The sequence below is a fragment of the Palaemon carinicauda genome, chromosome 2 (assembly GCF_036898095.1).
Source record: "Palaemon carinicauda isolate YSFRI2023 chromosome 2, ASM3689809v2, whole genome shotgun sequence".
Lineage (NCBI taxonomy): Eukaryota > Metazoa > Arthropoda > Malacostraca > Decapoda > Palaemonidae > Palaemon > Palaemon carinicauda.
Genome location: NC_090726.1, coordinates 33262545 through 33330044, shown reverse-complemented (window position 1 = coordinate 33330044; position 67500 = coordinate 33262545). Strand labels below are relative to the sequence as shown.

General features: G+C 42.3%; 2 long non-coding RNA genes across 2 annotated transcripts in view; one reads left to right on the top strand and one right to left on the bottom strand.

The window, feature by feature from the left end:
* LOC137616341 (uncharacterized) overlaps positions 1 to 4002 on the top strand; it is an 8710-nt gene extending 4708 nt beyond the window's left edge. The window contains exon 2 of the long non-coding RNA XR_011039405.1: positions 3448 to 4002. This is a non-coding gene — a long non-coding RNA (uncharacterized lncRNA). The remainder of the gene's footprint in view (positions 1 to 3447) is intronic.
* Positions 4003 to 17985: 13983 nt separating this feature from the next.
* Positions 17986 to 65114, bottom strand: LOC137616319 (uncharacterized). The gene is made up of 5 exons (XR_011039390.1): positions 64955 to 65114; positions 31787 to 31903; positions 31133 to 31229; positions 20787 to 20984; positions 17986 to 19787 (listed from the first exon to the last, which is right to left on the bottom strand). It is a non-coding gene; the product is annotated as an uncharacterized lncRNA (long non-coding RNA).
* Positions 65115 to 67500: the final 2386 nt, after the last annotated feature.

Below are 67500 nucleotides of genomic sequence, written 5' to 3'. Positions count from 1 at the left end.
TCTTGCCTGAATTTCCATGGTCTACTTACTTTTACTTTTAGGGATTTATTTCTCGCTCTCCATCAGACACTAAGAGTTGGTTCAGGCGGGCCTTGATGTGTGAAAATAATTTCTTTCCAGTTTATATTTTGCTCTGTATCTTTTCAGTTATTCGCTAGCATTTGTATTCAGGCTTGATAGTTTTCTGATCACTATTATAACACTTTCCAAAAAGACAAGTGTTCAGGTTTTTCTTGAAAGCTGCCACATTTTTGCTATTCTTGACATCAAGTGGAAGGTCGTTGAAGAGTCTCGGTGCAGCATAACAAAACGTTCTTCCTCCTATTGTATGATTCACACTAATTTCGAAGTCTATATGGATCAGCAGCATGTCTAACTCTTACAGCAGCTCTAAAAATAAATTGTATGAAGCAACGTTAAATGTTTGATATGAATAGCGTTCTTTTCTCGTTTCCAAAGATGTGGGCTTGGAGTGTGGCAGTTTGAAGAAATAAGTGTGGTTGAACGCAAGAGCTTACTTATCTTGTTTGCGTTTGCGAAGACATATGCATAACCATTGGAGCGTGCGCGTCAATTTGATAGGTGTTAATACTTGAAGTTTATTGAACCATTTTCTCATTAAGTCTATTCATCATCTCCTCCTCCTACGCCTATTGAAGCAAAGGGCCTCGGTTAGACCTCGCCAGTCGTCTCTATCTTGAGCTTTTAATTCAATACTTCTCCATTCATTATCTCCTACTTCACGCTTAATAGTCCTCAGCCATGTAGGTCTGGGTCTTCCAACTCTTCTGGTGCCTTGTGGGGCTCAGCTGAACGTTTGGTGAACTAATCTCTTAGGGAGTGCCCAAACCATCTCCATCTACCCCTCACCATGATCTCATCCACATATGGCACTCGAGTAATCTCTTATAGCTTCATATCTAATCCTGTCCTGCCATTTAACTCAATATCCTTAGCTCTTGATTATTTAACGGCCTTATAATTGGAAATTCTCTCTCTCTCTCTCTCTCTCTCTCTCTCTCTCTCTCTCTCTCTCTCTCTCTCTCTCTCTCTCTCTCTCTCTCTCTTGGTTATTTTAAATGATGTTGTCCTCTTTGAGAGATTGATTGATTTCATTTAAAACTGAATTACTATAGCGTGAGGTCTACCTCCCGTTAGCACTATAGCGTGAGGTCTACCGCTGAATTATTCGTCCCTCATAGATGAGAGAAGTTTGTTATAAGGCCGTTAATTAATCAATGAAGAATTAGATAATGGTGGATATAATTGGTTTAATTAATCATATTTGACTCAAAAGTTATAAGATAAAGATATTAAATCTAGGTGAACTGAGGGAAATGATAAAATAAACATTAAATTTAGATGTTGACGTCATGAACAAGTAAAAAGGTAAAACCCTAATTTTGTTTTACACAATAGGCCTATTCCTATAAAGTTGAACTTAGCCTAAGATGTACATGGGATGGGAAGAATTCTATAAGGGATTTTCAAGTCAGCTCAAACAAAAATGCTGATTTAAGTTTGAATTTTACAGGTGGTGTTTTGACTTGGAAGAGATTCTAACTGCATCATCGGAGATCAAACTCTAAACAATTTAGTTCCAGTGAATTTATTTACGATAAGAGTAACAGAATAAATTTTTTTCTTCAAAAGAAAATGGACTAAAGTAAAGTATAATCATGAGTAATATGCAAGATGGGAACAAAGACAGTAGTAATATACCATAGCCATTGACCAATATCTAATACATGATTCCAACGCGTCTGTGTGATCATCAGTGTGAGGTAGGATTTGGCTTGCCAGTGGACCAGTGTTAGGACTACTATAGTATTGGTGTGTATTTTGAAGGAGATTGGTGTATCTGTATAATGGTCTTTGATAATCGATCCGAATTAAATTTCGTTATAATTACTCTGTACATGGTGACATTTTTTTTATATTAATCTGTATAAAGTTTGTTTTAATTATTTATTTGAAGATCTTGTGTGCCATTTAGTCTAGCAGAGCACTGATCACATCTCTTAATTTTTTATATCTTAGGCTGAATATGGATGTCCTACCATTAGTTATACGTCAGATTTGAATGTTCATGAACATTCATTGATTATAACTAAGCTTTTGAATGTGTAAATTACCCAAAGTTTTCGTTACTGTAGAGACGTCTCAAGTTGTGTCAGAATTGTCGTTGATATATAGGAAGGTTTGTGGTTAGTAAGAGTAACTTCGTCTAGGTGTTATGGCATGATAGATTGAATGCTAGTAGATTGGCCAGGGTACCAGCCACCCGTTGAAATATTACCTCTAGAGAGTTATGGGATCGTTTGACTGGCCAGACAGTACTACATTGAATCCTTCTCTCTGGTTACGGTTCACTTGCCCTTTGCCTACACATACACCGAATATTCTGGCCTATTCTTTGCAGATTCTCCTCTGTCCTCGTACACCTGACAGCACTCAGATTGCCAAACAATTACTCTTCACCCAAGGGGTTGACTACTGCACTGTAATTATTCAGTGGCCACTTTCCTCTTGGTAAGGGTAGAAGAGAGACTTTGGCTATGTTAAGCAGCTCTTCTAGGTGAAAGACACTCCAAAATCAAACCATTGTTCTCTAGTCTTGGATAGTGCCATAGCCTCTGCACCATGGTCTTCCACTGCCTTGGGTTAGAGTTCTCTTGCTTGAGGATACACTCGGGTACACTATTCTATCTAATATCTCTTCCTCTTTCTTTGATAAAGTTTTTATAGTTTATATAGGAAATAGTTATTTTAATGTTATTGTTCTTATATTTAATTTTTCCTTGTTTCCTTTCCTCACTGGGCTATTTTCCCTGTTGGGGCCCCTGGGCTTATAGCATCATGCTTCTCCAACTTGGGTTGTAGCGTAGCAAGTAATAATAATGATAATAATGGGTTATACAATAAATCAGTATTTTTATTCTGCTGGCTGTGTTAAAACCATGCGTTTAATATGTGACCCTTTCTTTAGTCATCGCCTAAGTATGGTAAATGTTAACATTGAGTAGCTGTATGTCCAATGGATTTAGATTATAGCTGTCCTTTGGTTTTTATTGGAACAGGTTTATTAATGTTATGGTTAGGCAAGAGATTCTAATCCATAGTTTGACCACACATTGAAGCTGAACAACTTTACATCTTAGGATCTAATTCGGTGGATTTGGACAGTAAATGAGTAGCTGATCAGCGTATAGGTTGAAAGTTTTGTTGTAAAGATGTTTGGATTAATGCTGTGGTTAGATGGAAATTTTAATACTGGATTGAAGACTTTCTGGATATTTGTTGAGTTCTTCATCTAAATTAGTATTTTATCGGAATAAGTGAGCAATTTATGCTGTAGATCTCTAGCTTTATTAGTGTCAAGAAAATGTTGTTGACTAAAATATCCATCCATATATCAAACTGATAATTTCAATTTACTTTTCACAGGATTAAGGAACCCATGGTAAGAAGGGAAACTACGGGCCGAACAAGGGAAAGGCCCGTGTCAACAGGAATTGTTGGCTACAATACCACAACAACAACAAAAACAACAAGAGAGGAATTCTCCAAGGAAAATAGAAATCTTACAGGCATCTCTACAACTGCTGACAAGAAGTCGAATCTTCAACTTCATTTTAAATGTCTGGCGAAATGTTTCTTGTTCTTGACCGAATTTATTTAGACTACTTCAATCTTAAATCTTTTCATACAAGAATTGAATTTCCACTCCGAGCATTTAGTTTTAACCAGTCGGTCATAGTTTAGTCTTAAAAATTGATTAATTTCTTTTTCTCTATGCATTAAGTCCTGTCTTAGTACTTCATATGATCAACATTTTAAAAACTAGTTTTTATGGCATTAACATTTGAAGTATTTTTCGTTTTAAGCTCTGAAAGAATTTTAAAGTTTTGATATTTAAGCTTTTCGATAATATAAGACCATCTGAATATTCCGACGAAGTCTCTCAAGTTAAATTAGCCTTAGAGCAAGGAAATAGTTTGAGGTTTTAAGGTTGTTCAAACCTACAAGGAACAAGATTTATATAAGCTACAGTATTTGACAGTAGTTATTTTGAATAATAAGGTTAGTAATTGACTATGCAGAAATGTGGGAAATAATTTAAAACCTAGAGTAGTCATGAAAATGAATCTGATCACTAGAGGTATTCTTTAAAAGTGCCATAGGGACTTCCATATCAGAGAAAGTATACTGTAAAGATAATTGAAATTATTCCCCCATAGTTTTTGTATCAATTTAAAGTCTTCAGTTTTCTCCAGAACAGAAATGTCAAAATTGAGGCCTGGGGGGCCAAATGTGGCCCTCAAGATGGCTAGATTTTTCAACCAGCTATAATTGAGGTAATGCAACTATAAACTGTTAAGATGAAACCAAATGTATTTTTGACAAACTATGATGACCTGCAAAAAAAAAAAAATTAACCTTCAGTCTAGCCAATAAATGATTACAAAATATTTGATGATCCTCGAGACCATAGTCAAGTGGATAATTGGCCCTCAAAAGGATTTGAGTTCGACATTCCTGTTCTAGACTTGTCAATGAGTAATATGATCTTTGAATTTATGTAACTATTTTAAACAAGTTATCAATACGTGTGACTGCTGGGTTATTAGCTTTGTGTTTCACTCTCTAACTTCCAAAACCTATTATTTGCATTCTTGGAACTGCAACTTTAAATCATTCCTTAATTATTCTTCTGATTTCGTAACTCATCTCATTTAGACTTGCTTTATAGTTTATAAAGATTTAAGTGATCTACTTTAATTCTGAGATTAGCTTATTTCTGTAATATTTCTTTTATCAATTCTATCCGTTGACTTTTTGTTGGCCTAACTAATGTCAGGAGAGTTCGTGGTGTCGAAGTTGGTTTCCATATTCAAAGACATTTAGCCCTTTCACCCCCAAAGGACGTACCGGTACGTTCTTGGAAAACACTATTTATTACATGATTTTACATATTTTTGACAATTTTATGAGAAACTTCAGGCATTTTCCAAAAGAATGAGACCAACCTGACCTCTCTAGGACAAAAATTAAGCCTGTTAGAGCAATTTGAAAAAAGATATATAGCAAAATGTCCTCGAAATGTAACCTTATGGTGGGGGTAAAAGGGTCAAAATAGGCTAAAATCTTACTCAGTTTTAACTTGGAACATCTCTATCCCTGTACTGTAGTGTAAGCATTGGTCCCATAGCTATCTTAAAATAATTGCTAAAGTGAATCTTGTCGAATCCATCTATCTGATTCATTAAGAAATTGACTAAATTTATGCACGAATATTTGTCTTTAGTGTTTTATATTTATAATTTAAAGGTTTAAAACCTTCATCAGCCCTTAATATGACATTAAGATTGAGCGAGTTCTTATCTTGAGAAGTTTTGATGATTATCCAATGTCTTAAACAAGTGAGAATTGAAGTAAAGTGATTCTAAATTATCAAAGTAATTTTGAAATCCTGTATATAAAATGGTATCTGAAAGAGATCTGTTCAATTACTGAAATTACCAGATAGAAATTACCTATTAAATTCTCTCTCTCTCTCTTCTCTCTCTCTCTCTCTCTCTCTCTCTCTCTCTCTCTCTCTCTCTCTCTCTCTCTCTCTCTCTTGAAGAAAAAAATTATGTAACGCATTTTGATTTCAATAAAGTTAAGACGTCATTTTTGTCCATCATTCGCCAAGTTTTCTTCTCAGAAGTTACTTGTAATAGAAAATTGATTAAATTTCTGAGAAAAATTCTTTGTGGAACATTACTGCAGTCACACGTAAGATCCTTGTTCAAAATAGCTGAGAAATTGTCCTATGTTCTTGGAGTTTTTAGGTTTGGATAGTAAGCCTTAGAATGGCTACACTGTTTTTGCTAAAAAATTGTTTATTTTAAGGAATGTTTTCATTGATATATATAATGACCTCAGTCAAGTGATCTGCTTCTCTTCACTAGTTGCATAATGTAGGGCAAGTGACTTGATGGAAAGACATAAGGAAGATTAAAGCTTCAGTTCAGATATTTGGGAATAAATTGTTAAAGACTTTAGTTTTTAAAAGGTTTGAAGTTAGGGCTGATTTTTAAATGTTAGTTATATGATAAGAGACTGGGTAGATAAATTGTTAAGAACCATTATCAGATTGATTATAGATTTTCAAGTTGTTGGATTTAAGGTCTAGGAGAGAATATGTATATAACTATTAGTTCTAAAATCTTAAAGGAGACATTGATTGAAAGATTGATGGAGAGTGTTACTATAAAACTAAAAATCTGATAGTGTTAAAAGGGTGTTGAAGGAATAGATAAGGGAAATGTTTATTAGGTTGAAATAGAATAGTTAAGACAGGTTTATCAAATGTTAGGACGATAAATTTGGTAAAATATTTGAGCGTCATTAAGTTTATATAATAGGACTCCACATGAGTCATCAGAAAGCAAATACAGATGTTTATCAGGGCGGTATTTTAAGATGAAAAGTTCAGGAACAAGTTTTAAGGAATTTGAAAAGTTCAGGAACAGGTTTTAAGGAATTTGAAAAGTTCAGGCACAAGTTTTATGTAATTTGAAAAGTTCAGGAACAAGTTTTAAGTAATTTGAAAAGTTCAGGAACAAGTTTTAAAAGTTGAAAAGTTCGGGCACAAGTTTTAAGGCATTAGAAAATTTCAGGCACAAGTTTTAAGGAATTTGAAAAGTTCAGGCACGAGTTTTAAGGAATTTGAAAAGTTCAGGCACGAGTTTTAAGGAATTTGAAAAGTTCAGGCACAAGTTTTAAGGAATTTGAAAAGTTCAGGCACAAGTTTTAAGTAATTTGAAAAGTTCAGGAACAAGTTTTAAAAGTTGAAAAGTTCGGGCACAAGTTTTAAGGAATTTGAAAAGTTCAGGAACAGGTTTTAAGGAATTTGAAAAGTTCAGGCACAAGTTTTAAGTAATTTGAAAAGTTCAGGAACAAGTTTTAAAAGTTGAAAAGTTCAGGCACAAGTTTTAAGTAATTTGAAAAGTTCAGGAACAAGTTTTAAGGAATTTGAAAAGTTCAGGCACAAGTTTTAAGTAATTTGAAAAGTTCAGGAACAAGTTTTAAAAGTTGAAAAGTTCGGGCACAAGTTTTAAGGAATTAGAAAATTTCAGGCACAAGTTTTAAGGAATTTGAAAAGTTCAGGCACAGGTTTTAATGAATTTGAAAGTTCAGGCACGAGTTTTAAGGAATTTGAAAAGTTCAGGCACAAGTTTTAAGGAATTAGAAAATTTCAGGCACAAGTTTTAAGGAATTTGAAAAGTTCAGGCACAAGTTTTAATGAATTTGAAAGTTCAGGCACGAGTTTTAAGGAATTTGAAAAGTTCAGGCACAAGTTTTAAGGATTTTGAAAAGTTCAGGAACAGGTTTTAAGGAATTTGAAAAGTTCAGGCACAAGTTTTAAGGAATTTGTAAAGTTCAGGCACAAGTTTTAAGGAATTTGAAAAGTTCAGGCACGAGTTTTAAGGAATTTGAAAAGTCCAGGAACAGGTTTTAAGGAATTTGAAAAGTTCAGGCACAAGTTTTAAGGAATTTGAAAAGTTAAGGCACGAGTTTTAAGGAATTTGAAAAGTTCAGGCACGAGTTTTAAGGAATTTGAAAAGTTCAGGCACAAGTTTTAAGGAATTTGAAAAGTCCAGGAACAGGTTTTAAGGAATTTGAAAAGTTCAGGCACAAGTTTTAAGGAATTTGAAAAGTTCAGGCACAAGTTTTAAGGAATTTGAAAAGTTCAGGAACAAGATTTAAGGATTTTGAAAAGTTCAGGCACACGTTTTAAGGAATTGGAAAAGTTCAGGCACAAGTTTTAATTAATGTGTGTTCATAAATGACTTTAATTTGTTCTTTTATAACGACAGTAATAGTGATTGCTGTAAGAATAGATTTTAATGAGACTAAAGGAGATAGTTTATAGATTCATTCTAGAGAGGCAGTCTAGAGAAGGCATACCTCTTGGTAGTGTCTGAGAAAGTTTTAGAGAAATTATTTCTGTGATCAAATAGTTTTAAATTGTGGAAATTCTTATGAATTAACTTAAATTTCATGTTATTGGAGAGGGTAACTTTCAGAATGTTTTCTTAGGTAGACAATAATCGTAAACATTAATAACAATGAAAGTTTCAAATTTGTAGGAAAAGTTGAATAAGATCCTCAAAGTAGGAAAGGGGGTGAGTTTGTTTCTTGCTGGTTTAAAGCACGTTATTATTAGGTAACTTTAAAAAACATTGCTTAAAATACTAGTGATTAACCTAGAATTAGAATGCTAAAAACCCTCGTTTTAAACTCTTCCATTTCCCTTGTGGTGGAAACCAAATCATGCAGACATTGCTTAAAATCAACATGATGAAAATTGTTTTTTTTTTTTTTTTTTTTTTTTTTTAATTTGCACTTTCAATTGTCATTCTAAGGTGGTTTAGATTCAAGACAAATAAGTAGTCAGGCAAGTGCACGTTATATATAAAAGTTGCATATCAATTTAGAATATTTCAGCTTGTGTAAATTATGTTTTTATATTCCAATTTTATTTTGTTTATGCATTGCTTCTGACTTCTCTTTATATATTGCTACTGTATCTTTTATTTATGCATTATTACTGTATCTTCTATTTATACATTATTACTGTATCTTCTATTTATGCATTATTACTGTATCTTCTGTCTATATATTATTAATTACTGTATCTTCTATTTATACATTATTACTGTATCTTCTATTATACATTACTACTGTATCTTCAATTTATGCATTACTACTTTATCTTATATCTATACATTATTACTGTATCTTCTATTCATACATTACTACTGCATCTTCTGTTTATGAGTTCCTACTGTATTATGTAATTTTGATCTGAAAATACAACTGTTTTAACAATGTTGAACTCAGAAAAGACATTAGCCATGTAAAGTGCAAGAGACTTGTAATCGTAAAGTAGAGAAAGTTATACAAGACATAATAAAGAAAAAAAAATCATCCATGGCTTATAGCCTTGAGTGTCTTAAAATGTCTTCTATATTGTATTTTACTTTACGATTACAAGTCTCATGCACTTTATATGGCTAATGTCTTTTCTGCATTTTTCATTGTTAAAACAGCTGTATTTTCAGATCAAAATTACATAATACAGTAGGAATTCATAAACAGATGATGTAGTAGTAATGTATGAATAGAAGATATAGTAGTAATGTATATATTGAAGGTACAGTAATAATGAATGTAGGAAATCAGTAAAAACTTTGACCAATTTTGTAAAATTTTCACAATGTATAATTTATGAAACTAAAGTTGTGAATAAAAGAAACAAAAACTTAAATCTTATATTTATTTTCATTACATCCATAATATAACAAACATATCAAACAAAATTAAAAAAGAAAATTAAAAAATATAAGAAATTCAGTAACCTGGAGTGTTCTCCTCAATCTAACGTTCATATGACTGAGTGTTCTCCCCAGTCGCCCCCCTCCCTCTTCTGGTATCAGTAAAATGCCTGTTTTCTCTCTCCTCTGAAAGACCAGAGAGCTCATGAAGTATAAAACCTTGCTTTTAACTATGATAAACCACAAGAGTTCATTTGTAAGACTGGTTTATTCCCTTACCATATACAGAGCTCGTTCACTCTTCCACTGGTATTATGAGAGAAATATATACGGTCTCTTGGTATGGAAGTACTGTATTATCAAAATGAGGACTATTCACTATGGTATTCATATTCAGTCCAATTCTCAAAGTAAATTCATTCCTGAAAACTCTAAGTCTTGTGATAATAATTCATTTTAGCCTCAAATTATTTATCTTTAAAATATATAAATTACTTTAACTCGACTCTTAGTCGACTATTTAGGCAGACTATTATTTTGTTAGTTTTTAAGTTTATAAATTATGAATTAAGAAAAACAAATAAATTTTGAAAAAGTCTTTTATTGTAGAAGATTGGTTGTCATACACAGGACAGGTTTCAATACACTCAATAGCAATATTAAGTATAGATATGAATACACTACAAAGTCAAAGACAAACAATATCAAATTCTTTAACCCCGTTTTCTAACAACAAACTCTGCCAACGACAGAAAATCATAGAAAACGAACTTTTCAAATCCCATAACATGGGATACTAAAGTAATTTGTTATCTTTGATTTTTCTAAACATTGGAATAAGTTTGAAGTTAAAAACTTGAGGTTATAAGTGCCATGATTGTGTAAATTAGTTAAGTTTTCAATAAAAAAAAAAAAAAAAAAATGGAAAGCCCACCAAGGCCCGCCCCTTCCCACCTGGTAACAGAGGACTAATTAGGCATTTTGTTTTTGAACGAACAAAGTCACCAGGCCCTTGAATGCTTTCCATTTCCTTCTCTTTTGAAATCTTTTATTGGAAATCTTACAGACATTAATGCAATGATTGTGAATTAAATATACCAAGAATAGTATGAGGTTTTCAAAATAATGTTATAGTATTCTAATTTTGACATCGTAAATGATAAACCTTTAAGCAGTGACAGAGCAAGGGGACTTTTTCTCAAATCTAAATTTTTGCTTAAAAACAATAATTAAATGAAAAAAATAGTGGAGGGAGTGGGGACCTTATCAGTCTTATATTACAATTCCACCGCAATCGATTACTCCAGAATCCTTTTGCCCTCTCAAAAGCAGACAGGAACCACAACTGCCCAAAGGCATCTCTCATCCGTCCCATTTCATGTGCATGATTGAGTCAGGTAAAGGAGAAGACACGTGCAAACCACTGCCCTGACTATCCTTACTACTCCTCCTAGCAGATAGGCAGATCGGACCGAAGTACACATTAACCTTGCACGTGGACCACAAAAGTCAATTTAGGTCCATGTGTAATACATTCTCAAATAAGACCCCTTTTTGAAAGCTACGTAGAGAGAACCTAATTTAAGATTTTCTTAAAACCTAAACAACCTTTAATCTAACAGTGGGCCTACCTACAAAGCTGAACAACCCTTAAATTAACAGTAGGCCTACCTACAAAGCTGAACAACCCTTAAACTAACAGTAGGCCTTCCTAAAAAGCTGAAATCCCCTTAGACTTAACAGTAGGCCTACCTACAAAGCTGAAACCCCCTTAGACTTAACAGTAGGCCTACCTACAAAGCTGAAAACCCCTTAAACTAACTGTAGGCCTACCTATGAAGCTAAACAACCCTTAAACTAACAGTAAGCCTACCTACAAAGCTGAACAACCCTTAAACTAACAGTAGGCCTTCCTAAAAAGCTGAAAACCCCTTAAACTAACAGCAGGCCTACCTTCAAAGCTGAACAACTCTTAAAATAACAGTAGGCCTACCTAAAAATCTGAACAACCCTTAAACTAATAGTAAGGCTACCTACCAAACAGAGATTTAAGTGTCACATTGTCTAGTACTTATTCCTATCATACAAACACACCAACTAATCGAAGAGGAGGCCTACTGTTTGAGAATTATTCTACAGTATAAAACAAACACACACCACCTGCTGCCCAGCCCTGAACAAATTCTATTGATATTACTTGCTCCTGAACCTCTCTTACTAAAACAAACTATGGACAAGCTTAAGGAGATTTTGAATTCGGAATCATCCTCTATTATATGAATACTTTTTAGTCTGTACATTAACGGAATATCTTTGGCATTATAAACTTTGTATTTACGATCTTAATAGTCAGTAGATAGATATGAAAAATTAGTTACATTAAAACGTATTTTGTGAAATAAACATTTTCTGAATTTGAGTTTATCAGATATTCATCATAAAATTAATGTCAAATATAAAACTTAGACTACTCAATTATATGGTTTGAAAAGGTTATTAACAATGTGAAAAACATCTATGGGTATGATATTCATCCTCTTTAACTGTTAAATTCTTCGAAATAAGGATAGTGGAAGATCTCTAGTTATCTTATATATGGCCCAACTGGTTGGCTTCTAACCAAAATATCTGCATTTCCACTATCATGAGTACTGAAGATAACTGAAATTTTAATTTGATTTGAAAAGAATATATCACAGACTTGCAAAGTGTCTATATTTCAATGGGATGACCTAATGGCTTTATTCTTTCATCAAATATTAATAACATTTATTAAAAGGACTTTATGAAAAAATAGGATTTATAAAGTATCTTATACATTGGGTATCATTTGTAAATTTCATTGCTTATGGTAAAAGCAAGAGTCTGAAATTTGTCCTATAAAAACAAATTGTGTTAAAAAATCTTAAGCTTGTCCATATTAAAAAAGAATATTTTTATATCTGTATATTTAACTCTCAACACCTTGCATGTCGCCTAATCTTAATGTGGCCACGTAAAAAGATATATTATTAAAAGATACATAAAATAACTTTATAATTTTGACAATCTATAGATAAAAACAATTAGGATATACCAATCTGGTAAAGTGAGCAACTGGTAAAGTGAGCAACTGATTAAGCTACTATTGAAAACATCTTTAGATTTAATCTATAAATATTTAATGCAAAAACAAGTGAAATTACTTTAGATTGATTAACCTGTGGATTTGCTTTTTCATATATGCTTGCAATTGTTCATTAAGAAAATCTGTAAAATCTATGATTCAAGTATGAAATGAATTTAAACCCAAATTAATTAAATTATTCTCAAAACCCTTTAATTTGAAACTCTCCTTTGGCCACTTATGCAAGGACACAAACTAATTTTGTCCATGGAAATAAAATTCTTAGAGCTGGCTACTAAACAAAGTACACCCTAACCTCAGTATTTAAACTATCTCCTATGATTTAGTATAAATCTAGATAAAATTTTTGGTGTTAACCTGAGGTATAGACACTTATTAACCTTGATTTAACCTGAGAAAAACTAATCTAATTGCCTCACTATAATAATCTTTACACAGATCTAATAAAATCAGCACCCAGTTAAACTAATTTTCACCAAAGAATACATTAGTATGAATTTATAACTTCCTTCTGTAGACTAGAACCTCCTCGTAACACTTACACCAGACATCATCCAATCATTCGCTCATTGCTTACTACAAATTTACTGATGTACAAGGAATGTATTGTCTCCTGCATCCATTAATTCCTACATTCAATCAGGAGCTCTATTTTCAAGTGGTAGAGCAGCAACTTAAGTGGTGCACTCTGAGAGCTTACTGTCGTGAACCAATCATGAAAATTACATTAAAAAACTTTAGCGTATTTATATAAGGACAATCTGACCTATTTCTTGTCTCCTCAAGCTACTTAAAGATTGCAGTAATATCTACATTAATATCAATGTAAGTGCAGACATTTTAAAAGCGTACTGTACCCTATTTTGAGAAAACTATAAGTCCACTTAATTAATCTTTGCTACAATTTTGTTAAAGACAATTTAGTCGATTATTAACTAAAAAAGTTAAAGTTGCAAGTTTCAAATAAAGAATTAGTGGCCAATTTGGTTGTAATTGAAACGCTGGGTACAGGAAATATCAAGACATCAAAATCGCTAAAAATTTATTTTTCAGGATTTTTCTTAAAGTACTCACATAAATTCTGATAAAATGCTCTGAACATTAATGGACTAACTTCTAGTTTTAGTTTACCTTAAGTTACCATACATTTACTCAATATAGACGTAAGATAACTTTAGTTTTACACAAAAAATTAATAGTTTGTGACGTTAATTTTAAACATATTAGCATAAGCAGATCAGAGTTTATCAAGCTTTCAGTTAATCTAGCAGTTTCTTGCTTTAGTTGTCTAGAAAGAATAGCGTAGAACTTATGATCTTGTTACATGTGAACAACGTAAATTGTAAATTCAAATCCCAACTGTTAGTAAAATCAAAAGAAATTGGCAAGTTACATAGTTTATTACAATATAACACCAATGTTCTGACTTGATATTTTGTACTAGCTTCAGAGGCTTATCAGATTATGTCTGAAATTTCTGAATTACAAAGTTTTGTTGCACAGAAAATAACTTTAGAGGAGGTACTTTTTTGTAAATTACTACACAAGATACATTCCTGTACATCAGTAACGCAGTACGTCTATAAAATATAACCTAAAAAAGTAAAACTAAAGTTTGGACCCCTTTGCCTAATCCTGCATAAATTTTAGAAATACTTAACCCAGAGCAGATTAAAACTAAATAAATTGAAGCCATATAATTTAACCCTGTATAAACATCCCCAAAACTAGGTTACCTGATCCTGAATCACACAAACAAGGACTATAATAATTCCCTAATCAACATTGGCAGTAACACCCCACTAACAACTAAAACTATACCAACAACAATATATTCAAGAATGTATTACACACTTCTTCTAAAATGACTTACAGCAGTTCTTTGTCCCTCCTTTATGTCTTGAACAGAAACAGTAGGAATCAGATATCTTGGGACATTTATAGTCCCAGCTGGACCCCTTTTCAGAGAGCATGGGTATCTCAGTGTAATGGAAAGCACTGGATTGCAAGACTGATTGTGTCAACACTTTTTTAAGAAAGTTATCTATAAGTTTAAAACTAAATTGATTAATATTTCCAACCTTTTGATTTTAAAAGACATATAAAATTGAAACATTACAGTTACTAATTTCACATTAACATTGAAATTTCACATATTCTTGGACAAATTTTAAATCACTCTCTTGACAAAAATAATTTCACAACTCAATTTACACAATACATGACCAATTTGATTTAGTTTGAAATTTAAATTACAGTGTATACATAGCAGAAACCTTTTCAATTTGACATTACAATCTCCTGCAATTCAAGATTAAGATTTTTAAAAGTTTTAAACTAAATTTCAAAAATATTCAGAAGTATGAAACAAAGATTTTTAAAATCATTTGAGGCTTTAAAGATCCTTCAACCTTATTGAATTATTAATCATGACTAGAATTGACAAGACAGAATCTACCCTGACAAGATATCAAGGAAATCAAATTGGACTAAACATGTTCACCATAGCACACAGTCTAGCATTTTGACAATACAACATAACCAAGTTAACAGTCTTCTTCTCTCATTAAACCAGCAAAAGAATGAATGAGTTCCGTACATGGGAAGCTCATAAACAGCCTAAATGAACAGTGGTTCCAGTCAAAAGCAAGATATATACTTCATGGGCCCTTTGGCTTTTCAGTGGTGAGGAATATGGCAAATACTGATACCAGAAGAGAGAGGGGGGCAGATGGGGAGGGAGGCTCAGTCATATGAACGTTCCCTTTATTATCATTTTTTTTAAATTTTTCCAAATTGGGAGGGGGAAGGATCAAGGAGTGGGAATGGGAGTTCTGAAACTTCAGTTATGTATTAGAGTAAACAACAATCTGATTCAAACCCCGTTTCTAAAATTTCCCAAAATACTGACGTGTCATTTTTCAAAATTCAAGTAAATTTCAAGGTATGTTCATGTAGCTTAAGAGAAGATGAGGAATAATACAAATACTAGCCAAAGCCCAACCATTTCACACACTCACATACTAGCTCACCCACTTCCTAGCCCTACTTGCCATTTCACCTCAAAGCCCTCCCAGCTATTTCACACCAAAGCACACTCCTAGCTATTTCACACCAAGGCACTCTCCCACCCATTTCTCACCAAAGCACTCTCCTAGCCATTTCACACCAAAGGACGCTCCTAGCCATTTCACACCAAAGCACTCTCCCAGCCATTTCACATCAAAGCACTCTCCTGGCCATTTCACACCAAAGCACTCTCCTGGCCATTTCACACCAAAGGACTCTCCTAGACAAAGCCCTCTCCTAGCCATTTCACATCAAAGCACTCTCCCAGCCATTTCACACCAAAGCACTCTCCCAGCCATTTCTCACCAAAGCACTCTCCTAGCCATTTCACACCAAAGGACGCTCCTAGCCATTTCACACCAAAGCACTCTCCTGGCCATTTCACACCAAAGCACTCTCCTGGCCATTTCACACCAAAGGACTCTCCTAGACAAAGCCCTCTCCTAGCCATTTCACATCAAAGCACTCTCCCAGCCATTTCACACCAAAGCACTCTCCCAGCCATTTCTCACCAAAGCACTCTCCTAGCCATTTCACACCAAAGGACGCTCCTAGCCATTTCACACCAAAGCACTCTCCCACCCATTTCTCACCAAAGCACTCTCCTGGCCATTTCACACCAAAGCACTCTCCTGGCCATTTCACACCAAAGCACTCTCCTGGCCATTTCACACCAAAGCACTCTCCCACCCATTTCTCACCAAAGCACTCTCCTGGCCATTTCACACCAAAGCACTCTCCTGGCCATTTCACACCAAAGCACTCTCCTGGCCATTTCACACCAAAGGACTCTCCTAGACAAAGCCCTCTCCTAGCCATTTCACATCAAAGCACTCTCCCAGCCATTTCACACCAAAGCACTCTCCCAGCCATTTCTCACCAAAGCACTCTCCTAGCCATTTCACACCAAAGGACGCTCCTAGCCATTTCACACCAAAGCACTCTCCCACCCATTTCTCACCAAAGCACTCTCCTAGCCATTTCACACCAAAGGACGCTCCTAGCCATTTCACACCAAAGCACTCTCCTGGCCATTTCACACCAAAGCACTCTCCTGGCCATTTCACACCAAAGGACTCTCCTAGACAAAGCCCTCTCCTAGCCATTTCACATCAAAGCACTCTCCCAGCCATTTCACACCAAAGCACTCTCCCAGCCATTTCTCACCAAAGCACTCTCCTAGCCATTTCACACCAAAGCACTCTCCTGGCCATTTCACACCAAAGGACTCTCCCAGCCATTTCACATCAAAGCACTCTCCTGGCCATTTCACACCAAAGCACTCTCCTGGCCATTTCACACCAAAGGACTCTCCCAGCCATTTCACACCAAAGCACTCTCCCAGCCATTTCACATCAAAGCACTCTCCCAGCCATTTCACATCAAAGCACTCTCCTGGCCATTTCACACCAAAGCACTCTCCTGGCCATTTCACACCAAAGGACTCTCCTAGACAAAGCCCTCTCCTAGCCATTTCACATCAAAGCACTCTCCCAGCCATTTCACACCAAAGCACTCTCCCAGCCATTTCTCACCAAAGCACTCTCCTAGCCATTTCACACCAAAGGCCACTCCTAGCCATTTCACACCAAAGCACTCTCCCAGCCATTTCACACCAAAGCACTCTCCCAGCTATTTCACATCAAAGCACTCTCCTGGCCATTTCACACCAAAGGACTCTCCCAGACAAAGCCCTCTCCTAGCCATTTCACACCAAATTTTTTCCTAACCATCTAGTCTGCCAATGATCACCTAAAAATCTATTCACTCTTCTGTATTATCCAACAATGTTCAAGTCCTACTTTAGTTCCTAGCATTCAAATCTATACCAATAAACAAGTCAGTCTTCCGACCTTCCCAAAACCACAAAGTTTTAGAACCATTTTTCCTAACCTTAAATTTAAGCTTCTCTAACAATATCTAATTAAAATCTGAAAAATATTTAGGCCTACAGTAACTTTTGATATACCTATATTCTACAACTTTCTTTCATTCACAGTATACTCCTAGAATCCTCTCTATACACTAACTTGAAATTGAAGTGTGAGAGAGAGAGAGAGAGAGAGAGAGAGAGAGAGAGAGAGAGAGAGAGAGAGAGAGGATCTTTAACATGGGGACGGAGGATGGACATTTCATCCAATAAGTTTTTATACAAATTACACATTAAAATATTTACGCTAGATTTTTTAAATATAGGGCCAATGGTGTATTTAAACTATGGATTGCTCCAAAGATATTTGCTAGTTATTACTCATTATGAAATCTAAAATACAATAGGAGGGATTCAACTATGCATAATAGACTATTGAAACTTCAAAGGATTTTGTGTTAAGCAAACTTAAAGGACAAAAAGGATTGAAAGAATCGAAAGGCTAAACAAGAACACACCTTGAATTAATCATTTAAAGCAGATCAATTGAAATGCCACAAAAAAAAAAAAAATATTACGTCTATAAAAAAAATAAAACCTTATTTCCATCAACTGAAAGTTTTGGCACAAGATATTCAGTAATCTTATATAAGGTATTCATTCTTAATATAACTTTACAGTTTAAAATTTTCCCATCCAATTTACTATCATATACCGATTTCCTGAACTCTAAAAAAATATATAGATTACAAACTAAAAACTGCTTCAATACTCAAAGGATTCCCAAATCTTACTAAAAATACTCAATTCTTGAAAGTCAAAATCGACGAATCAAAAAACTTAGGAAAACTTTACTTTAGGATCTCATGATTTGAATGTCCAATCTCGCTGGATTGAATAAGTACCGTAAATCCTGAAGGTATTACTAGACTAAAATTTAACTGAAACAGTCCACCCCCTATAAGAAATAGCCCAGCCTCTTATCTGAAATAGCCCAGCCTCTACCTGAAATAGCCCAGCCTCTACCTGAAACAGCCCAGCCTCTACCTGCAACAGCCCAGCCTCTACCTGCAACAGCCCAGCCTCTACCTGCAACAGCCCAGCCTCTACCTGCAACAGCCCAGCCTCTACCTGAAATAGCCCCGCCTCTTATCTGAAATAGCCCAGCCTCTACCTGAAACAGTCCAGCCTCTTATCTGAAATAGCCCAGCCTCTACCTGAAATAGCCCAGCCTCTACCTGCAACAGCCCAGCCTCTACGTGCAACAGCCCAGCCTCTACCTGCAACAGCCCAGCCTCTACCTGAAATAGCCCCGCCTCTTATCTGAAATAGCCCAGCCTCTACCTGAAACAGTCCAGCCTCTTATCTGAAATAGCCCAGCCTCTACCTGAAACAGTCCAGCCTCTTATCTGAAATAGCCCAGCCTCTACCTGAAACAGTCCAGCCTCTTATCTGAAATAGCCCAGCCTCTACCTGAAACAGTCCAGCCTCTTATCTGAAATAGCCCAGCCTCTACCTGAAACAGTCCAGCCTCTTATCTGAAATAGCCCAGCCTCTACCTGAAACAGTCCAGCCTCTTATCTGAAATAACCCAGCCTCTACCTGAAACAGTCCAGCCTCTTATCTGAAATAGCCCAGCCTCTATCTGAAATAGCCCTGCCTCTTATCTGAAATAGCCCAGCCTCTTATCTGAAACAGCCCAGCCTTCTACCTGTAACAGCCCAGCCTTCTACCTGAAACAGCCCAGCCTCTACCTGAAACAGCCCAGCCTCTACCTGAAACAGCCCAGCCTCTACCTGAAATACTCCAAATTGAAAGACTTACTTGAAATATCCCACCCTCTGCCCGAAATAACTCCTTACCCTTCCTGAAATATCTTCTATCAGGACTACCAGAAATTTCATAGCCAGGATTTCAACAGGTTGATGAGAATGAGATATAATTTAGCTCTAAAAAAACTTATGGTTAGCTTACCCCAATATTGCAATCTTAGTTATTGACATTGAATTATTTAGGCCTAAACAGATTTTCAACTAAACTTAAGTCATCCACTATTCATTAATGCAATTTTGAATGGGAATTTAATGTATAAAAATTAGATTCATGAAACTAAAAATGAAAGAATTTAGGTGAATTAGTAAGCTGGCAATATAACTTGCACACTGTCCAAGACTTAAAACTTGAACCAGATACTTAAATCATTATTGTGAAAACCTAAAGTAGGGACAACTTCCTACAAAAAAAATTAAATGGCCAAAAACAAGGTGTTCTGGAAGTTCCACTTGCTCTGCTCCTGCTGAAGGACTTTACCGGGAGAGTCCGGATCCCACAGGACACATCCAGGAGAGTCCTTATAAGTGTTATAAGCGCCCAAGCAGAAGGCCACGTTAACCTGAAAGTCAAAAGTGTTAATAGGAACTCACAGAAAATCACTAATCAAGATTTATAAAATAAATTTTGTATAGTACCGTAATTTTTAAGTAATAATACATACATACATATACCAAGGCACTTCCCCCAATTTTGGGGGGTAGCCGACATCAACAATGAAACAAAACAAAAAAGGGGACCTCTACTCTCTACGTTCCTCCAGCCTAACCAGGGACTCAGCTGAGTTCAGCTGGTACTGCTAGGGTGCCACAGCCCAACCTCCCACATTATCCACCACAGATGAAGCTTCATAATGCTGAATCCCCTACTGCTGCTACCTCCGCGGTCATCTAAGGCCCCGGAGGAAGCAGCAGGGCCTACCGGAACTCCTATCACCCAGAGCTTTCTTCACACCATCCATCCACCCAAACCTTGGCCTTCCTCTTGTACTTCTCCCATCAACTCTTGCATTCATCACCTTCTCTAGCAGATAGCCATTTTCCATTCTCTCAACATGGCCAAACCACCTCAACACATTCATATCCACTCTAGCCGCTAACTCATTTCTTACACCCATTCTCACCCTCACCACTTCGTTCCTAACCCTATCTACTCGAGATACACCAGCCATACTCCTTAGACACTTCATCTCAAACACATTCAATTTCTGTCTCTCCATCACTTTCATTCCCCACAACTCCGATCCATACATCACAGTTGGTACAATCACTTTCTCATACAGAACTCTCTTTACATAAATCAGCTCAATCGAAAACAAATTAGGATATCATAACCCCCAAATGTAGGATATTTAAAGCCACAAAAAGATATTTCAAACCCCCAAAAGTAACACTAAGCTCCCAAAAGTACGATATTTTAAGCCCCCAAAAGTAGGATATTTTAATCCCAAGACCTGAAGGATTAACATAAACCAAGCTCATGCCGCTATCAGATTTGAATCATAGACATGGGATTCAGGTTAGGTTTACCCTAAGCCAAAATATAACAAAATTGAACTTACAAACAGCATCCTGGAACCAATTAAGTTTATAAGTTGAGGACCAATAGTTTTTAGTACTTTTGTTCACGTACTTCGTTCCAAATTTTGGAAAATGAGCGTTAACCAGTTGCAAACACAGGGGACCTTGCCATCCTGTGCTTGGCTTCTTCCACACGCTTCAACTTTACTGGGGCCAGATGACTTCTGCATATTGCTAGCCTGAAATAGAAGTTTCAGAATTAGTCCTGTAGTAAAAACAATCTATGAAAGCTTTCACTGCAGAAATGACTGAAGATCAATCTCACTTAGTAATTTGAATGTTTAATTTTTTCATGTACAGTGATGCCCCAGCATACGAAAGTAATCCGTTCAGGATACGGTTTCGTATGCTGATTTTTCCGTATCCTGAGTTGCGTTTTACATGTAAATAGCCTAATCCGTTCCAAGCCTTACGAAAAGACACCTTTTCTTTCATAAACACGCTAAACTGTAGTAATAAACATGCAATGCAGCCATTTCTATCATTCAATAATTAACCCAACCGTTAAAAACAGCCTAATCCATTCCAGAAACCACCATGAGATTATTCAATAATGTAGTTATAGCCTAGTTATCCCCTCCAAGCCCTAAGAAAACGGTCCGTTTTCTTTACTACTGTACAAAAATTACTGTACTGTATGTAAAGCATTTGGATCAGTGAAGGTGTATTGTTACCTGGACACCTAAATTAAGGGTTGATACCCTGAAAAAAAGGTACAGTACTGTACTCTCGGCGACGAGTTGGGATCTCGTAAGCTTTTCGTATCCTGAAATTTTTTCGTATACTGGGGCAAAAAAATCTTTGTATCGCTTTTCGTACCCTGAATTTTTCGTAAGCAGAAACTTTCGTATCCAGAGGTATCACTGTACAGTATATTAATTCAGTTTTTAATCTAAAGGTTTAAATTTTTCGACATTGATAATAAATTAATCTGGCGAATTCTAAATCATTCATTAAAATCAAATCACAAAATTGCTTTACTATTTAACAATATTCACAAATATTCTCCTATGGTCTCTTATCAAGCTCTTCAAATTTGCTAACACTTAAACAGGACCATCTGTTCCTATACCTGTACTGCAAAATCCAAATGCTTTACAATCAAGAACAACCTCAAAATTAATTAATTGAAACCTAGTAAGCAGATCTATACAACCAAAAGTTCTGGGTTGTACTACTATTAGCTAAGCTGTAACCCTAGTTGGAAAAGCAGGATGCTATGAGCCTCATAAGGGCTCCAACAGGAAAATATAGCCCAGTGAGGAAAGGAAACAAGGAAATCAATAAACAACAAGAGAAGTAATGAACAAATAATACAAAATATTTTAAGAACTATGTTAAGAACAGTAAAAGCATTGAAATGGATCTTTCAAATATAAACTATAAAAATTTCAAAAAACAGAAAGAGAAATATAGAATAAATTATCTTTTGCTTGAAGGTACACTTGGACACATCCCAATGTGTACCCTTAAGTAATAGATCATTTATTTCAAAAGACAGCAGTAGATTATCTTAAAATGAAGGGGTAACTAACAAAGAGGCAAAGCGAAGAAAATCTTCAAGAGCAATCATCAGTACAGAATTAATATGGTGAAAATGAAATTGTTAGCAGACAGAAATAAAATCATGGTAGTTTCAAGATGATTAATACTCTCAATTTCAGACTACTATCCAAATAAAATCATACCCTATTACCCTAACTTCTTACAAGATTCAGAGGCAATTGAAACTTCAAAATAGCAATATATACATCATACAATGTAAGATTCCCCCATCAGGTCACCTCTGTCGAACTTAGAAGACGTGATATTGTAGTAGAGTTGACTAATATCAAGACATTCGTCCACCAAAGGCATATTATGCATTACAGTAGAGGCAAAGTTTGAACTCAGATTGATTAAGCTTCCTCAGATATCGTGCAAAACAAAGTAACTTATTATTATTCATATAACTAGCTAAGCTACAACCCTAGTTGGAAAAGCAAAATGCTATAAGGCCAGGGGCTCCGACAGGGAAAAATAGCCCAGTGAGGAAAGGAAATAAGGAAATAAACAATATAAGAAGTAATGACCAATTAAAATAAAATATTTCAAGAATATAAATATTAAAACATATTTCATAAATAAACTATAAAAAATACTTATGTCAGCCTGTTCAACATAAAAACATTTGTTGCACATTTTAACTTTTGAAGTTCTACCAATTCAACTATCCAATTAGGAAGATCATGCCACAACTTGGTCATAGCTAGAATAAAACTTCTAGAGTACTGTGTAGTATTGAACCTCATTATGAAAAAGGTCTGACAATTAGAATTAACTGCCTGCCTAGTATTACGAATAGGATGGAACCGTCCGGGAAGATCTGAATGTAGAGGATGGTCAGAATTATGAAAAATCTTATGCAACATGCATAATGAACTACCAGAACGACAGTGACAGAGATTATCTAGATCAAGAATAAGAAATTTAACATATAAACAATGACAAAGACATCATGCCAATTGTCAGTTCAGAAAGCTTATTTTACCTTAGTTAAAACTGCTTGAAGTTCCACTACAGAATAATATTATTATTATTATTATTACTTGCTAGACTACAACCCTAGTTGGATAAGCAAGATGCTATAAGCCCAAGGGCTCCAATAGGGAAAATAGCCCAGAGCAGAAAGGAAATAATGAAATGAATAAACTACAATTAACAATTAAATGAAATACTTCAGGAACAGTAATATTAAAATAAATCTTTCGTATATAAACTATAAAAACTTAAATAAAAAGAAAAAAAAGAGGAAGAGAAATGAGATACAATAGTGTGCCCGAGTGTACCCTCAAGCAAGAAAACACTAATCCAAGACAGTTGAAGACCATGATACAGAGGCTATGGCCCTACTCAAGACTAGAGAACAATAGTTTGATTTATTTTGGAGTGTCCTTCTCCTAGAAGAGCTGCTTACCATAGTTACAGTGTCTCTTCTACCCTTACCAAGAGGAAAGTAGCCACTGAACAATTGCAATGCAGTGGTTAAACCCTTGAGCAAAGAAGAATTGTTTAAACAATTTCTAGAAAGCAGAAAGGCTTAATTACTAGCACTTATAATTATTACGAAGCTTCAATAAAAAGAGAAAAAAACATTCCCGATAAGAAAACATTATAAAAAATTGCTACTCAAAACCCTAACTTACAGAAGGTCCTCAATTTGAAAATATTCAGATACAAACACAAATCCAAATGAAATCATAAATTTCAGTTATTGTATCAAAAGATCATAAGGAAATGCTGTAATAAAATAATATATAATTTAATACAGTAAGCAAGTCGACATTTGCAACATAAAACAGAACTATTTGTTGACCTTTTCAGCTAAAAATTGTAAGCTTGCGAGTTAGATGATGCCTGCCCTAGGCACAAATTTAACAAAATCTGACTCGGAAACAGTTTCTTGGAACCTATCAAGTTTGTAGGTTGAGGATTTTGTGTAAAAATGTTATTTTTATTAGTAAAATAAATTTTTGAATATACTTACCCGATAATCATGTAGCTGTCAACTCCGTTGCCCGACAAAATTCTATGGAGGGATACGCCAGCTATCACAATACTAGAAGGGGGTGTATTTACCAGCGCCACCTGTGGCCAGGTACTCAAGTACTTCTTGTTGACACCTCCTCAATTATTCCTCGGTCCACTGGTTCTCTATGGGGAGGAAGGGAGGGTCGATTAAATCATGATTATCGGGTAAGTATATTCAAAAATTTATTTTACTAATAAAAATAACATTTTTCAATATTAAACTTACCCGATAATCATGTAGCTGATTCACACCCAGGGGGGTGGGTGAAAAACCAGTGTACAAGACTAAAGGATAGCTAAGTATCCCGTATTTCATATAATCAGTTATCCACAATAACAATGAAATAATAAGTACCTGGTAAGGAAGTCAACTTAAACCGTTACTCTGCCTTTAATAAGATCGTCTTCCTTACTGAGCGCAGCGTACCTCTTGGGAGGCTGAATCAACTCAAAGGTGCTAAAGTATACAGGGCTGCAACCCATACTAAAGGACCTCATCACAACCTTTAACCTCGGCGCTTCTCAAGAAAGAATTGACCACCCGCCAAATCAACAAGGATGTGGAAGGCTTCTTAGCCGACCGTACAACCCATAAAAAGTATTCAAGAGAAAGGTTAAAAGGTTATGGGATTATGGGAATGTAGTGGCTGAGCCCTCGCCTACTACTGCATTCGTTGCTACGAATGGTCCCAGGGTGTAGCAGTACTCGTAAAGAGACTGGACATCTTTGAGATAGAATGATGCGAACACTGACTTGCTTCTCCAATAGGTTGCATCCATAACACTCTGCAGAGAATGGTTCTGTTTGAAGGCCACTGAAGTAGCCACAGCTCCCACTTCATGTGTCCTTACCTTCAGCAAAGCAAGGTCTTCTTCCTTCAGACGAGAATGTGTTTCTCTAATCAGAAGCCTGAATAGTAAGAAACTGAGTTCTTAGAACTTGGAAAAGAAGGTTTCTTGATAGCACACTATAAGGCTTCTGATTGTCCTTGTAAAGGTTAAGACCTTTTTAGATAGTACCTAAGAGCTCTAACTGGGCAAAGTACTCTTTTCAGATCATTCCCCACCAAGTTGGACAGGCTTGGGATCTCGAACGACTTAGGCCAAGGACGTGAAGGAAGCTCGTTTAGCAAAAACCGAGCTGCAAGGAACATGTAGCCGTTTCAGATGTGAAAACAATGATCCTGCTGAAGGCGTGGATCTCACTTACTCTTTTAGCTGTTGTCAAGCACACGAGGAAAAGAGTTTTTAATGTGAGGTCCTAAAAAGAGGCTGATTGGAGAGGTTCAAATCTTGATGACATAAGGAACCTTAGGACCACGTCTAGATTCCAGCCTGGAGTGGACAACCGACGTTCCTTTGAGGTCTCAAAAGACCTAGGGAGGTCCTGTAGATCTTTGTTGGTGGAAAGATCCAAGCCTCTGTGGCGGAAAACCGCTGCCAACATACTTCTGTAACCCTTGATCGTAGGAGCTGAAAGGGATCTTACTTTCCTTAGATATAACAGGAAGTCAGCAATCTGGGTTACAGTGGTACTGGTTGAGGAAACTGCATTGGTCTTGTACCAGCTACGGAAGACTTCCCCTTGAGACTGATAGATTCTGAGAGTGGATGTTCTCCTTGCTTTGGCAATCGCTCTGGCTGCCTCCTTCGAAAAGCCCCTAGCTCTTGAGAGTCTTTCGAAAGTCTGAAGGCAGTCAGACGAAGAGCGTGGAGGATTGGGTGTACCTTCTTTACGTGAGGTAGACTTAGAAGGTTCACTCCTAGAGGAAGAGTCCTGGGAATGTCGACCAGCCATTGCAGTACCTCTAAGAACCATTCTCTCGCGGACCAGAGCGGAGCCAACCAACGTCAGCCGTGTCCCTTAGTGAGAGGAGAACTTCTGAAGTCCTCTGTTGACAATCTTGAACGGCGGGAATGCATACAGGTCGAGATGGAACCAATCCAGCAGAAAAGCATCCACGTGAACTGCTGCTGGGTCTGGAATCGGAGAACAATACAACAGGAGTCTCTAGGTTATCGAGGTAGTGAACAGATCTATGGTTGGCTGACCCCACAGGGCCCAAAGTCTGTTGCAAACATTCTTGAGAAGGGTCCACTCTGTGGGGATGACCTGACCCTTCCGTCTGAGGTGATCTGCCATGACATTCATACCGCCCTGAATGAACCTCGTTACCAGTTAGCTTTCGATCTAAAGACCAGATGAGTAGGTCCCTTGCGATCTAGAACAACTTCCACGAAAGAGTCCCTCCCTGCTTGAAGATGTAAGCCAGGGCTGTGGTGTTGTCAGAGTCCACCTCCACCACTTTGTTAAGCTGGAGGGACTTGAAGTTTATCAAGGCCAGAATAACCGCCAACAACTTCTTGCAAATGATGTGAAGTGTCCTTTGCTCCTGATTCCATGTTCCCGAGCATTCTTGTCCGTCCAAAGTCGCACCCCAGCCCGTGTCTGATGCGTCCGAGAGGAGACGGCGGTCGTGTTTCTGAACAGCCAAAGGTAGCCTTCCTTGAGAAGAAAGCTGTTCTTACACCACGCGAGAGAAGACCTCCTCTCTTCGGAAACAGGAACTGAGACCGTCTCTAGCGTCATGTCCTTTATCCAGTGAGCAGCTAGATGATACTGAAGGGAGGGGAGGTGGAGTCTCCCTAACACGATGAACAGGGCCAGCGATGAAAGTGTCCCTGTTAGACTCATCCACTACCTGACTGAGCATCGGTTCCTTCTCAGCATGCTCTGGATGCATTCTAGGGCTTGGAAGATCCTTGGGGCCGACGGAAAAGTCCGAAAAGCTCGACTCTGAAGATCCATACCCAAGGAGACAATGGTCTGGGATGGAACGAGCTGAGACTCCTCAAAATTGACCAGGAGGCCCAGTTCCTTGGTCAGATCCATAGTCCATTTGAAAATCTCCAGACAGCGACGACTTGTGGGAGCTCTTAAAAGCCAGTCGTCTGACGGAGCCGGACACAAGATCATGATACTGCTGCACAGTCTGTGAACTGTCAATCATGGGCAAGCGAGGAAGTACAGTGACAACCCGAATCTGTCTAGACTGTCTGGGTCGTACAGACAACTCCTTAACGGGTTGCTGAGGTTGCCGCACTGCGTCACAACAAGTCACTTCTGTTGGTTGTTGAACGTCTTCCCCGTGACACATTGACTCCGTAAACAAAAAATCCTCTAACAAGGACTAAGCTTGGAATGCATGTCATGCAACACAGCTCAAGGTCTATGGGAGCAGGTGTGGTAACAGACGGGATTAGCGACTGAAGTGGAACCATAACCTTCCCTGTAAGCATGTTATGCTTAAATAAAAGTCCATAAGAGGTTATGCAGCTAAAGGCTCCCTCCAAATGACAGAGTCCTCAAGGTAATATCAGAAGGAGGGAGAAAAGAACTTTCTCATCTACAGGGACCTTATCCTAGAAAAGCTAAGTTCTCTGAGTGAGGGTTCACTAGTGCAAAAGCAGCAGACTAGAAGGCAACGTTATGAAACTGCTTGACAGTCTAGTGAGTTGGCAACAACCCAAGATGTGTGACTGAGAAGCATGCGGAAAGGTATGCAGAGCATGATGTATGCAGAGTATGCTGTATGCAGAGTATGCTGTATGCAGAGCATGCTGTATGTAGAGCATGTTGTATGCAGAGCATGCTGTATGCAGAGCATGCTGTATGTAGAGCATGTTGTATGCAGAGCATGCTGAATGCAGAGCATGCTGTATGCAGAGCATGTTGTATGCAGAGCATGCTGAATGCAGAGCATGCTGTATGCTGAGCATGTAGTAAGCAGAGCCTGCTGTAAGCAGAGCCTGTTGTAAGGAAAGCAGAGCGTGTGCATGGCGTTTAACATTTCTCAGAAATTCATGACCAGTGCTAGAGTGCTTTATGCATGCTTGCATGGGGTTTAAAAATCAACATAATGTTTACCTTACATTCATAACTCATGATTCATATTTTTGCCATGGTTTGAAAATGGAGGTAAGGTATGCTGAACAGCAGAGTCAGAACGAGCTGGAACAACAATAGTTGTGGTTTCCTCTTCAAGACTCTGTTGAGGGAACACCTGAGGCTCAGTCTGCAAAGGCTGAATAAAAGACAAGCAGAAGGAAGGCGCATGGGTGGAGGAGGCTGACTCCTAGCATGAGTGGTTGAACCCAAGGGTTGCGCTTGCTGAGCGGTTGGCGGAAGCGGAGTAGCAAGTTCCAGTTCCTGTGGTGTGAGCGGAGCGCGATGAGGAAGAGGCTGCGCAGAACAAGGTAAATGTCTCGCAAGCTGAGGCTCCTGAGGCGCAAGGCTAAGGTGTTGTGGTGCTTGCCTTGTGGAGAGTTGAGCTCGCTGCAGCGAGAGCTGAGGAGACTGACTCATGGACGGGAGAGGTTGTTGTACCTCAACCGAGTGTTGCATCACTGGTGGAACAGCAAGTGGAGGCGGAGGAAGAGAGGTATAATCCTCCTGATCCCATTGTAAAGGTTGCCTTAAGGAAGGCGGAGGCTGAACACCACTGGGAACAGCAAACTCAGCACGTGGCTCAACATCGTACGCCTGGCAGGTGGTACTGCGATCAGGCGGAGCGAGCGTAGGCGGAGGGAGTGTAGGCGGAGGCGGAGGAGCAACACTCTCAGCCCGACACTCACGCATCAAGTCCGAAAGCTGTGCTTGCATGGACTGTAGTAGAGTCCACAACATCGTACGCCTGGCAGGTGGTACTGCGATCAGGCGGAGCGAGTGTAGGCGGAGGGAGTGTAGGCGGAGGCGGAGGAGCAACACTCTCAGCCCGACACTCACGCATCAAGTCCGAAAGCTGTGCTTGCATGGACTGTAGTAGAGTCCACAACATCGTACGCCTGGCAGGTGGTACTGCGATCAGGCGGAGCGAGCATAGGCGGAGGGAGTGTAGGCGGAGGCGGAGGCGCAACACTCTCAGCCCGACACTCACGCATCAAGTCCGAAAGCAGTGCTTGCATGGACTGTAGTAGAGTCCACTTGGGGTCGGCAGAAACTACAGTAGGCTGAGGTAAAGCCTTAACAGTCGAGCTCTGTTGTGGCAGAACCTTACTCCTCTTAGGCGGAGTGCATTCAACTGATGACTGAGGAGAGTCAGAGCTAACCCAATGACTGTGAACTCTAACTTCGTACGTCTGGCATAGGTCTGGACTTTACGTTTAAAAGGTCTTGAGACCTGAGACCAGCGTTTTCTCCCCTAAATTTCTTCTGCAGACGAGCAAAATAAGGGCTCAATCGTCTGCGGGTGGGAGTGACGGTCTCGGTAAGACACGCCCACAACCACCGAGGATACTTCTGTGCGCCGATCAAGGCCTGCTGAACCCTTCTGCCCTTCGACATTGCTTCTCCCCTGGGCTTGGGAGCTTGCAAGAGGTCCCGGACTGGGAGGACGACTGGCGCGCACAAAAGTACCCTCACGCACAACACTGACATACTTTGCGCTAATCACTTATCACTTTGATTTCTGTTTGCACTTATTTCACTGAACTCGAAACTTTAAGTGGTTTGTACCTGAAACACGCAATTCTATCCTTTCTCAAAAGTTAGTAATTGCGAAAACAGAATTACAATGTAACAGAAAAATCTAATGAAAGATAATTCAGTGGCTTTAAAGAGACTAAACACTAGATCACTCTAGAAACGTTTAGTTTCTTCCCCTAAAGAGACTAGGGAGAAGAGCAAAAACGATAACGACGTTACTCGTACGCCTGGCAGGCTTGAATGAAACGTTTATCCTCTTTCTCCCTCCGTCTCTATCTCTCTCTCTCTCTCTCTCTCTTGACTTAGAACCTGAGAGAAGAGCCCAATCATATATATCGTTAAAACATATTATTGTTAAAGGAAAAACTGAAAAGTTCCTTTATTAGGATCAAAACCATTAAGTTAAGAAAGAATGAACAAAACGCTAGACACGGTTACTCTTACTGCAACGTGAAACCGTGAACATTCTTTCTCTATCGTAACGATAGAGTGCAAGTTGAACGTTCTGAACGTCAACAACTGCAGAGACAAAACAAAACGTTAGTTCAACTTTGAAAACAGTACGAGACTATCAAAGAAATTCTTTCAAACTCTGTGGCGGAAATAGCATAATATGTTAACAGGTAAAACCGAAATGACGGGCTCAATGTTAATCAACTTCGGTACCAAGAAAAGACCGCCTACTATTAGGAAGGTCGAATATAAACAAATATAAAAATTAATTTTAATAAGTTTATAATAAAAGGAAGTTAATCGAAGAGGCCTATAAGAGGCGGAGAGATATAAAATAAATCTATAACTTTTGTTAAGCAAAATTAAGAAAGAGAGTCTATACTCTCTTAGACACCAACACTTCCGTCTAAGGGAAGGGTCGGCCATTGAAAGGTGAACGAGAGTTCATACTCTCTACGTCACCATAATTAATCAAATTAATTCCAAAAGCTAACTAAGCTAATATAGAAGTTTCCAGTAAAGCGACAGCCGAAATCAAAGAGAAATACTTCACCAAAGTCGTGAAAATACTCCAAGAACATAAGCGTATCCCAGAACGTCTTGCCGGAAGCACGACAGAGGAATAATTGAGGAGGTGTCAACAAGAAGTACTTGAGTACCTGGCCACAGGTGGCGCTGGTAAATACACCCCCTTCTAGTATTGTGATAGCTGGCGTATCCCTCCATAGAATTCTGTCGGGCAACGGAGTTGACAGCTACATGATTATCGGGTAAGTTTAATATTGAAAAATGGCTGTGTTAACATTAATGAGAACTCACCAAAACAGGGTCAATGTCCGTAGTGAGAAATAGACTTCTTGAGCTGGCAAAGACCTCTAACTTACGCTGTCCTCTTGTTCTTCCCTTACACACCGTTCTGTAATACAATAGAAAAAGAAAATATTAAACTATCCAAGCATTTTCATCTGGTGGTTATTATTATTATCATTATTTAGGCTATAACCTTAGTTGGAAAAGCAAGATGCTTTAAGCCCAAGGGCTCCAACAGGGAAAAATAGCCCAGTGAGTAAAGAAAATAAGGACATAAAACAATATGAGAAGTAATGAACAATTTAAATAAAATATTTAAAAAAAAAGTATCAACATTAAAACAAATTTCGTACATAAACTATAAAAAGAGCCTTGTATCATCCTGTTCAACATAAAAAACACTTGCTGCGAGTTTGAACTTTCACCAGTACAACTACGTACTTGATTAGGAAGAATATTCCACAATTTGGTTACATTACTCTTCTGAAAGACCTATGACACCTGTACTGTTGTTTGTCCCCTATGGATTCTTATCAAACCACGATAAAATAAGAACTCATCCCATTCTCAACACAATATAGTCATTCAAAGAACATCAGAATGAAGGGATTTCTCTCCTGTAAATACGGATATGATATAACATGAATGATTAAGGAAACTCACCAAGGAGAAACGGTCAGTGAGAGTAATGACAATCGGATTTCTTGAGTTCCATCCTTCTACCTGTTTTTTGATGATGCCGGCAAACATCAGTCCTCATTTCAGGTTGATGGCAAACTCCTGTCAAAGATTTATGACATCTGTACTTTCATTTCTCTCTTCTTTAATCACAATAAAAAAAGGAAGAACTTAACCTAGTCAAAATACTATATACAGAAAGAGCCCTAGAATGTTCAAAAATTTTCTAAGAAGCAAAATGATTGAAAACCAGTTTATTATACAAATACCAAGTCTGGAGTTTAAAGAAAACTCTTGATTCTGTTGCATATAATTTTGATGACATTATAATGGCCCCTTAACAAGAATAATTCAATTTAAATTTCTTATTTTTGGTCAAATTTCAATTATCCAAACATAGAAAATTGTCTAAAAAATTTTTTTTCGTATAATGAAGTGTTTTTGAAATAAAAACCTTTAAAAGTACTTTTACATAATTTTTCATGTTTAAACAATATACTGTACACCATGATATCACTTTTAAATAACAAACAAAATAATTATTCCTCTTATAATAAAGTTTTTTTTTTTTTTTTTTTTGTCAGAATTGAATTGTGAATGAAGGAAATTCTGATAGAAGGAAAATGCAACATTTGGATGATGCTAGTGTACCTTCATCAGAAAAGAAAGCAATCAGTTTAAATGTTAATAATTCATGTTTACTATGTCAGTCACAAACAAAAGAAACCTTAATTGAGAATTCAAAATGTGCAGCAAAACTTGTTGGCAGTATAAAGACTCGAAGTGACTGTGATGGTGAAAATTTTATGCATGTTTCTCAATGTCTGAAGGATAAATCTGTTGAAGACTTACCGAAGAGCAATGTAAAATGGCAACTTTCTTGCAATAAAAAAATGTACAGTACTTACGAAAGAATGCTATAAAAATTCCATTACAGAAAAAAATTGAAAATTAAAAGTAAATGAAGAGGATGACAGTCTCAGTGTTTGAGCAAAGGACCCACAACTAGATCCACATTTCACTCAAAACTTCAGAGTATGACTTGTTTCTTTTTTAACCTTAAACTAGAAACTGTCCATTACATAGTTTCTACATCATCAGAAGGTAAAAAGCTGTATGATGCTGTGAACCGGGGTACTAATTCAGAATAGAAACTTGAATTAAATGGATGTATTGACCCAAGAGACTGCCATGCCTGATTTTGCATACCACAAGGAGTGCTTAAGCAGAAATGTCGGCAATGTAATTAGAAAAACAAAAAAACAGCTGATGATTTGCCAAGAATGGCAGAATCTGGTAATCAGGTAGAATTTATTGATTCTTTATTGGAAGCTTTACTGTCAGGGAAAGTTGTCACAGTGATGGACGCAGAAAAATGCTACTAGGGAATTTGTCATTGCAAATGTGTCAGAGACCGATACAATTTCCAGAAAGTCCTTAAAAGTTGTATAGAAAATCCACAGACAGCATTGAACGAGAAAAGATTTCATGGTACTGCACCAGTGCAACTCAAAATTATGAAAACAATTGTCATCACTTATGCAACTATGAAAAAAGTTGCTATCTCACTCTCATCATCATCACCACCTACGCCAGTGATTCTCAAACTGGGTGCCGTGGCACCCTGGGGTGCCATAGACAGCGCCTAGGGGTGCCGCAAAATTGTCATGAGTTTTGTCTTGGCTAAATCGTCTTAATGAACATTTGAAAAAAAAAGTTTTCAAAAGTCTTCATATAATTATCAGTGTAGGTAGGAAGTTACATGCTCAAACATTTCTCGCAAATAGAGGTTGATATTTCCTTTTCTATACTACTACTACTACTACTACTACTACTACTACTAATTGCTAATAATAATAGTAATAGTAATAATAAACAATGATAATATAACAACAACAACAAAAATAGTAATAATAAAGTGTAACAGTCGACTCTGTTCATACTCACATTTTCTTTGTTTATACTCGTTGCCCGTCCGATACGTGTTCGGTTCTCGTCGGCTTTGTATACCCCCAGTTTTCCACTCCCGAGTCAGTGAGGCATAATACCTCAAGGCATAAGTTCTTTGCTGTTTCTGGGGTTATATTACAGTTGTTTCTTCTGGTGTGGTGATGAAGTTACTCCCATGCCTTTATGTGTTATTTGTGGTGATAAATTAGCTAATGAAGCAATGGTACACAGTAAATTAAAAAGGCATTTAACTCTGAAACATAATCATCTTGCTAACAAGCCTCGGTCCTACTTTGAAGGACTTTTAAGTGAGCAAAAACAACAGAGTGCGATGCTTTCTAAGAAAGTCAAAGTTGCTGATAAAGCACAAGAGGCCAGTTACTTAGTTGTAGAGTTAGTTGTTAAAAGCTGACGAGCAGGCGATTGTTGAATCGTCCGTGATCGCTGGCGAGCAAGAGGGCGACGCGTGGAATCCTGTGAAGGAACAGTCGGCGCGGCGCATTCACGAACAGGAACAGGAAGCGCGTGGGCGCACATGTGTTTTAGAGACGCGCTGGCAAACGCGCGCGATGTTGTGCAGGAACAAGCTGAGGATCGCGAGGGCGCTCAGGAGACTGATGGCGCGCAACAGGAACTGCAGGATAATCGGAGACCATAGGGGAGCGCTGGCGAGCAGAAGGGCGATGGTCCTCCGAAGAGCGCTGACTAACAGGAGAGCGCTGACGAGCAGGAGAGCGCCTGTGCGCTAACACTGCAGAAGGGCGAGCAGGGGAACGCTGGCGCGCTGGGCGCTCTTCAGGAACAATAGGATGAAGGATGTCCTCAGGAGAGCGCTGGCGAGAAGAGGGGCGAACATCATGAGAGCGCTGACGAACAGGAGATCGCTGACAAACAGGAGCGCGCTGACGAGCAGGAGAGCGCCTGTGCGCTAACACTGCACGCTTAAGGGAAGAATCCCTTCGCCCCGAAGGGACCGTTGCCCGTCGGGTGACGAGGTCAGGCTGCTGAACATCTGCCCCAGAAGTTGAAGGTCTGGAAGGCGTAGGAGACCGATCCCCAGAGAGGTCTAATGAAGCTGGAGCTGCAGGCTGTTTACGGCGAGGAGTCCCCCCTTCGGAAGAAGGAGAAGATCCAAAAAGGCGCCTCTTAACACCCTTATAAGGAGACGGGAGGCCCTTGCGACGTAGCGGACGGTGAGCCTTACGGCGAAGGCGGCCACGAGGAAGATCATCAGGACCATCAGTCCTCCGAAGGGGAGTCTCAGTCAAAGCACTCCCCTTAGAGGGAAGCTGGACAGCAGAAGAGCCCGTAGGACTCCCTTCCCCCTTCGAAGGATGTACGGAAGGGGGAGGAGAGCCGTCAGCACCAACATCCCCAACTACACCAGCAGAGGATTGCCCCGCCCCGTCGGAGGCCTCTGCCACCCCGACGTCGACGATAGACAGAGGATCTACCTCTGCTATCACCGGCGACTGCTTAACGGCGGCCCCCAACTGGACAAGGTCAATCAGGGCAACCCTGGAGGGCAAGCCCTTAAGCCCCAGGGAAGCCCAAATCTGTAAAAGATCATCGTTAGACAAAGAATTATCAATAACCTCCCCCGGGGGAGGAGGAGAAACCGCCCCGCTATGGGAGGCGACGCCCTCTCCCCCAACCCAAGGTCGGGAAACAGAACTAGGGCCTGCGCTCCCACTTGGCCGACTCTCCTTAGTAGCCGAACGAGGGGGAGCTTCGGATGAGGTTTGGGCGGCGGAAGAAGTGTCCCGAGAACCTTCCTCCTTCAAGGCAAACCCTGAAGGAGAACGGTCTCTCTTGGACTTCTTCTTACGCCGGCGGCCAAACCTCTCCCACTGGGAGGCAGACCACTCACTGCACTTATTTTCTTGATCACGCCGTCGGCCTCGACACTGCGGGCAAAGGGTGTGAGGGTCAGTGTCCACGGCCGACATAAAAGTACCACAAGGGCGGCCGGCAATTCCAGGGCACGTACGCATAATAATCATAAAGGCAGTCAACATCTAACACACAAACTGAAAGAGAAAGCAGAAAAAGATTAAAGGCTGTCAACGAGGACGATGGACAGACACGTCTGTTCATCGCCGGAGCCAAAAGTGAAGTGAAGCAAATCACCGGTGTGTGGGGGGGGAGGGGTAGCAAGCTATCCCTTCCCCTACCCCCGCTAACTAGCGCGGGGGTAATTAACCCTTGTTAAAAACTATTGGTTCGACATTTCAGCTACGCTAAAAGGTAAAACCAATGTAAATAGCGTGGTTTGTATTTCGGTTACGGAACAAAGTCAGGTTTCACATGAAATAGATATCAGGTTATTACCAATGTCATTTTGCTTACTGTATTAAATGAGAAAACATTGTTTTACTACAGTATTTCTTTCTCTTATCTTTGTTACTTTCAGTTGGATTTGTTTCTATCTCCAAATGTTTGCAAGTCTGGAACCTTCTGTCCTGTCATTGTCCCCTATTGCCCCTAATCAAACCACAATAAAATAAGAACTTACCCTATTCTAAACTCAATATAGTCATTCAAAGAACATTAGAATGAAGGAATTTCCCTCCTGTAAACAAGGCTTTGTTATAACATGAATGATTAAGGACACTCGCCTGAGAGAAAGGGTCAGTGAGAGTAATGACGATCAGACTTCTTGAGGTCCATCCTTCTAGTCGTTTGTTGGTGATGCCAGCAAACATCAGCCCTTGCGTCAGATGTATGTGAATCGTCTACCTGAGACCGTTGCTAGTTTCACTTCTGCTGCTGAGCTTGCTCCAGAGCCATGTCCCACGAGATTATGAGAATGGAGTACTGTACGCAATTGAAGATGAAATATCACTGGAAGGAGAAAGGATTAATGAGGTAGAATCATTTAAGTATTTAGGAACTATGATCTCCAATACAGGGTCTTTAGTATTGGAATTCTTCTGTCTAGTCTTCATTTTGGGGCGATGGTAAAATCCCGTCAAAGATTTATGACAACTGTACTTTCATTTCTCTCTTCTTTAATCACAATAAAAAAAAAGAACTTAACCTACTCAAAATACTATATACAAAAAGAGCCCTAGAATGTTCAGAAACTTTCTAAGAAGCGGAGTGATTAAAAACCAGTTTATCAAGTTTGGCGTTAAAAGAAAACTCTCGGTTCTGTTGCATATAATTTTGATATCATTAAAATAGCCACTTACCAAAAATAATTTAATTCAAATTTCTTATTTTTGGTCCAATTTAAATCTTTGTAAAGGGAATTTCATATACTGTACATAGAAAATGGTCCAAACATCTCTTTTTTTTTTTTTTTTTTTGCGTATAATGAAGTGTTTTTGAAATAAAAAGCTTTAAAAGTATTTTTATATGATTTGTTAAGTTTAAACAATATACATCATGATATCACTTTTAAATCGCAAACAAAATAATTATTCCTCTTATAATAGAGCTTCGTATTTTTGTGCCAAATTGAGTTGTGAATGAAGGAAATTCTGATAGAAGGGAATTGTAATGCTTGGATGATGCAAGTGCACCCCAATCAGAAAGGAAAGAGAGGCGTATAGCCGTAATAAATGTCAATTCATGTTTACTATGTCAGTCTCAAACAAAAGAAACCTTGGTTGAAATTCAAAATGTCCTGAAAAACTTGTTGGCAGTATAAAGATTCAAAGATTCTAATAGTGAGGCCTTTTCCATCATAAAGCTCAATACTACACAGTATTCTAGAAGTTTTATTCCAGCTGTGACCAAGTTGTGGAATAATCTTTCTAATCAGGTAGTTGAATCAGTGGAACCTCAAAAGTTCAAATTTGCAGTGAATGTTTTCATGCTGAACAAGCTGACATAAGTCTTTTTAGTACTTATATGAAAGATGTTTTATTGTTGTTACTGTTCTTCAAATATTTTTATAATCACCTCTCATATAGTGTATCTCCTTTCCTCACTGGGCTATTCTTCCCGGGTGGAGCCCTTGGGTTTATAGTATCATGCTTTTCAAACTAGGGTTGTAGCTTAGCTAGTAATAATAATAATAATAATAATAATGACTGATGGTGAAAATTACATACGTTTGTCAATATCTGAAGGACAAATCCATTGACGACTTACCGAAGAGCAATGTAAAATGGCAACTTTCTTGCAATAAAAAAATGTACAGTACCTACAAGGGAATGCTAGAAAAATGACAAATTCGTAGATAATTTGTATTTTTCCTAACGATACAAATATGACAAATTCGAAGATAATTTGTATTTTTCCTAACCATACAAACCTTAGCTATTTACAAAGGGTTATTACTTTTAGCGTAGCTGAAATGGCGAGCCATTAGAATTTAACGAGGGTGTATTACCCCCGCGCTAGTTAGCGGGGGGGTAGGGGAGTGGTAGCTAGCTACCCCTCCTCCCCCTCACACACAGGTGAATACTCACTTTCACTTAGAGGTAGGACTTGTCTTGGGGGACAGGGCTGGCGGGCAAATATGTGTAAATAGCTAAGGTTTGTATGGTTAGGAAAAATACAAATTATCTTCGAATTTGTCATTTGTTCCGTAACCGAAATACAAACCACGCTATTTACAAAGGGTGACTTATCCCTTAGGAAGGGTGGAAAGTCCCCAGCCATACTGGCTTTGGCTTTACCCGGGGACTCAGAATCCGAGTGAGTCGCACTCGAGAAAAGGAGTCCCTGCACCTCACAAGTTCCTTGCACCGCAAGGAACCATGTGGCCTACGTAAGCTTGTGTGTGAAGGAAGAAGTGTGACCCGTCTTAGGCAGTTGACCTGGAGTTCCAGAAGGAACTCTGGGTTAAGACGTTCCCAATACCACCTCGTTAGGGTATGGGGGACGCGACAGTATTGACTCAATACTCGGAACACAAGGAAGCATGGTTTACCTGCAGAGGTTCGAGGTCAGCTATGCAGAGACCAGGATGCTGCTTCCCTGTAGAGGGGATGATGAAGAAAGAAGTAAGGGCCAGACATACTTCTTTCGTTCATGCAGACTAAAACCTGATAACAATGCCCTCAACCTTCTGCTACCTGTCCAAAAAGGAGCCTGAGGTTAGACCAGCTGTTGTGTAGCCACCACAGAGCGATAGAAAACGTATCGAGACTCCTGTGGGTCACGCCCTGCAGGAAGCGGGCTGCGAAGGTCATCAGACGCTTCCAGACTCCAGCTTGTAGCACCTGCGTCACAGAGTAGTATTACTCGAAGGCGAGGGACGTTGCGATGTATCCAACATCGTGCTGTAGGGCGACGTGACGGGGGAGGGTCTGAAGACAGGTCGAGATGAATGTCCTTGAGTCCGGGCTGAAGAGGTATACTGGTGACTCTCCCCCCATGTCCTCCTTGTGTTCCCAAATCGGCTGCAACTGAGGCCAAACTGCAGCTGTTCCCAGCGCTAACCTCTCGATTCCTGTACTGGCAAGAAAGAGAAGGTCTTGGGACATCAGACACAGAATGGAGACTCAAAATCTTGAATGAACCGGACCGAAGGGTCGGGACCCTCAGATTCTGAGTCTAGCCAACAACTCAGGAGCGAGCCTGAATGTTGCCTTCCCCTCTTCCTTAGAAAGGGGGGGAGTAGTAAGAGACCAAGAAGATTGCTTACACACTGGCCGTGGCCAGAGTGAGCAGAAGACCCAGGGCGGAATACAATCCGAGGCCTGACGTAAAAGGGTCTTGAGAAGATCTCTTAAAGGACTAAAAGTCCGAGCCATGCTCCAAGTTGGAGGTCTTCCTCCGACTAGGGCAGGGACGATCGTAGCTTCGCATGAGCGAGGATAGATCCAGCGGGCAGGAAAAAGTTATTCCTTTAAGCCTGAAGGTCAGGGAAAGGCTGAGCGACAGGCTTCATTGCCAAGAGCGGAAAGGAGTTTCCTCCCGCCGAAAGGCAATAAGACCGTTATTGCTGGAGAAGAGGCCTCACGGGAAGAGGTATATCTCCCACGGCACCAACCACCTTAGACTCTTCACTTTGCCTGGGAGACCCTTGTGGATGACTATCGCAGATGACGCGACCTCCGTACCGCGACTGTAGCGGGTTGTCTCTTCTAGAGGAGGAAGCGCAGTGTCTCCAGGCATGAAGCCGAAGCGACGCCCCGGTTCGGGAGAGATGTCGCAGTGTGGTTGCTTGAGTAGTCTGCGCCGTGGGAGAAGCTCTCCCGGGAGTTCCGTCAGGGGAAGCAGAGGGTCCAGAAACCGTTCTGCACATAGTCCCAGTGGAGCTCTCCCATTGAAAGGTTGACAGACAACCTGGTTTTGTTGAGACCCATTGTCCGCAGACAAAAAGGAGGGAAGACGCAGGCGTCGAAGTTGTCCCACCATCACCGGAATGCATCTTGCCAGAGTCTCGGGGTCTGAGACTGGGGGGAAAACTAGCGGAAGCTTGAGGTTCCAAGCTGTCGCGATCAGGTCCCCCAGACCAGCACTTGCTGGTTACCCAAGGTCAAAGACCCCTAGGTACACTCTCTCTATGAGGCTCTGCTCGGATAGTCTGAGAGAAACATTCCCCTGCCTGGAATGAGAGAGCCGATGGTGGAATTGAGAGAATCTCAATCATCCCGATATCTCTACTGCAAGATGTGAAGGTGTGAAAATGCGTCCCCTGCTGGTTAGCATGAAGTCGACACGCAACGGGGCGACTTGGCAGGAGCGGTAGGATCTGAAGAGGGGTCAGACTAAGGCCCTTAAGCCTGCCTGAATGATGGAGAGGTATCCTTCAGGTCTTGACCATAGGCCTGGACCGGAACATGCCCCCCCCCCCTTTCCTTTGACGAGTCCGAGAACCGCATCAAGAATGTGGGGAAAGGACGAGAATATCCACTACCATCAAGAGGCTCCATAGGTCAACACCCATTGCAGGTTTAATAGTTCCGCTGGTCCCATAGGGCCAGGGAGTCCGGTTAAACATTGCCTGAAGCCACCGGAACTTGGATCGCCCCACATGGAACTTATCCTGAGGCGACCGTTCGGACTATAAACGGGTCAATGAGGAAAGAAGAACTAGGAAACGTTCCAAGGTAGGGCTGAAAACTCTGCTTGACTGAGAACAGGTACTGCGACTCTCCTCAGTCTTGCCACGGTGAACCGAAAGGAAGGCTCGGAGGATGTGGTAATAGAATCTGGCGTCCCCAGGTGGTCACCCATCCAAGTACCGACGTTGCTTAACCTCGCTGGACGGACGAGAAGCGGGGTTTCCAACGTGGTAAGGCGGTTGACTCAATATCATGGCCAGATACTCCAGATGTTGAGACAGAGGAAGAGAAGGCTCCAAGCAAAATACCATGAGCCCACACTCATGGTCAGCATTCGGAAGCTTTTCCCGGCGCTGAAGAAGGTCGAAACCCGAGCCTACCGGAATTGACTAGCCCTCCAAACAGCAGAGGAGGCGGAAGTCTGCACCTGAGCGGCCAAGAGGAAGGCAGGGAGAGTTCTCTGGGGAACCAAACCTGCTATGACACGGCGGGATAGCCACACTGCATCGTAAGCAGGAATACTTGCAGTTTAGGATGAATTCGACGAGCACCCTGGAAGATGGATGGAATGGAAACTGAAAGTACCCGTCCTTCCGATTCAGGGTTAAAGGAGTCCTGTCGCCTCGTTACCAGTCTGATCGATTCTGCTGGTCTACGCTGGCCGAAGTTTGTTCAACAAACTTGATCAGGGCTGAGAGGTCGACTATGGACATCCCCTCTCAGATCCTTCCTTACAAGAAAGGATCGACTGAGGGGGCCGGGGGTGAAGCCGTCGATGATCCTAAGGAAGACCTTCGCCTAAGGTATGGATCATTCTGCCCAACCGGGCAACTCTACTGATGCTATGGCATAGAGGTTCAGAGACACTGAATTCGCTGACAGAGACGGCAGGCGCGATATCCTTGGCTACTCACAGAGATTGTGCGGGAATGGGCATCGGGAAGCTGTCATTCGGATGAGTAACCTTAAGCATCCTCCCAGGGAAAAAACCTGCAATCCTAGAGTTCGTGAACTCCTTTTAGGACTATGCCCCCCCGGGGGAGTCTCCCGTGCCATCTGTTCCTGACAGGAGGAAACTGCAATTGGACACCTTGTCCCAGTTGTCGTAGCCGATAACTTAGGGCGACGTGGTTGAAAGAAAAGGGAGCTGGAGCCCTGCAGAGTCTGGAAGAAAGCGCCTTGGAGGAGTGAAACCGGAAGTCGATTTACTCCGCACAGCAGATGTTTAAGTCTCTGTCCTTGGGCAAAGACAAAACTCTTCTCAAGGATGGAAGGGTGTCTGAGGTCGTTGACCTCCACAGATGAGACACCCGAAGGAAGACTTCAGTCAGTGCGTCCAGATGGTACAACATCGAGCTTGTCCGCAAGTAGATACTTAACGACGAAAGGCCAAGGTGTCTGAGCTCGAGAGGAGGAAAGTACCCTTGATCTTCCTGTAGCTTCCTTGAACCAAACCTCGGGCCGTAACCGAGGAGGGAAAGAACCTGGTAAGCTCCCAGAGGAAGAGGTAAGCAGTCACCCCTTGTCCGATGGAGAAATCTTCAACGGAAAGCCCCCCCGCCAAAAATCCTTCCAGGGCGGGAGAAGGAGAGAGTACTCGTGCAGGAGAGGGGACCCTCGAGACCGACCTCTTGGGAACCAACTTCGCCCTGGGGGAAGTCACCACGAAGTCCACTCCTCTCTTTCTCTTCAGCGTAGGAGAGACAGCCGCTGGTTTGTTACCCTGGCCGGTGAGTGCTGGTTTCATAAACCTCATTAACGCCCGTGCCAGCGGATCAAACCATGTCTGCTGCTCCAAGGACACAGAGTCCGAAATCCTCGCTAAGGTGAAAGGGATCGGGCGATCCTTTGGAGAGGACACGACGGTTCCTGCCTGAAAGAAGGTGGGAAGAATGCTGTACTGACCTGTCTTCGTCCTGCACTACCAACCTGTGCTTGGATGGAGGTGATCCCGAGTGCCGCCTAGGAGCACGCGTCCCTGCTGCTACCACCGGCTGTGGAATTCGCCGCGAACTATGGTCGCGCGAGGGCGAACGGTCGCGCAAAGGCGAATGGTCGCGCGGGCGCGCAGGCGAGCGGTCGCGCGGGCGCGCAGGCGAGCGATCGCGCGGGGCGCGCAGGCGAGCGATCGCGCGGGCGCGCAGGCGAGCGATCGCGCGGGCGCGCAGGCGAGCGGGCGAGCGATCGCGCGGGCGCGCAGGCGAGCGATCGCGCGGGCGCGCAGGCGAATGGGCGTGACGGCGAGGGATCGTGCTGCCGCGTAGGTGAAGAAGATCGCTGGCGGTAAGCGATGGCGAGCAGCATGTGTAGGTGAATGATCGCGTGATAGGGTGCGATGGTGATCAGCATCCGCAAGAGGGCGATCGTTCAGGGTTGTGCGATGAGGAGCAGCATGCGTAAGCGGGCAATCGTTCAGGGTTGTGCGATGGCGAGCAGCATGCGCAGGTGAATGATCGCGTCAAAGGGTGCGATGGTGATCAGCATCCGCAAGAGGGCGATCGTTCAGGGTTGTGCGATGAGGAGCAGCATGCGTAAGCGGGCAATCGTACAGGGTTGTGCGATGGCGAGCAGCATGCGCAGGTGAATGATCGCGTGAAAGGGTGCGATGGTGATCAGCATCCGCAAGAGGGCGATCGTTCAGGGTTGTGCGATGAGGAGCAGCATGCGTAAGCGGGCAATCGTTCAGGGTTGTGCGATGGCGAGCAGCATGCGCAGGTGAATGATCGCGTGAAAGGGTGCGATGGTGATCAGCATCCGCAAGAGGGCGATCGTTCAGGGTTGTGCGATGAGGAGCAGCATGCGTAAGCGGGCAATCGTTCAGGGTTGTGCGATGGCGAGCAGCATGCGCAGGTGAATGATCGCGTGAAAGGGTGCGATGGTGATCAGCATCCGCAGTTGAGGGTCGCGCGATGGCGATCAGCATCTGCAGTTGAGGGTCGCGCGATGGCGATCAGCATCCGCAGTTGAGGGTCGCGCGATGGCGATCAGCATCCGCAGTTGAGGGTCGCGCGATGGCGATCAGCATCCGCAGTTGAGGGTCGCGCGATGGCGATCAGCATCCGCAGTTGAGGGTCGCGCGATGGCGATCAGCATCCGCAGTTGAGGGTCGCGCGATGGCGATCAGCATCCGCAGTTGAGGGTCGCGCGATGGCGATCAGCATCCGCAGTTGAGGGTCGCGCGATGGCGATCAGCATCCGCAGTTGAGGGTCGCGCGATGGCGATCAGCATCCGCAGTTGAGGGTCGCGCGATGGCGATCAGCATCCGCAGTTGAGGGTCGCGCGATGGCGATCAGCATCTGCAGTTGAGGGTCGCGCGATGGCGATCAGCATCCGCAGTTGAGCTAGTAGCTGGCGAACCATGTTCCTTCAGAAGTGTTGGAGAACGTTGGCGTGCCAGCTGTAACACACGTGGGCGATCCGGAGATCGCTGGCGAGCTGATGATCGCTGACGAGCTGACGATCGCTGGCGAGCTGATGATCGCTGACGAGCTGATAATCGCTGACGAGCTGATGATCGCTGACGAACAGGAGAGCGCTGACGAACAGAAGGGCGCGCAGGGAAACCCTGACACGCAAGGGAAGAACCCCCGTGGGGGCAACCCTTTGCCCCGAAGGGATCGTTGTCCGCCGGGAGACTGATGTCCGTCGGAAGACCGCTGTCCGTCGGGAAGACCGTTGTCCGTCGGGAAGACCGTTGCCCGTCGGAAGACGAGATTAGACTGCTGTCCATCTGCACCAAGACGGAAGATCGAGAAAAAGAAGTTGTAGGCTGCAAACGGAGATTCAAAAAGGCGCCTCAAGCACCCTTATAGGGAGATGAGAGGCCCTTACGACGAGGCGGACGGAGGGCCTTACGGCGAGGGAGGCCAACAGCAACAGCAACAGAAGAAACCTCCGAAGAGGAGTCTCTATGAGTGTACTCTCTCGCGAACGAAAGAGAAACACTTCGTGGAAGAGACTGGTCAGCCAGTGACCTAAAAGGGGCAATCCTCCGAAGAGGAGCTCCTGCAGTTGCCCAGCCCCTTGAGCGAAACTGCAGGTGCGACCGCTCAGCACCAAGAGCATAGTCGCACGAAAAAAAGGCAAGAGAAGAACCCCCCAAAAGAGGAAAAGCTCAAGCCTGGACAGGAAAAAAAACTTCCCTCGGAAGGAAAGTTATCCGCCCAAGGAGGCAAGCCTCCTGACTGTTCTAAAATGAACTGGAGAGCTGTCCGTCGACACGGGAGTACTACCAGTAGAAGGAGACACGCCCCTGACGACAATACAAGGGGGGAGGCAGCAACAGCCGAATCCCCAGGACTCAACCAGACAGCTCACACCGTTGCTATATTACAGAAACGAACTAGATCGGTAACTGTAAAAAAATAAAACAAATAATATTAGTACACATTCATTCCCCCGGGAAGGCTCCGAAGAGGAATCCCGAGGAAAAGGAACAAGAATTACACAACAGGCACGTGCCCTCACAACCACTTACACTCGCGGAAGGAGAGCTGTAACCAAAACAGAATTATAACAATTATAATTATGTAACTATGTAATTATGTAATTTAAAAATGAATGAACACTAAAGAAAAAAAAACGAAAACCCCGAAAGGAATCGTTCTACAAGCTGAAAAATTAACAACTACAATTAGATTCATAAACTAATTGAGACAAAATGTACGGCGTAGCAACCCCACCCACACGGGAAGGAAGCTACAAGGGCGTAGTAAAACATAGTAAAAGGGTGAACGACCTCAAGAGAGAGAGAGAAAGACCGAAGTCAAACTCGATCGCAACCCATAAAATTAGGCCGTGGTGGCCTAACTGCCGAGGCCTCCACGTAGATATCGTACACTACACACACACATCTGAAAAGGAAACTTACTTATTTCTATACTCAAATATATATACAAACATGAAAACATGTTTACATATATATTGAGTAAAAGAAAAGTAAGCGATTAAGTAAAGACAAAACAGATAATGGCTGCCAAGCGAGGACCAAGACAGAGACGTCTGTCACAGTCCGAGCCAAAAGTGAAAGTGAGTATTCACCTGTGTGTGAGGGGGAGGAGGGGTAGCTAGCTACCACTCCCCTACCCCCCCGCTAACTAGCGCGGGGGTAATACACCCTCGTTAAATTCTAATGGCTCGCCATTTCAGCTACGCTAAAAGTAATAACCCTTTGTAAATAGCGTGGTTTGTATTTCGGTTACGGAACAACTAGCTATTTACATGGGGTAATTACATCGGCGCAGCCAATGAAGAGCCATAAAGTTTTAACGAGGGTTTCCTACCCCACCGCTAGTTAGCGGGGGGGGGGGGGGGGGGGAAGTTGCTACCCCTCCACCCTCACACACACCGGTGATTCGGCCACTTTACTTAGAGGTAGGACTTATCTTGGGGGACAGGGCTGGCGGGCACATAACTGTAAATAGCTAGGTTTGTATCGTTAGGAAAAATACAAATTATCTACGAATTTGTCATTTGTTCCTTAACTGAATACAAACCACGCTATTTACATGGGGTGACTCAACCCTTAGGAAGGGAGGTAAGTCCCCTGCCATACTGGCTTTGGCTTGCCCGGGGTCCCCGACCCTGAGTTCATAAAGCAACTCCAGGATCGGGGACCCTGCACCTCGCAGGCAGTCAGGGACTGCTGCGGCCTACGTAAGCTGTGTGTGAAGGTGAGCAGTGACACGTCCTAGGAAGTTGACCTGGAGTCCTTAATAAGGAAATCTAGGCTAGGACAACCCAATACCACCTCGTCAGGGTATGGGGACATGACAGTATTATGAGCTAATACTAGGAACACAAGGAAGCATGACGCTTTGCCACTTCCTTTGGGGAATTTTTGGATTTTTTTGGAAACACTTCCTTCGCTACTTTGTGTGTGGTCGCTGGTGTTTGTCACCCGCGGCATTCATCAGCCACGTCCCTTCCCTCGTTCGTCGGAGGATTTGCGAACGAGATGGCCCGTTTCCACTGAGAACGGTGCGGTTTGCGACGTGCGAGATCCGTTGAAGTCCCGGATTCTCGGAGGCTACCACCCTTGGCGTTCATGTGGCATTTTGGATTGCCTTCGGGCATTGCAGCTTGATCCAGTTGACCTGCTCATCAGCGTCAGTGAGTTCTTGGAACTCGTGGAGATACGTAGGGCGGCATACTACAGGTATGAAATATTTTTATTGTTATTTACGACGATCGCGGATCGCCGAGTACCTGTAGATGTGCACGCCCTTGTTTGCAGTACGGTCTTCTGGACCTTGTATGGCCTGATGGAACAATCTACCGAGCTTTTTATGATGATTCTCTGTGTAAATTTGTAAGATCATTTGGTTTTTGTGATTTATCATTTATTAAGTTAAGTTTAACATTTAAGTTAGTTTGTTTGTGCTAGGTAGGAATAATATTAAGTTTCTCATTTATTTTCTCTTTCTTCCTTCTACTTATCTTAGTTTGTTAGGTTAGTTTTTCTGGCCAGTGATTTTGAAAGGTAGCTGCCTGATATGTTGTATTTAAAGTCTTCCTATTTCTTAGCCTAGGGATTAACTTAGTTGTAGGTGATCTTTTAAAGATCTTAATGTTGGTTTTCCCTCAATTTGTGTATTCATTAGTTTTGTTTATTATCATTACCAACCATTACTTATATTTTTTTTGTTTGTAAATAAATATTGTAACTTTTGTTGAGGTTTTTGTTCTTTTGTTCCCGAGTTGCTGTGTTACATTTTTACAGACCGCAAATTCTGAATAAAAAGAACCCTTGAAATTACGGCCGTAAATACAGCCGTAACAATCTGGCAGAGGTTCGAGGTCAGCTGTGCAAAGAACCAGGATGCTGTTTTTCTCCAAGGGAGGAGAGGATGAAGAAAAGAAAAGGGCCAGACAGATCTTTTCATTCACACAGACTAAAACCGGGTAACAATGCCCTCAACCCTCTGCTACTTGTCCAATTAGGAGCCTGAGGTTAGACCAGCTGTTGTGCAGCCACCACAGGGCCGATAGAAAACTTATCGAGCCTCTTATGGGTCACGTCTTTCAGGTAGTGGGCCGTGAAGGTAGTCTGACGCTTCCAGACCCCGGCTTGTAGGACCTGCGTCACAGAAAAGTTCTTCTTGAAGGCCAGGGACGCAGCTACGCCCCTGACATCGTGCGCCCTAGGGCGTCGTGACGGGGGAGGGTCAGAACTCAAGGCCAGGTGGATTACCTTACGGATCCAGGCCGAGATGGTGTTCTTGGTGACCCTCTTCTTCGTTGGCCCGGTGCTAACAAACAAGGCTCGCACCTGGGGCCGGACTGCAGCTGTTCTCTTCAGATACAACCTCAGACTCCTAACTGGGCACAGTAGGAGATGATCTGGGTCATTTGTTACAGAACGAAGACTCGAGACCTGGAAAGAGTCGAACCTAGGGTCCTGCACTCCCGGGTTCTGAGTCTTGGCAACAAACTCAGGGACGAAGCTGAACGTCACCTCCCCCCATCCCCTTGAATGGGCGACGTCGTATGAGAGACCACGTAGCTCGCCAACTCGCTTGGCCGAGGCCAAAGCTAGCAGGAACACCATCTTCCAGGTAAGGTGGCGATCCGAAGCCTGGCGTAATGGTTCGTAGGGAGGCCTCTTAAGAGACCTGAGGACTCGAACCACGTTCCAAGGAGGAGGTCTCACTTCCGACTGAGGGCAGGTAAGTTCATAACTTTGTATGAGCAGGGACAGTTCCAGCGAGAAGGAAATTTCCATTCCTTTGAGCCTGAAGGCAAGACTTAAGGCTGAGCGATAGCCTTTCACTGCCGAGACTGAAAGGCGCATTTCTTCCTGCAGATACACAAGGAACTCCGCTATTGCTGGTAGAGTGGCATCGAGGGGAGAGATACCCCTTCCACGACACCAACCACAGAAAACTCGCCACTTCGCCTGGTAGACTCCTGCGGATGACCGGCGCAGGTGACCAGACATCCTTTCCGCAACTTGTTGCGAAAAGCCTCTCTCTTTGAGGAGATGCTGGATAGTCTCCAGGCGTGAAGTCGAAGCGAAGCTACGGCTTTGTGGAAGATGTTGGAGTGTGGTTGTTTGAGTAGCTCGTGACGCGGAGGGAGTTCCCTCGGGATCTCCGTGAGGAGCAGCGGAAGGTCTGGAAACCACTCCGCGTGATGCCACAGCGGAGCTATCAAAGTCATCGAGAGATTGACAGATATTCTTGTCTTGTTGAGGACCCTCCTCATCAGACAGAACGGGGGAAAGGCGTACAGGTCGACGTTGTCCCACCGTTGTTGGAAGGCATCCTTGGGGTCCGGGACTGGGGAGCAGTACAGCGGAAGCTTGGTGTTCAACGCCGTAGCGAACAGATCCACAGTCGGGGAACCCCACAAAGTCAAGACTTTGTTGGTTATCAGAGGATCCAAAGACCACTCGGTACTCACTATCTACGTCGTTCGGCTCAGACTGTCGGCGAGCACATCCCTCTTGCCTGGAATGAAGCGAGCTGTAAGTGATATCGAGTGGACCTCGGACCATCTCAGGATCTCTACTGCAACATGGGATGGTAGTTCCGAAAAGGTACCTCCCTGCTTGTTGATGTAAGCCACTACCGTGGTGTTATCGCTCATCGCCACTACGGAGTGACCCGCCAGGACTTGATGGAACTTTTGAAGGCCCAGAAAGATGGCCTTCATCTCCAGCAGGTTTATGTGAAGGTACTTTTCTGATTCTGACCACAGGCTGGAGGCCCTGTGGTTCAGCACGTGGGCCCCCCACCCTTTGTTTGACGCGTCCAAAAACAACATCAAATCTGGGGGGGAGACGAGAAGATCCACTCCCTTTCGTAGATTCTCTTCTGCCACCCACCACTCCAGGTCTGACCGCTCCGTCGATCCCATAGGGATCAAGATGTCCGGGGAGTCGAGACCTTGACTCCATCGGGACTTCAGCCGCCACTGAAGGGATCTCATCCTGAGGCGACTGCTGGGAACGAGGCGGGTTAGAGAGGAAAGGTGACTGAGGAGACGAAACCACGATTGGGCTGGGAGTTCTTCTCGAGTGAGGAAAGGTCTCGCGACCTTCCTCAGCCTGGAAATCCTTTCGTCTGATGGGAAGGCTTTGTGGAGATTGGTGTCTATGATCATGCCTAGATAGGCAGAGAAGACTTCTCGAGGTTTACCATGATCCCCAGATCCCGGCAAACCTCAAGGAGCTTGTCTCGGTGGTGGAGAAGGGAAACCTCCGAGTCTGCCAGGACCAGCCAATCGTCCAGGTAACGAAGGAGACGGATGCCGGTCCTGTGTGCCCATGAAGAGATGATGGTGAAGACTCTGGTGAACACCTGAGGTGCTGTGGAGAGACCGAAACACAACACCTTGAACTGGTAGATCTTGTGATCTAGGCAAAATCTTAGGTACTTCCTTGAAGACGGATGGATTGGGATCTGGAAGTACGCGTCCTTCAGATCCAGAGTGCACATGAAATCCCGCGGTCTCACTGCAAGTCTGACCGTGTCTGCCATCTCCATGCTGAACGGAGTCTGCTTGACAAACCCGTTCAGTGTCGAGAGATCGATGACTGGTCTCCAGCCTCCAGACGCCTTTTTCACAAGAAAGAGTCGACTGTAGAAGCCTGGGGACCCGTCCACGACCTCTTGGAGCGCGTTCTTCTCAAACATAGTCCGGACTTCGGCCCGATGGGCCTGCCCTTTTGCCGACCCCATGGCAAGAGAGCTCAGCGACACTACATCCGCTGTCAGGGGAGGTAGAGATGCCGTGAACGGGACGCAATACCCTTGAGAGATCACAGAGATCGTCCAAGCATCCGCCCCGAGTTGCTGCCACCTTGCTGCGCAACTCTGAAGGCATCCCCCCACTGGTGGACATGCAGGGGGATTGCCACCCCTAGCGTTTCCGGCCTCGGCCGGTACCTCTAGGGTTCTTGCTCCCCCTGGAGGACTTCTTGCCCCTTCTGCCCTTGGCAGGAAAGGGCTTAGACACCTTGGGCTTCGCTGTAACGGTTGTCTTCTTCGTGTCCTTGGCAGGGCGGGGCTGCTGTACTGCCGGAGGCTTGTAGGGCCTTGATGCCAGGGCTCTATGGATGAGGGAATCCTGATTGGACTGCCTCCACCTCTCGGCAGTACGCTCCACGTCCTTAGGCTCGAACAGACTCTTGTTGAGGACAGAAGAGTGTCTAAGTCTACTAGCCTCGGCGCTGGGGACCTTCTGATGAAACCTCTCCGCCACTGCGTCCCGACGCTTGAGGATTGTGTTGGCCCACAAGCTGGTAACCTGGTGGGACAGGAACTCGATGGTCCGAGTGCCCGAGAGGAGGAAGGTCTCCAGAGCTTTCCTGGTGCTTTCCTTGGACAGATCCTCGGACCGCACCAGAATGCCCAGAGAACCCAGCCAGAAGTCTAGCCATGAAGCGGCCTGCATGGCACACTTAATGACCTTCTCATGACTCTGGATCTCAGTGGCCAAGAAGGACACGTGCCGGTTGGAGTCTCTCTCAAGAGAGACTCCCCCAATGAGGGCTTCCCCGGAATGGTGCAGGGGAAGACTTAAAGAAGGCTCCTCAAGGATCTCAAAATATCTCCTCTGACGGACTCGAGGAGGAGGGAGGAGCTTAAACCCGGCACTCGACCTGCTTGAGGAGGCAAGCTCCGCGAGTTGTCCCTTGATCTTCTCTCTGGCACTCTTCATCCCCCGAGACCAGGGCAAAGCTGCACTGGCCCTGGAGGGCCTATGAGAGCCAAAGATACCATCCAGGACTGTGTGCTGCCCATCACGAGGAGGGACCTCAGGATCTGGGATCCTGTTGAGACTCCTCATGAGAGACAGAACTTGCCAGAATGCATGTTCCGATTCTTGGCGCTCGCCTCCTGATGGACTCGCAGCGAAGTCTCCTGACCCCAAGGGCTCTTCCTGGGGGGACGCGTGGATATCCTCGACCGGCCTAGGCTGCTCCTGTCTGATCCTGGATGATGATTTAGGAATAGTCTTAGAGTCCTTAGATTCCCTCCTGGGAGGGATACAGGACTCCAAAAGCGACGGTGGTAGGTCCTTCTCCACCTCAAGACGAGGGACCTCTCGGGAGGAGGACGAACTTCCTCCATTGGTGCGATGGGGAGGACATCCTCTCCGACCGACTCCCCTGAGGAGGGGTATTCCTCCTCCGCAGGGGAAGGCGAAAAGGTCTGAGGAGGAGTAGGAACCTTGCCTAAGGATCTGCGAGGAGATAGCCTAGGTCTCGGAGGAAGATCCACGGAAGAAACTCCTCTCTTCCTCTTCAGGGGGGAGGAAACTGCCACTGGTTCGCGACCCGAGTCAGAGGCGGCAGGCTTCATAGCCCGTACAAGAGCTCTGAGAAGGGTATCAAACCACGGCTGTTGACTGACAGCGGCGCTGGCAGACACTCCCTCTGGAGAGAAGGGGACCGATGGATCCCTAGGAGGAGTACACAAACGAGGGTTCGCCGTCTGGGCTGCTAAAGAAGAATCCCTAGATCTTTCTGGGGAGCGCCCCCACCTCTGGCGAGCGCGCTGGTCTGCGCTTACGGAGGGGGGAGCGAGACAAGGAAGAATCCGCCTGCCGGCGGTCGCGTTGGGGCTCGTGAATCGGGCCCTGCAAAGGGTCGCACGCGTTAGCGTAACGCGAGGCTGGAATATCGCATGCACGAACCCAATCGCGCGCGTGCGCACCCACGTTGGCGGGGGCGGCCGCAAAGCGATGGCGCGCAGATGAATCAATGGCGCGGACATGTCTTGGAGAGCGGGCCGGAATAAGGTCGCGAGAGCGTGATGGTGAAGGAGTCGGTGTACGACGATCAGGAACCGCTCAAACGCGCGGGTGCGCAGAAACATGGTGGGAGCCGAAAGGGTGCGATATGACAGGGGCGCCTGTGCGAGTGTCTGGGAGAACTCGCTGCGAAGGTGATGGAATTATAGCAGAATCCCGAGAGACCTGTGGGCGACGGTCGGGAGGGATCGCCCTATTCGCTTGCAAGTTTGTTAACAGCGCTGGCGATTGTTGGCGCACATAGTGCGCATCTGGAACAGGCTGTTTCGGAGGTCGCGGGTTGCGAACGGCATGAGGAACGCTCACAGTTGCCTTAAACACAGGCACAGGGCGCATAGCTGGGACTGGGCGCGACAGATGGGCGTCGCGCGCGATATTGTCGGCAGCAGACTCGCGCGATTCCAGAGGAGGCTTTGAGCGCCTGTGCGCTAACTTAGCCATCCCCAGAGCCACGTGTTGAGTCAGTGCGCCACGCGATTGCGTTGGGGAACGCGTGGAAGCTGGAACAATATCCGCGCGTGAAAGCGCATCGCGAACCTCTTTAACAGCGTGCGATGGAGAGCGTCGCGGATGGAATCGCGCGAGAACGCGCGACGCGATCTTCCCCCGTCGGGAGCGACGAGTCCGAAGGAACCTGTGGGCGCCTGTGCGCCGACTCTGGAACCTTTTGGACCGCGCGAAGAGTGACAGGAACCGGGGGCGATCGCGTGAAGAGTGACAGGAACCAGGGGTGATCGCGCGTCGCGCTTTCCCCCTATAGGGCGCGACGAGTCCACGAGAACCTGTGGGCGCCTGTGCGCCAACTCCGGAACTTGTTGGACCGCGCGCGGTGGTGATACAGGAACAGGGGGTGAACGCTCGCCGCGTTTTTTCCCCATAGGGCGCAGCGAGTCCGTAGGAACCTGTGGGCGCCTGTGCGCCGACTCAGGCACCTTTGGAATCGCGCGCGATGTAACAGGAACTGGGGGGCATGGCAGCGCTGGTAAAGGTGGGCGCGCGGGCGCCTTTGAGCGCTTGCGCGCTGCATCAGGAACAGTTGACGATGGGCGTGGGCGCGCAGGGGAACCCTGGCGCGTAACAGGATCAGAGGCGCGAACGCCTACAGGTGAGCGCCGAAGCGCTATGTCAGCAACAACAGGAACAACAGCAACGGGCGCAGGCAGAGCCTTACGCTTAGAGACGAGAGGCGCAGTTTTGCGCTCAAGTCCCTGAGACCCCGAAGGGCCTGAAGACTGCGCAATGGCAGACTCAGGGGGCGCGTAAAGCGCATCAGCAGCCTTCGAAGTAGATGGTTGAGGAGACCCTTGTCCCGACGGACGACCATCCTTTAAAGGGGAACGCGAACGATCCCCGGAGAGGTCTAGGGTGGTAGCTGGCAGGACAGGAGAGCGGCGAGTCGTCTCCTACGCAGAGGATTGTGGGGACGACGAGCCAAAGAGGCGCCTCCTAATTATTATTATTATTATTATTACTATCCAAGCTACAACCCTAATTGGAAAAGCAAGATGCTATAAGCCCAGGGGCTCCAATAGGGAAAAATAGCCCAGTGAGGAAAGGAAATAAGGAAATAAATAACTGAAGAGAACAAATTAACAATAAATCATTCTAAAAAAAGTAATGTCAAAAGAGATATATCATATATAAACTATTAACGTCAACAACAAAAATGTCATATATAAACTATAAAAAGACTCATGTCCGTCTGGTCAACAAAAAAGCATTTGCTCCAACTTTGAACTTTTGAAGTTCTACTGATTCAACAACCCGATTAGGAAGATCATTCCACAACTTGGTAACAGCTGGAATAAAACTTCTAGAGTACTGCGTAGTATTGAGTCTTATGATGGAGAAGGCCTGGCTATTAGAATTAACTGCCTGCCTAGTGTTACGAACAGGATAGAATTGTACAGGGAGATCTGAATGTAAAGGATGGTCAGAGTTATGAGAAATCTTATGCAACATGCATAATGAACTAATTGATCGACGGTGCCAAAGATTAATATCTAGATCAGGAATAAGAAATTTAATAGACCGTAAGTTTCTGTCCAACAAATTAAGATGAGAATCAGCAGCTGAAGACCAGACAGGAGAACAATACTCAAAACAAGGTAGAATAAAAGAATTAAAACACTTCTTCAGAATAGATTGATCACCGAATATCTTAAAAGACTTTCTCAATAAGCCAATTTTTTGTGCAATTGAAGAAGACACAGACCTTATATGTTTCTCAAAAGTAAATTTGCTGTCAAGAATCACGCCTAAAATTTTGAAAGAGTCATACAATTTTAAAGAAACATTATCAATACTGAGATCCAGATGTTGAGGAGCCACCGTCCTTGACCTACTTACAATCATACTTTGAGTTTTGTTAGGATTCAACTTCATACCCCATAATTTGCACCATGCACTAATTTTAGCTAAATCTCTATTAAGGGATTCACCAACCCCAGATCTACATTCAGGGGATGGAATTGATGCAAAGAGAGTAGCATCATCTGCATATGCAACAAGCTTATTTTCTAGGCCAAACCACATGTCATGTGTATATAGTATGAAAAGTAATGGGCCAAGAACACTACCCTGTGGAACACCGGATATCACATTCCTATACTCACTATGGTGCCCATCAACAACAACTCTTTGAGATCTACTACTTAAAAAATCAATAATAATGCTAAGAAACGACCCACCCACTCCCAACTGTTTCAGTTTGAAAACAAGGGCCTCATGATTAACACTGTCAAAGGCAGCACTAAAATCAAGGCCAATCATACGAACTTCCCGACCACAATCAAGGGATTTCTGTACTGCATTGGAGATTGTAAGAAGGGCATCACATGCTCCAAGGCCTTTCCGAAAACCAAATTGCAAACTAGGGAATAGATGATTACCTTCAGCAAACCTATTAAGACGTTTTGCCAGAAGACGTTCAAAAACCCCCTTAAAGGGAGAAGGAAGACCTCTACGGTGAAGGGGAGGGCGAGCCTTCTGCCTTATACGCCCACGAGGGGCCGTGGGATCAGCAAGCTGACCATCAAAGGGCCTCCGAAGAGGCGTCTCTACCAGAGAACTCCCTCGAGAGGGAATCTCAGTGGAAGGAGAGACCGTAGGACTCCGCTCCTCCCTCGAAGTGTGTTCGGAGGGAGAGACAGAGCCTTCAGCTACCTCAGCCACAACAGGTGTTTGGACAGATCCATGGGATGTTTCCGAAACAACTACGTCAACTACAGACAGAGGATCTATTTCCGCTGTAGTTGACGATTGTTCGGCGGCCGCACCCCGTTTGACCATGTCAAACAAAACTGCCTTGGAGGACAAACCCTGTACCCCAAGGAAGCCCTAAGCTGAAAAAGATCCTTGTTAGACATGACTACCTCCTCCGAGGGGGGAGGGGCAGCCGCCTCGCTATAGTAGGCAGCGGCCTCTCCCTTACCACGGGATCGGTCATCAATATCAATATTACGGTCTACGCTACCGTTCGCCGGCCCCTCGGAAGAGGCCGCCCGAGCGGGAGCTTCGGAGGAGGAATGGGCGGCGGGAGAAGAAGACCTAGGATTTCCTCGCCCCCGAGAACTTTCGGAAGGAGAACGATCCCGTTTAGCCTTCTTCTTACGTCGCCGGGCAAACCTCTCCCACTGGGAGGTAGACCACTCCCTACACTCAATACACTAATTAGCACTATCACACCGTTGGCCCCTACACTGTGGGCATAAGGAGTGTGGATCCGTCTCCACGGCCGACATAAAGGTTCCACAAGGGCGGCCGGAAAGACCAGGGCAAGTGCGCATGATGATAATAGAGGCCAGCTTCACACACAAACACTGTAAGAAAAAGCAAAGAAAAAATTATGGCAGTCAAAGAGAGGAGAGCGCCGACAGGTCTGTCGTCTCTCCGAGCCAAAAGTAAAGTGGCCGAATCACCGGTGTGAGTGAGGGTGGAGGGGTAGCAAGCTACCCCTCCCCCCCGCTAACTAGCGGTGGGGTAGGAAACCCTCGTTAAAACTTTAAGGCTCGTCATCGGCTGCGCTGAAGTAATTACCCCATGTAAATAGCGTGGTTTGTATTCAGTTATGGAACAAACTCCAATACAGAAAAAATTAAAATAAAGTAAATGAAGAGGATGACAGCCTCAGAGTTTAAACAAAGGACCCACAACTAGATCCACAATTCACTAAAAACTTCAAAATATGACTGGTTTCTTTTGTGACCTAAAACTAGAAACCGTCCATTACATACAGTTTCTACCTCATCAGTAGGTAAAAAGTTGTATGATGCTGTGAACCCGGGTACTCATACAGAATAGAAACTTAAATTAAATAGATGTATTGACCTAAGAGATTGCCATGCCTGATTTTGCATACCACAAGGAGTGCTTAAGCAGAAATGTCGGCAATGTAATTAGAAAAACAAAATGCAGATGAGGATTTGCCAAGAATGGCAGAATCTGATAATCAGGTAGAATTTATTGATTCTTTGTTGGAAGCTTTACAGTCAGGGAAAGTTGTCAGAATAATGGACGCAGAAAAATGTTTCCAGGGAACTTGTCATTCCAAATGTGTCCGAGACCGATAAGTTTTCCAGAAATTCCTTCATAGTTGTGTGGAAAATCCACAAACAGAATTGAACGAGAAAAGACACTTCATGATACTGTACCAGTGCAACTTTAAAATTATGAACAGCATCGGCATCACAAATGAAACTGAAAAAAATACTTTCTCATTTTCATCATCATCATCATCACCTCCTACACCTATTGATGCAAAGGGCCTCAGTTAGATCTCGCCAGTTGTCTATCTTGCACTTTTAATTCAATACTTCTCCATTCCCCATCGCCTATTTCACACTTCATTGTCCTCAGCCATGTAGGCTTGGGTCTAACAACTCTTCTAGTGCCTTGTGGAGCTCAGTTAAATGTTTGGTGAACTAATCTCTCATAGGAAGGATGAATTATTAACCTATATTTCTCAAAAAGTTATCCATCATGCAGAAGAGAAAAATATAAACTTTGTGGTAGCGTGGCATACAGAAGTAACTTCTGTTCATTGTGACCTAGTTCTTAAAAGTACACAAAAAGCTGATACAAAAATTATTCTTCATGAAGTAAATGCTACTGTGACGACCCGAGAAGGTTGTGACTCAAAGGCAGGATGAAAGCAACTGAGTAACTTTATTACAGAACATCCGTTTATATATACATAAACACCAGGCAAAAAGGGCATAAGACATAACAGGCAATTTTATATTCAACCGACACCGCACCGGTTAACAGTTAACGGCGAGAAAAACAGACATGTTATTTCAGGTCCTTATCAGTGTAAGGGGAGAGCGGAGATACAAGCATAATATATACACAAAATGAAATGTCATAACTATGTACGATCGTGTGACACACGGTTGGTACATGGCTCCCCCCCTCTGGCAGGATAAAAGCAGGTTTTAGACGATCAATGGAGAGCCAGTCTTCTTTGCCACGAATGTTTAGTAGGAATGCTTTCGGATAGCGTCGGATCACAAGGAAAGGGCCCGTGTAAGGGGGCATTAGCGGTGGCTTGCTAGTGTCGTTGCGTAGGAAGACGTGCGTTGCAGAGTGCAAGTCTGTTGGTATGTGATGCTCCACTGGGGGCTTGTAAGTCTGGCGGCATGGAGTAAATTTTCCCACGACGTGACATATGCGCTGGAGATCGTCGGAGGGGGTTGGAGAAGGAAAATATTCGGCAGGGACGACCAACGGCTTGCCATAGACCATTTCAGCTGCCGAGATGTTGAGGGCGTCTTTAGGAGTGGTCCTTAGTCCCAGGAGGACCCAGGGAAGCTGAGTAAACCAGTTGGAATCCTTGCAACAGGACATCAAAGCTGCTTTGAGGGTGCGATGACAACGTTCAACCATTCCATTGGCAGCGGGGTTGTAGGCAGTTGTCTGATGTAGGGTGATGCCCAGGAGATTCGCTAATGATGTCCACAATTGAGAGGTGAAAGTGGTACCCCTGTCAGAAGTAATATGCTCAGGGACACCAAATCTTGCAATCCATCCTGAGAGTAAGGCAGATGTACATGAGGTGGACGTTGCAATTTCCATGGGAATGGCTTCAGGCCAACGAGTGGAGCGGTCGATGACTGTAAACGGGTAACGATGTCCTTGTGATGTGGGTAAGGGGCCTACAACGTCGACGTGAATGTAGGCGAAACGACGCTGAGGTTGAGGAAAGGCGCCCACTCCTGAATCCGTGTGTCAATGTACTTTGGAAGTTTGGCAAGAAGTACAGGCACGGACTCAATCCTTAGCATCCTTAGAAATGCCGTGCCCAATGAACTTCGTCTTCAGCAGCTGTGCAATAGAATGGCACGAGGGATGTGAGAGGCCGTGAATGAAATCAAACACCTGTCGGCGCATGGGAGCAGGAATTCAAGGTCGCGGTCCACTAGTACTGATGTCACAGAGGGTGGTGGTGTTGGACTCGTAGAGGGGGATATCTTTCCAACGGAGGGATGTGCAGGATGTCCTATATGCTTGATACTCTGGATCCTGTCGTTGGGCTTCAGCCAGGGCATTGTAATCCAATCCCAGTTGAACAGCAGCCAACGTGTTTCTTGACAAGGCATCGGCAACGGGTTTCATTTTCCCAGGGATGTATTGAAGGGTGCAATTGTATTCAGCCACGGCAGAGAGATGTTGGCGTTGATGGGCGGACCAGGGGTCAGACTGTCGAGTGAAGGCGTGCACCAGAGGCATGTGGTCTGTGCGAATGACGAAGGCCGTACCTTCTAATAAATGGCGAAAGTGACGGACAGCCAAGTGCACCGCCATCTACTAGTAATCGAAGGTAGAGTAACCCGATTCTGCCTTGGCCAGTTTTCTGCTGAAGAAGGCCAATGGGCTGGGCGAGCAGTTGACCACCTGCTCGAGTATTGCACCAATAGCGACGTCACTGGCATCGGTGGAGAGAAGTAGAGGGGCACGTGGGATAGGAAAAGTGAGAGCTGCAGTGGTTGATAGGGTCTTCTTTGTATTGCAGAAGGCCGCTTCTTGAAGGGGACCCCACTTCAGGTCTTTTGGCTTGCCCTGAGGGAGGCGTAGAGGGGAGCAAGAGTGGCGGCAATGTCTGGCAGAAAACGAAGATAATAGTTGATCATGCCCAAGAATTCCTGCAGAGCTTTGATGGTCGAGGGCGTGGGAAAGTTCTCAAAGGCTGCTACCTTCTCAGGGAGGGAATGGACTCCTTCAGGAGTGATGCAGTGCCCTAAGAACGACACTTCGGTGGCGCCAAAGGTACACTCGTTGTGCCGGACTACAAGGCCGTTTTGTTGCAGGCGGTCGAGCACGATGTGCAGGTGACGGAGGTGTTCCTCTTTTGAGGAAAAGAACACAAGTATGTCGTCCACATAACATACACAGAAGGGGAGGTCCCCAAAGATGCCATCCATGAGACATTGAAAAGTGCCCCCAGCATTACGAAGGCTAAAACAGGAGTAATTGAAGGTGTATGTACCAAACGGAGTGGTGATGACAGTCTTGGGGAGGTCTTCTGGGTTCAAAGGCACTTGATAATACCCCTTCAGGAGGTCGAGCATGTAGAAAACCTTCGCTTTGTGCAGGTAGGAGGTCACGTCGGCGATGTTTGGGAGGGGGTAGTGATCCGGTTCTGTTTGCATGTTCAGGCGCCTGCATTCCCCACAAGGACGGAGGGAACCGCTTTTCTCCAGAACGATGTATAAGGGTGACGACCATGGGCTGGAGGCCTTTTGGCAAAGGCCTATTTCCACCATTTCGGCGAACGTCTGTTTGGCGGCTGGCGAACGTCTGTTTGGCGGCTGCCAATCATTCCGGTGCCAGACGTCTGAAGTTTACGAAGACTGGGGGTCCCGTCGTCTTGATATGGGGATAAACACCGTGCTTGGCAGAAGCCGTAGCCGTTTGGCAAAGTTCTGGCTGGAAAACTTCTGGGTAGGCCGTGAGGAGGTGGGCGTAGGCATCCGTTGGTGTGCTGATGTGGAGAGCGAGCCCGTTCCTGCATCATGTAAAATGAAAATATTAGAAACACGGGAGGCCACCGCCACGAGCAATGGCCTACTTTCACGTTTTTTGGCCACTGACAATGCTTGGCACATTTCTTCGCGGCTGCCCCGAACCTGTAGTGGTAGTAGCAAAACTGTGGCCGATGGGCGGTAGTAAGGGCTGTAGAAGTCGTTGGTTGGGACGCGAGCGAGGGGTGGGTGATGGGTGGCTTTGTCGCCGCTCCGGCTCGTTACAGGTTAGGCGTGTATGTCCTACGGCATTCACGTCAGCTTCGGTTGACGTTGAATAGGCGTCCACTTTGTCAGGAGTGGAGGCGTTGATGGAGGTCTTGAAGGTCGTGAAGTGGATGTCCATAAGGGAGTCGGCTTTGGTCATCAAGTCTTTCATTGGTAAACTATCGACATCGGGTATGGCAGTGCGTACAGGTTCGGGTAAACGGCGTATCCTAAGGGCACGAAGTAGGTTCACTTCACAAGTATAGCCGTATGCGGAAGGTTGCACGCGAGCGATACTGGTCATTTCCCAGAGGGCGAGCGAAGCCCTTTGGTCCCCCAATGGTTGTTGAGAGAGCTGAAAAAGCTTAGCTATATGGGTGGCTAGCGACGGCGAGTACTGCTGCAGAAGGTATGTTTTGAGGGCGTCATACGCTATTGGGTGTCTCCTTGTTCACAAAGCCAGTCGGATATTTTTGGGAAGGTGTCCTCGGGTATCGCCGCGAGAACATAATCTGCTTTGGTGGTTGAGCGAGTCACGCCCCTGATGCAGAACTGGACTTCTACGAGCTGAAACCAAGCAAATGCCTCTCTGCTGGCAAACAACAAAAGTTTCAATGGGGCGGCGCCAATTTCCGTGGAGTCCGCCATAGTACCAATGACGGAGGGGTGGCAGGGGGGGTAGAAGGCGGGAGGAGCGAGTTAACTTCCGGGGTCACCAATGTGACGAGCCGAGAGAAGGTTGTGACTCAAAGGCAGGATGAAAGCAACTGAGTAACTTTATTACAGAACATCCGTTTATTTATACATAAACTCCAGGCAAAAAGAGCATAAAAGACATAACAGGCAATTTCATGTTCAACAGACACCGCACCGGTTAACAGTTAACGGTGAGAAAAACAGACATGTTATTTCAGGTCCTTATCGGTGCGAGGGGAGAGCGAAGATACAAGCATAATATATACATAAAATGAAATGTCATAACTATGTACGATCGTGTGACACACGGTTGGTACTCTACAGAAAGAGGGGCTAACAGATTAGCTATCTTCACTCCAAACACTGATGTTCTGGTAATTGCTGTTAGACGATGACCAAAACTAACATCTAAGTTGTTCTTCAAGACAAATTTTAAAACTGAAATCTCCATTGCTGATATTTTCATCATTGTGCACTTTGAAAGCATCTACATTACCTACAATTCACGGTCTTTCGGGTTGTGACACTACTGGTGCCTTGGTCAGTAAGGGCAAACGATTACTGGAAGGCATTTAATATATGGAAACTAAACAACCCTTAGAAGCATTGGTGACACTTGGAACAAATGAAGAAATCTCTGATGGAGTTCAAGAGGAACTTTAAAATTGTTGTCAAAACTACAAAAAATGGTCAAGTATAGATAAACTAGCAGAACTTCAATGATATATGTTTTCAAAGAAACAAATACCCAGGGAAAGGCTACTCCACACAAAGTGCTGTAGTTCCTGTACTTAAGAAAATAAATTATCAGGTCATGATATGGACTAAGGTTAGAAGTAAAACGAACACTCCCATCCCCCATTAGTCATGGAAGGGACATAATTAATGGACACACACTGCCAAGTGTCTGTTTTGTACTCCTAATATCCTTAGTCTGTAATCCCCCATACAAATGCTTAGCAAATGATTTACCACACGCAGATATGTGTATGGGAAAGGAATGAGGAGCTTTGTAACAATCATATCAAATTTACACCAGAAATGATACAGTGAAGAGGATTTTATAGATACTGTACTGCATAGGAAATATTTTTACCTCTTTTCATTTACTTTATTGCTTAGCCACAGATTGGTGAATTAGTTTTTAATATTTCAATTTGTATAAAAATGTTTGATTCTCAATTATATCATTATAGCTGTACAGAGCCTTTGTTAATTTTTCAATATTTATTATGCAATCAGTTACAATCAGCCACGGCCGACCAAAAACCATTAAAAGGACGTAAGTGAATCATAGAAAATTGTGATACTTTATTTTTCATCCACTTACATGAACAATATATTTTTCCAAGTGGTTATCTTGTGTTTATTTTGTATTTCTGACCATTATTATTGCTGCAAATCACTCATTTATGGCCTTTCCTCACCCCCCCCAAACCGGGTTTCTGACTGGTGTCTCCTGTAATTGTCTTTGTACAAGGGGGGTCCAAAAACTCATGAATGGGTGGTTTGCCCTAATAATCAAAGTCAGAAATGCATAAAACACAAGATCGAGAGTAGGAAAATATATGGTTCATGTATTTGGCGAGAAATTAAAGTATCAGTTCAGTTTCGCCTTTCCAGTTTACCAGTCAGGGACGTTACCACACCGGCCACAACCACCCAGTAGTTTATTATTTTCCTTCCCTCATGGCTAAGGTATGGACGGTAAAGAATGAAATGAGAGAGGTCTTCAGTTTCTGCCCCCCACAGAGTTTACATTCTACCCTTACTACTAATTAATGTCTCTTTATCATTTCTAATATTTACCATTTTCAGCGATCCCTTATGGTAAAGGACACACGGCAAATGAAGTAGGGTTAGGTAGGGAGTACCCTACAGTAGGTTAGGACATATCCACTAAGCTAAAAGACTTGGCAATCAATGTAGGGTTAGGTGGGCGTGCCTTAGGTTAGGACATCCTCTCGACTTATTACAACTCTGGCACAATGGCAATCAGTCGACATTTTTATGCTACTACCAACGATTTTTCTATACTCCTAACAGTAACATACTTTATAAATACCTTAAAATATTCTATTTTTCCTTATTTCCTTTCCTCACTGGGGTATTTTCCCTGTTGGAGCCCCTGGGTTTATAGCATCCTGCTTTTCCCACTAAGGTTATAGCTTAGCAATTAATTATAATTATTATAATTTTGATAAAAAATAATAGTATAATTATTTTTTTAATACAGAGGGTTCTCACCTTACAAATATTTGGAGGCAAACCTAAAAGAAAAAAATCTCTTATATTGTATAAAAATTCATAATAAATACTCATAGGCGTAGCCTATATACCCTAATTAAAATTGTAGTCTACCAATAAATATTAAAAGTAGAAATAGCCTGGTGAGCAAAAGAAATAAACTATATGAGAAGTAACGAATAATGAAAATAGAACATCCCTAGATTTAACGTTAAACAAATATGTTATATAAACTGTACCTTAACAAAATTTAGTTTTCTGCATCCCTGTTACAGGATGCTCCCAAGAAAAATTTAAAATTTCCGACGGTATTTTACTGCATTATAGGGTAATGTAACCTAGGAAAAAAAAAACTAATTTTTCTTATAGAAAAAAAATTACACTCTCTGTTTACTGTACGCAAAGGGTTTTTTTTAGGGGGTGCATAGTGCATTATGCAACTAATGTGAATTGTGGACCTGTTTAGCAAATTTACCGAAATTAGAGTATCAAATATTAACCGTAATTTATGCACTCCTCTTGCAACAATGATATTGTCCTAGACTTGTCTCTTTTCAGTAGTCTTCAGCAAGTTTATTCCATTCTCCTTTCCCTTGATGAGAACGTTACCCCTAATAAGCCTATCTAACAGTTTATTTTTTCTTTCTTCCTTTAACCTATCTGCAACTAACTCCATCTGGGAGTATTTTTCTTTATAATTAGGTCCTTTATTTTCATTCATTCCTATTTTTTTTTTCCCTTAAGATAAGTCATCCACTGGTTTGTAGCAATTTTTACAACACTAAAATAAGCCATTATCTAATCAGTCGATTCTATTCCTGTCAATTCCTTTTTTTTTGACAAGCCATGACAAGCTAAGCAGGTCCACAATTCATATTAGTTGCATAATGCACTATGCACCCCGGCCCCCCCACCACACAAAAAAAAATGGATACAGTAACCAGTGTATTTTTTTTTCTATAAGAAAAAGAAGTTATTTTTCCCGGTAATTTTGTATATTATTCCATGGTAATGTAACCTAGGAAAAAAACTACTGTTTCTTACAGAAAAAATTACGAACCTTATTTCCTAGGTTACATTACCCTGTAATATATTAAAATAATACCACAGAAATTTCATCAAACACGCCAGATTTGATTCTCCTGCTGGAACTTCAATGCTTTCGCTACCTGTCTTTTCATTTTCTCTTACCAGAGTTGATTGATTGATTGATTGATTTAAAGTTTTCAGGCATCCTGACATCTGAATTACCAGAGTTGAAATGATAAAAAATCGTTCTTCTATCTTACTTATAGCAACTTACTGTTTTCGTTCGATCCTACGTTGAATTACACAAAACACACTGTCGTAGGTTAATCTTGTCTGCTTCAAAAGCACTTCTGAATCTGGACTAACGTTAATTGCACACTATTAAAGACGAAGTGTTCTCCGAGCGAGGTTCGTCTTGCTAACTCCAGTGACTAACTGTGTCAGACAGTCAGACTCAGACTGTCCTGTTCCAGGTTAGTAGATTGCAAACAGTCAATCTTTACAACGGCTCCTAGAGTAATCTTGCGACGTATTTTAGAGTTCATCTTTATTTAGTTTTACATTATTCTAGCTTGAGTATCTCCTCATAGTCTAATCTCAAGATATTTAATGATAATAGCAGACAAATTTATTCTGGAAACCAAAGCTAAATGGATAAACTTAAATAATACAGATAGTTCCATTGTATCATGCAAACTTTAAGTTCTATTTTCTATAATATAGTTCGTGTATTAATTAAATGATTTAACAATGTTTATCATTTTGTGGACACAACAATATAAGACATATATATTAAAAAGTAAAATTACTTTAATTAGTAGTAATGGTTTTATTCAATTGTTAAGATGAAAACTGATATAACTAAATTTATAGAAAGAGCTGACAACTTTTCTCTTGGCACGGATTTTTCATTAAAAAAAGCTATCGTCTAAGCTTTAAATTATTTTCATATAAAATATATATCTTTTAGACTAGTACTACAAAATACAATTATACATAAGAAATAAAATGTATGAGATCCCATTAATGTTTTATTTGACCGTAAAATTAGATATCTTGAAAGGGTTTTAATAATCTTGTTTGGTAACACAAGTGGAAAAGCCTTTTCAGAAGGATGATGATGACGTGGCAAAAAAAATTGGTATTATGGCTTATAAGACATTAATATACCATTCTAAAGGCAATGCTAAGTCTTAAGATTTAATATAGATGATGATTAAGGAATATTCCATCCTAGAGATAGCTAATTATAGATGAAAACCGTAAAAATTGAGATTTGTTGTTAGCAGACGAATTAATCTAGGGAAACAAAACTAAATTAAGAAAACAATATCTTATAAATTGGCCCATTCTATCATGTAAATTTCAGCTTTAATTTTGATACTACTGTTCCTGTATTCTATTAAATGATTTATATATATATATATATATATATATATATATATATATATATATATATATATATATATATATATATATATATATATATATATATTATTCATTATAGACTCGTAATCTCAAGAAATTCATGGACACAGCTATGGTATAGGCATCTATTGGCAGTAGAAGTAACTATTTTTATTAACATATTAGATACTATCTTGCAACTTTACATATCCAAAAGAAGGTATCTAGTGCAAGACATGGACTATTCTATCACTGCAATATAAGACAAGTATATTAAAAAATATAATTGCTTTTAATTGGAGATATAATATATCCAATTGTGAAGATAAATACTGAGAAGAGAATTAAAATAGAAAATCTACTAGCCACTTCTAGCAACTTCAACCTTGCCCATTTTATTCATCAAAAGAGCTATTGTTTAAGTTTTCAAATTCTCTGATATAAAATATATTTTATGTGCAGAACTAATACAAAATATATCTACATGCAATGATATATTTGCTTAGATACCATCAAAGTCATATCAGATTGTAAAATAAAAAATCTTAGAGGAATTTTGCACATTTCTATTGGTAAGACAAGTAGCTCAGTCTGTTTTAGAAATACGTCATCTATATGTTTTGCCAAATACGATACGCCAAAGACCTTAAAGATTTTTTATTTAACATTCGAACTGATCATTAATAGTATCTAATGAAATTTTATTACATGAAATAAATATATTCAGTATTATTATCATGCATAAAATAATTCTATACGAAAGACATTTAAGGCTTGGACAATAGGTATTTTGATGACTAACCTGAGTTGGAAAAGTTGCTAGCAATTTTTTTTTATTTCAATTTTAAAAAGTTTTCCTCCTAGCAACTGGATACATTATTACACCGAAGTAAAGTAAATATATTTCTTTATATATTCGTCTTATATTGCAATAATTAGATAGTGCATGTTTTGCACTAAATAGCTTCTTTGATATACAAAGTTGCAACTATAATTTTTTTCTCCCATTTAAATTTATTATTTTAGAGATTACAAGCCTATAATGAATAATAAAAATCGATAAATCATTTAGTAGCATAGACAAACAATATTAATATTAATACTAAAGTTTACACGATACAATGAGACAACTTCCATTATCAATTGACTTTTGTTTCACCAAATGAATTAGTCTAACAAAAAAAATCTCGCAATTTTTTTAAGGCTTTCACATAAGAATAGTTTTCTCAAGGATGGAATGTTCTTTAATAAATAATTATATTCAATTTCAAGAGTTAACATTGCCCGTAGAATGGTATATTAATGTTTTGTAAGCCATAACACCAAAATTATTTTTTGCCACGTCACCATCACCATCTTGAAAATGCTTTTCCACTTGTGTTACCAAAGAAGATGACTAAAACCCTTCAAGAT